The sequence below is a fragment of the Nansenia antarctica genome, assembly GCF_963989245.1.
Source record: "Nansenia antarctica genome assembly, chromosome: 9".
Classification (NCBI taxonomy): Eukaryota; Metazoa; Chordata; class Actinopteri; order Argentiniformes; family Microstomatidae; genus Nansenia; species Nansenia antarctica.
The window spans coordinates 45,522,840-45,592,938 of NC_137679.1; the positions used below are offsets into that span (position 1 = coordinate 45,522,840).

At 46.7% G+C, this 70,099-nt stretch overlaps 2 protein-coding genes across 2 annotated transcripts; one reads left to right on the plus strand and one right to left on the minus strand.

Moving 5' to 3' along the window:
- The first annotated feature begins 25,163 nt into the window (after positions 1–25,163).
- LOC308165004 (cell division control protein 42 homolog) lies at positions 25,164–33,025 on the plus strand. The gene is made up of 5 exons (XM_080539104.1): positions 25,164–25,288; positions 25,775–25,847; positions 28,558–28,667; positions 31,349–31,546; positions 32,487–33,025. The coding sequence occupies exons 1-5, from the start codon at positions 25,184–25,186 to the stop codon at positions 32,574–32,576; spliced, it is 576 nt and encodes a 191-aa protein (XP_080395230.1). The 5' UTR covers positions 25,164–25,183; the 3' UTR covers positions 32,577–33,025.
- Positions 33,026–37,162: 4,137 nt separating this feature from the next.
- Positions 37,163–56,662, minus strand: LOC308164919 (F-box only protein 6-like). The gene is made up of 7 exons (XM_080538991.1): positions 56,630–56,662; positions 56,394–56,594; positions 54,675–54,939; positions 54,005–54,119; positions 48,169–48,264; positions 47,207–47,342; positions 37,163–39,197 (listed from the first exon to the last, which is right to left on the minus strand). Exons 2-7 carry the CDS (start codon positions 56,439–56,441, stop codon positions 39,051–39,053), a joined length of 807 nt encoding a protein of 268 aa, XP_080395117.1. The 5' UTR covers positions 56,442–56,594; positions 56,630–56,662; the 3' UTR covers positions 37,163–39,050.
- Positions 56,663–70,099: the final 13,437 nt, after the last annotated feature.

Below are 70,099 nucleotides of genomic sequence, written 5' to 3' on the forward strand. Positions count from 1 at the left end.
TACCATGTAAACATGTCTGGTCCCAGGTTGAGAAGCTGTAAGCTGACTGAGGGATGCTGTGAGTCTCTGGCCTCAGCTCTCAGCTCCAACTCCTCTAGTCTGACAGACCTGGACCTCTTTGGCAATGACCTGCAGGACTCAGGTGTGAAGCTGCTCTCTGCTGGACTGAGGAGTCCACACTGCAAACTGGAAACACTGAGGTGAGGTCATCTTGATTAAAGTTATAGGGTTGGGGTGAGATAGGGGTTAGGTTAGGGGTTACGGGTGAGGTAGGGGTTATGGGTGGTTTAAGGGTTAGGGGTGGGTTAAGAGTTAGGTCTGAGGGAGGGGTTAGGGGTTAGGGATTAAGGGTGAGGTAGGGTATGGTTAAGAAGGGTGGAGTTCTAAATTGTTAATAAGCAAAGTGAGGAGACAAATATAGATAGAAGGAGGTAAAACCCCATAATATAATAAAGGTAATCATGCTGAAGTGGTAACATTTGGGAAACCATATACAGTATGCATATACAAACCACACAGAGAGACAGACACATACACATATACAAACCACACAGAGAGACAGACACATATACAAACCACACAGAGAGACAGGCACATACACACATACAAACCACACAGAGAGACAGACACATACACATATACAAACCACACAGAGAGACAGACACATATACAAACCACACAGAGAGACAGGCACATACACATATACAAACCACACAGAGAGACAGACACATACACATATACAAACCACACAGAGAGACATACACATATACAAACCACACAGAGAGACAGACACATACATATATACAAACCACACAGAGAGACAGACACATATACAAACCACACAGAGAGACAGACACATATACAAACCACACAGAGAGACAGACACATACACATATACAAACCACACAGAGAGACAGACACATACACATATACAAACCACACAGAGAGACAGACACATACACATATACAAACCACACAGAGAGACAGACACATATACAAACCACACAGAGAGACAGACACATACACATATACAAACCACACAGAGAGACAGACACATACACATATACAAACCACACAGAGAGACAGACACATACACATATACAAACCACACAGAGAGACAGACACATATACAAACCACACAGAGAGACAGACACATATACAAACCACACAGAGAGACAGACACATACACATATACAAACCACACAGAGAGACAGACACATACACATATACAAACCACACAGAGAGACAGACACATACACATATACAAACCACACAGAGAGACAGACACATACACACATACAAACCACACAGAGAGACAGACACATACACATATACAAACCACACAGAGAGACAGACACATACACACATACAAACCACACAGAGAGACAGACACATACACATATACAAACCACACAGAGAGACATACACATACACATATACAAACCACACAGAGAGACAGACACATACACATATACAAGTACTGTAGTACAATATATACTGTATATAGGGATGAGGTGGGGGTTAGGGTTGTGGTAGGGGTTAGTGGTGAGGTAGGGGTGAGGGGTGGGGTAGGGTAGGGGTGAGGGGTGAGGTAGGGGTGAGGGGTGGGGTAGGGGTGAGGGGTGGGGTAGGGGTGAGGGGTGGGGTAGGGGTGAGGGGTGGGGTAGGGGTGAGGGGTGGGGTATGGGTCAATGTTGGATTTGGAATTCATCTTAAATCTGTGTATTCAACATTCACTTCCACTCTAACAAACCATATCAATAGTGTTGAAGGCAGCAATAACCAATCATGTCCCCAGTGCAGAGCTGTTAGAATGACAGCTGCTTCTCTCTGTGCAGATTGTTTGAATGCGGTGTCACAAAGGAAGGCTGTGCTTCTCTGGCCTCAGCTCTGAGGTCAAACCCCTCCCACCTGAGAGAGCTGTGGCTGGGGGGGAATGATCTAGGAGAGTCAGGTGTGAAGATGCTCTCTGATGTCCTGAAGGATCCACTCTGTAGGCTGGAGACATTGGTGCATGAATAACTTATTGTATTCACAATACATGTTGTTATGAACAGTTTGGTGGTGAATTGTTAACGGTGAGTTAAACCCACATATGATTGGTCAGTACGTTGGTCATCGTTTTGCTCATGTGAACTCCTACATTAGTCCATGTTAAGTCGAGCACCGTGTTGTAAAGTGTTCCAGTGGATGTTGTTCTATATTTCCTCTGTCCTTTGAAGTGTTCAACCTGGTGTTTGGGTTGAGCCTGTTTGTAGCGCTGTGCTGGTCTCCATGGATGGTTGCTAGGGGCCTTACAGCCAGTAGTACTATGGATGGTTGCTAGGGGTCTTACAGCCAGTAGTACTATGGATGGTTGCTAGGGGCCTTAGTCAATAGTACTATGGATGGTTGCTAGGGGCCTTAGTCAATAGTACTATGGATGGTTGCTAGGGGCCTTAGTCAATAGTACTATGGATGGTTGCTAGGTGATGCGATTGTTGATGAGAAGTAAATATTGTATTTTTTACACCTCATGCTGTTTTTTATTCTCAGTACTTTCTTGTTTTTTAATCTGTAGCATGTTGAGACTGTAAATGCAAAGTGCATTACAAATAAAATGTATATTATGATTATTGTTGTTGTTGTTGTTGTTATTATTATTACAATTATTATTGTTATTATAAATGTGAATCCAAACAACTGAGTGTCTGAGTTATCATTATTATCTCTGTTTAATAACAGAAAATTACGCACACACACATGCACATGCACATGCACACGCACGCACGCACACACACACACACACACACACACACACACACACACACAGAGAAAACTTCCTATTTGATTTAACAACCAAACAAACAAGCAACGCAGAGTGCACCTTTAAATGTCACTACGGTAACCAGCGACCTCTAACCCTCTACAGCTCCTCCAAGCCGCTCGTGTCAACTTTGACCTTGACGACCAGCGTGTCAACTTTGACCTTGACGACCAGCGTGTCAACTTTGACCTTGACGACCAGCGTGTCATGTGTGTGTGTGTGTGTGTTTGTACACTGCATAGGGGACATAATGGACTGTAGACTGCATAGAGACATAATGGACTGTAGACTGCATAGAGACATAATGGACTGTAGACTGCATAGGGACATAATGGACTGTAGACTGCATAGAGACATAATGGACTGTAGACTGCATAGGGACATAATGGACTGTAGACTGCATAGAGACATAATGGACTGTAGACTGCATAGAGACATAATGGACTGTAGACTGCATAGGGACATAATGGACTGTAGACTGCATAGAGACATAATGGACTGTAGACTGCATAGGGACATAATGGACTGTAGACTGCATAGGGGACATAATGGACTGTAGACTGCATAGGGACATAATGGACTGTAGACTGCATAGGGACATAATGGACTGTAGACTGCTGCATAGAGACATAATGGACTGTAAACTGCATAGAGACATAATGGACTGTAGACTGCATAGAGACATAATGGACTGTAGACTGCATAGGGACATAATGGACTGTAGACTGCATAGGGACATAATGGACTGTAGACTGCATAGGGACATAATGGACTGTAGACTGCTGCATAGAGACATAATGGACTGTAAACTGCATAGAGACATAATGGACTGTAGACTGCATAGGGACATAATGGACTGTAGACTGCATAGAGACATAATGGACTGTAGACTGCATAGAGACATAATGGACTGTAGACTGCATAGAGACATAATGGACTGTAGACTGCATAGAGACATAATGGACTGTAGACTGCATAGAGACATAATGGACTGTAGACTGCATAGAGACATAATGGACTGTAGACTGCATAGGGACATAATGGACTGTAGACTGCATAGGGGACATAATGGACTGTAGACTGCATAGGGGACATAATGGACTGTAGACTGCATAGAGACATAATGGACTGTAGACTGCATAGAGACATAATGGACTGTAGACTGCATAGAGACATAATGGACTGTACACTGCATAGGGACATAATGGACTGTAGACTGCATAGAGACATAATGGACTGTAGACTGCATAGAGACATAATGGACTGTAGACTGCATAGAGACATAATGGACTGTACACTGCATAGAGACATAATGGACTGTAGACTGCATAGGGACATAATGGACTGTAGACTGCATAGGGACATAATGGACTGTAGACTGCATAGGGACATAATGGACTGTAGACTGCATAGAGACATAATGGACTGTAGACTGCATAGAGACATAATGGACTGTAGACTGCATAGAGACATAATGGACTGTAGACTGCATAGAGACATAATGGACTGTAGACTGCATAGAGACATAATGGACTGTAGACTGCATAGAGACATAATGGACTGTAGACTGCATAGGGACATAATGGACTGTAGACTGCATAGAGACATAATGGACTGTAGACTGCATAGAGACATAATGGACTGTAGACTGCATAGAGACATAATGGACTGTAGACTGCATAGAGACATAATGGACTGTAGACTGCATAGAGACATAATGGACTGTAGACTGCATAGAGACATAATGGACTGTAGACTGCATAGAGACATAATGGACTGTAGACTGCATAGAGACATAATGGACTGTACACTGCATAGGGACATAATGGACTGTAGACTGCATAGGGACATAATGGACTGTAGACTGCATAGAGACATAATGGACTGTAGACTGCATAGAGACATAATGGACTGTACACACGTCATAATGCCTTTTTTTTATATGTTTTGTTTTGTTTAATGTATTGCTGTTTGTAAGTGCTTAATGTTGTGTGGCCTGCAATTGTCCTGTGGCTTCTATGTGCTTGAAATGTTGCTGCCCGTTTTATTTTAACTAATGACGTTACTTTTCAGGATGCCATGTTGCAACTGGCCGGGGACTTCAGCTGAAAAGTAGCCGACTAGGCTAACGCTGCCTTTTTTACTGTATTTTATATGGTTCATGTATTTGGATTGTCCTCGATATAATAAACTAATAAACTAAACTAAACAACCATCTGAACCACAACCATCTGAACCACAACCACAACCATCTGAACCACAACCATCTGAACCACAACCATCTGAACCACAACCATCTGAACCACACCATCTGAACCATCTGAACCGCTCATTTTTATTTCCGCTGTTGTTGAAAATCAACGACACACGTCGCTAGTCAACTAACACAGCTTGTTTTGTGAGCCTGCTAACAATGTAAAGTAGTGTTGTAGTTAACTAGGTAACAATGTAAAGTAGTGTTGTAGTTAACTAGGTAACAATGTAAAGTAGTGTTCTAGTTAACTAGGTAACAATGTAAAGTAGTGTTCTAGTTAACTAGGCAGCAGTGGGGATTACTCACCCAATCCATTGCATTGTTGCAGTGTTTTGGCTCGACTAGCGAGTTTGTGTTGTGATTCTCAACAACGTTGAAACGTAGTTCCGTGTTTCTAAAGAAAAGTGAACGTTTTGATTGGTCACATTTGACACAATCAGACATGTTGAAGAGCAGCCACTGTACCCCCAAGTCTGACGTCACGTGTGACGTTTAGCAATTTCCGTGTCCAAATAAAAACGTCCCCACACAAGAATACCAGTGTACTAAAGCACCAGAGTACCAGTGTACTAAAGCACCAGAGTACCAGTGTACTAAAGCACCAGAGTACCAGTGTACTAAAACAACAGAGTACCAGTGTACTAAAGCACCAGAGTACCAGTGTACTAAAGCACCAGAGTACCAGGGTACTAAAGCACCAGAGTACCAGTGTACTAAAGCACCAGAGTACCAGGGTACTAAAGCACCAGAGTACCAGTGTACTAAAGCACCAGAGTACCAGTGTACTAAAGCACCAGAGTACCAGTGTACTAAAGCACCAGAGTACCAGTGTACTAAAGCACCAGAGTACCAGTGTACTAAAGCACCAGAGTACCAGTGTACTAAAGCACCAGAGTACCAGTGTACTAAAGCACCAGAGTACCAGTGTACTAAAGCACCAGAGTACCAGTGTACTAAAGCACCAGAGTACCAGTGTACTAAAGCACCAGAGTACCAGTGTACTACAGCACCAGAGTACCAGTGTACTACAGCGGTAGAATGACAGTTCAATCGCTTTTTAGACTCGGATCTATTCATACAACGAGGGACACAGCACTTTCACGTTTTTCCCATATTGTCACCGTATCCTTACATTTTCAAAATCACATCAGGATAAGCTAGTATGAAGCTATTTTGCAGTTTTTCTGTGTAGGAGGCAGGCTAATTTACAAGCAGCCAACTAGTGGTCGTTGTGTGTAAGTAGCAGCTTAGCATTGTAAAGAGGGGTTTAGAGTTAGGGTTAGGGTAACCCGGGGGCATTTGACCCCCGAGGCGGCTCTTTGAGTAGGTAAAAAAGGCACGGCTGTTCTAGTGTGAAATTTGACAGTGATGTTATTGTGTTGTATTTCATTTATTCATGTTCCTTTTTTCTTTAATTTACTATTGTTGTTTTTTTATGTTCAGCACTTGCATTCAATGTATGACCTGTATGTATGACCTGTATGTATGTATGACCTGTATGTATGTATGACCTGTATGTATGATCTGTATGTATGTATGACCTGTATGTATGTATGTATGTATGACCTGTATGTATGTATGTATGTATGTATGTATGACCTGTATGTATGACTTGTATGTATGTATGCCCTGTATGTATGTATGTATGTATGTATGTATGTATGACCTGTATGTATGTATGTATGTATGACCTGTATGTATGTATGACCTGTATGTATGTATGTATGTATGACCTGTATGTATGTATGTATGTATGTATGTATGTATGTATGACCTGTATGTATGTATGACCTGTATGTATGTATGTATGTATGTATGACCTGTATGTATGTATGTATGTATGTATGACCTGTATGTATGTATGACCTGTATGTATGTATGTATGTATGACCTGTATGTATGTATGACCTGTATGTATGTATGTATGACCTGTATGTATGACCTGTATGTATGTATGACCTGTATGTATGACCTGTATGTATGTATGTATGTATGTATGTATGTATGTATGTATGTATGACCTGTATGTATGTATGTATGACCTGTATGTATGTATGTATGTATGTATGTATGACCTGTATGTATGTATGTATGTATGACCTGTATGTATGAACTGTATGTATGTATGACCTGTATGTATGACCTGTATGTATGTATGACCTGTATATATGACCTGTATGTATGACCTGTATGTATGTATGACCTGTATGTATGTATGTATGTATGTATGTATGTATGACCTGTATGTATGTATGACCTGTATGTATGTATGTATGTATGTATGACCTGTATGTATGTATGTATGTATGTATGACCTGTATGTATGTATGACCTGTATGTATGTATGTATGTATGTATGTATGTATGTATGACCTGTATGTATGACCTGTATGTATGACCTGTATGTATGTATGTATGTATGTATGTATGTATGTATGACCTGTATGTATGTATGACCTGTATGTATGTATGTATGTATGTATGTATGTATGTATGTATGTATGTATGTATGTATGTATGACCTGTATGTATGAACTGTATGACCTGTATGTATGACCTGTATGTATGTATGACCTGTATGTATGTATGACCTGTATGTATGACCTGTATGTATGTATGACCTGTATGTATGTATGACCTGTATGTATGTATGTATGTATGTATGACTTGTGCTATATAAATAAAGGTCGCTGCTGAGGCTGTGTGCAGGTGTAAACATTGTACTTTGCTCGTTTATTGACATTATAAACAATCATTCATACTCTCACAGCACCAGTACATGGCTGCGTTCATAAAGTCGCTCTGGAAATCTAATCAGCACTCATGGAATGCCTCCTGTCCAATCAAATGACTTGGTCCCTTTATGACGCTGAACCCGGTGTGCGCGCCGGCGCTCTCAGAGTGACTTTATGAACACAGCCCAGCGCCAGGGGGAGTTGCCTGTGTTGCGCTGCAGCTGATGCAAATAAAGTGAAGTAACAGACATCCTCCTAACAGACATCCTCTGTTGTCATAACTTCATAACTTCCCTCATCTGCAGCAGAACAAACGTCCATGGATAGAAGACAGAGCCAACCCTAATCTAACCCTAACCAACCCTAACCAACCCTAACTAACCCTTACCAACCCTAACTAACCCTAACCAACCCTAACCAACCCTAACTAACCCTAACCAACCCTAACTAACCCTAACCAAACCTAACCAACCCTAACCAAACCTAACCAACCCTAACCAAACCTAACCAACCCTAACTAACCCTAACCAACCCTAACCAACCCTAACCTAACTAACCCTAACCTCAGGATTGAGAACACTCTGCTGTACAACCGTCACGTTTCCACTGTGACATCATCAACCTTGGATCGGAATGACGGAGTGAGAACTGATTACAAAGGTAAAACACTTTTAACATTTTAACACTTTTTGACACTTTTAAAATGCCTTTCTGTTCCATTACACCACACGAGCACTCCAGGAGTCTGAACGTAGCCACACTGTCCTCAGTGTCTAGTAATAATGTCTAGTAATAATGTCTAGTAATAATGTCTAGTAATAAAGGCAAGTGTCTTTATGTATAGTAATAATGTCTAGTAAGTGTTAGATACTAGTGTTATTATAACCCTGAGGTTAGATGCCGTCTCAGTGTTATTAGAACCCTGAGGTTAGATGCAGTCTCAGTGTTATTAGAACCCTGAGGTTAGATGCAGTCTCAGTGTTATTAGAACCCTGAGGTTAGATTGTCCATCACCTTAATGATGTTTGATTGACTGAGATGTTTATTTCAAACATGTGGGAAACAAGATACAGCAACAATAAAAACAAAAAAACGAAACTAGTAGAATTAAAAAGCATAAAGCTAAAGAAACTATTGCACATTTAACTTCTTTTAACGTTCTTTTTTTCACATTCGACAAGCAGTGAGAAGAAGTACAAACGTGTTCACTGTTGTTCTGTCAGAGGAGACGGACCACTGCTGACCAGGATGGGAGGCCTGGGATCGAGTAAGTCATCTCCTGCTCTTATACTGCACTTATATAGATGACTTATATAGATGACTTATATAGATGACTTATATAGATGACTTATACAGACTGACTTATATAGACTGACTTATATAGACTGACTTATATAGATGACTTATATAGATGACTTATATAGACTGACTTATATAGACTGACTTATATAGACTGACTTATATAGATGACTTATATAGATGACTTATATAGACTGACTTATATAGATGACTTATATAGATGACTTATATAGATGACTTATATAGATGACTTATACAGACTGACTTATATAGACTGACTTATATAGACTGACTTATATAGATGACTTATATAGATGACTTATATAGACTGACTTATATAGACTGACTTATATAGACTGACTTATATAGATGACTTATATAGATGACTTATATAGATGACTTATATAGACTGACTTATATAGACTGACTTATATAGATGACTTATATAGATGACTTATATAGATGACTTATATAGACTGACTTATATAGACTGACTTATATAGATGACTTATATAGACTGACTTATATAGATGACTTATATAGATGACTTATATAGATGACTTATATAGACTGACTTATATAGATGACTTATATAGACTGACTTATATAGATGACTTATATAGACTGACTTATATAGACTGACTTATATAGATGACTTATATAGACTGACTTATATAGACTGACTTATATAGATGACTTATATAGACTGACTTATATAGACTGACTTATACAGACTGACTTATATAGATGACTTATATAGATGACTTATATAGATGACTTATATAGATGACTTATATAGACTGACTTATATAGATGACTTATATAGACTGACTTATATAGATGACTTATATAGATGACTTATATAGACTGACTTATATAGATGACTTATATAGACTGACTTATATAGACTGACTTATATAGATGACTTATATAGACTGACTTATATAGATGACTTATATAGACTGACTTATATAGACTGACTTATATAGATGACTTATATAGACTGACTTATATAGATGACTTATATAGACTGACTTATATAGACTGACTTATATAGATGACTTATATAGATGACTTATATACACTGACTTATATAGACTGACTTATATAGATGACTTATATAGACTGATTTATATAGACTGACTTATATAGATGACTTATATAGACTGACTTATATAGACTGACTTATATAGACTGACTTATACAGACTGACTTATATAGACTGACTTATATAGATGACTTATATAGACTGACTTATATAGACTGACTTATATAGATGACTTATATAGACTGACTTATATAGACTGACTTATATAGATGACTTATATAGACTGACTTATATAGACAGACTTATATAGACTGCACTTATATAGACTGACTTATACAGACTGACTTATATAGACTGACTTATATAGACTGACTTATATAGACTGACATATATAGACTGATTTATATAGACTGACTTATATAGATGACTTATACAGACTGACTTATATAGATGACTTATATAGACTGACTTATATAGACTGACTTATATAGATGACTTATATAGACTGACTTATATAGACTGACTTATATAGATGACTTATATAGACTGACTTATATAGACTGACTTATATAGACTGACTTATATAGACTGACTTATATAGACTGACTTATATAGACTGACTTATATAGACTGACTTATACAGACTGACTTATATAGATGACTTATATAGACTGACTTATATAGACTGACTTATATAGATGACTTATATAGACTGACTTATATAGACTGACTTATATAGACTGACTTATATAGACTGACTTATATAGACTGACTTATACAGACTGACTTATATAGACTGACTTATATAGATGACTTATATATACTGACTTATATAGACTGACTTATATAGACTGACTTATATAGATGACTTATATAGACTGTCTTATATAGATGACTTATACAGACTGACTTCTATAGACTGACTTATATGGACTGCACTTATATAATTTTTAATTAATTAATTTTGCCATTTAGCAGACGCTTTTATCCAAAGCGACTTACAATTACGAATTACAGGGACATTCCCCCTGGAGTAACTGAGGGCTAAGTGCCTTACCCAAGGGCACACTAGTAGTGGTGTGGTTTCAGGCGGGATTTGAACTCACAACCTTCCGATCCCAAGTCCAACTCACTATCCACTAGACCACCACTACCCCAGTGGGGACTTATATAGACTGACTTATATAGACTGACTTATATAGACTGACTTATATAGATGACTTATATAGACTGACTTATATAGACTGACTTATATAGACTGACTTATATAGATGACTTATATAGACTGACTTATATAGATGACTTATATAGACTGACTTATATAGACTGACTTATATAGACTGACTTAAATAGATGACTTACGTATATAGATGACTTGTATAGACTGACTTATATAGACTGACTTGTATAGATGACTTATATAGACTGACTTATATAGACTGACTTATATAGATGACTTACGTATATAGATGACTTATATAGACTGACTTATATAGACTGACTTGTATAGATGACTTATATAGACTGACTTATATAGACTGACTTATATAGACTGACTTATATAGATGACTTATATAGATGACTTATACAGACTGACTTATATAGACTGACTTATATAGATGACTTATATAGGCTGACTTATATAGACTGACTTATATAGATGACTTATATAGACTGACTTATATAGATGACTTATATAGACTGACTTATATAGCACCTTTATCCAAAGTGCTTTACAACGGCCTCTCATTCACCCATTCACACACCAGTGACGGCAAGCTACCATGCAAGGCGCCGGCCCCGCTCACTGGGAGCAATTTGGGGTTCAGTGTCTTGCCCAAGGACTCAAAAATCAAATCAAATCATTAACAAATCATATCAAATCAACAAATCATTAACAAATCATTAACACACAATACGATCAAAACTGTTCAATCCATGATTTTTTATCTTCGTGTGTGGGGTCTCTCTCAGATAAAACATACGATTTAGAACATCTTTATATGTGTACCAGGCTAATGCCCTAACCCTGACCTCTAACCCTGACCCCTAACCATGACCCTTTCATTGATTTTAAATCATTTCACATAGAAACAACAACAACAACAACAGCACCACCAACAACAACAACAACGACGACAACAACAACAACAGCACCACCACCAACAACATCAACAACAACCACAACATCAACAACAGCACCACCAACAACAACAACAACAACAACAACTGTTGCTCCAACCACACGAACAACAACAGCAGCCATTGTTGAAAGGTACAACGCTGAACTACTGACATCAGTGAACACCATGACAGAAACATCATGATCAAGTTGAACACGTTGTCTAAATGTTAATATGATAACATAACGCCACGGGCATAATGTTCAGTCATTATTATAATTGTAATAATATAATAATAACTTTATTTGTATAGCGCTTTTCCTGCAAACATTGCAGCTCAAAGTGCTCAAATCATTATGTAATTATAATTTAATTATTTAGTCATTTAAAGGCAATATTAAAAAGATGGGTTTTTAGTCTTGACATGAACATATGTGCTGAGGTTGCATCCCTAATGTGAACTGGCAGTGAGACACAATCTGGAGAATAAAATGAGAATGCAGCCTCACTAAATCTCTTCTTTTGTACATGTGGTACACAGAGAAAACCAGCATCAGAAGACCAGAGAGCTCTATTGGGCTGATATGCTAGCAAAAGACCAGAGAGCTCTATTGGGCTGATATGCTAGCAGAAGACCTGAGAGCTCTATTGGGCTGATATGCTAGCAGAAGACCTGAGAGCTCTATTGGGCTGATAATATGCTAGCAAAAGACCAGAGAGCTCTATTGGGCTGATATGCTAACAGAAGACCTGAGAGCTCTATTGGGCTGATATGCTAGCAGAAGACCTGAGAGCTCTATTGGGCTGATATGCTAGCAGAAGACCTGAGAGCTCTATTGGGCTGATATGCTAGCAGAAGACCTGAGAGCTCTATTGGGCTGATATGCTAGCAGAAGACCTGAGAGCTCTATTGGGCTGATATGCTAGCAAAAGACCTGAGAGCTATATTGGGCTGATATGCTAGCAGAAGACCTGAGAGCTCTATTGGGCTGATATGCTAGCAAAAGACCTGAGAGCTCTATTGGGCTGATATGCTAGCAGAAGACCTGAGAGCTCTATTGGGCTGATATGCTAGCAAAAGGTCTGAACATATTCTGGTGCTGTGCCAGTGAGAGCAGTGAGAGCTTTATAAACAAGCAGAAGGATCTTGAAATCTATTCTGAATTTAACAGGAAGCTTAATGACCTTTACTCTGAAGGCCTGAGTAATGACCGGTCATGTTAGATAACTGTTCCATACCTTTACTCTGAAGGCCTGGGTAATGACCAGTCATGTTAGATAACTGTTCCATACCTTTACTCTGAAGGGTGGAGATGCAGCCAGTCACCGTGGCCCTGCTGGGCGGGGGTCTGCTGGTGGTGTGTGTGGCGTGTCTGCTGGGGTTCACCTTCTGGAGGAGGAAGGTCTTGGGTGAGTAGGACATCCGTCACATGGGGGGGCTGGGGGGGGCTGGGGGGGGGGCTGGGGCTCAGGAGGTAGAAACAGGCTGGTGGAGGTAGAAACAACTCGCTAATATCTGATGGTGAAAAGCTTCTAGACTAAATATTCTTGTCATCTTTAAAAAAAAAAATATAAGTCTATTACTTGCTGTGGTAAACCAGAAATCAGAAATGTGCCAACTCCCGCCGCCATTGGAAGTCATTGAATGTCATTCAGCCACGGTCGGTCAGTCAGTCAGTCAGTCACTGTCAGTGAAGCGTTGTTTGTTTGTCCCAGTTTCCAAAGGGGGCGTGGCTTAGCGATAGGAGGGGGCGTGGCTTAGCGATAGGTCCATATGACTACCCTGGTTGAATAAAGGATTAAGCATAATAAAAAACAGTTGCTATTCCACATTGTGACCCTGACACTCCCCTCATGGTGTCTTACAGCTAAAAGGGCCACAGCAACAAACGGGTTTGATGACGAGCCAGGAAGTAGAGGCACGCCACAGGTAAGGATGTTTAACAGGTAGAACACACATTCACATATTCACATCTACAGGTAAGGATGTTTTAAATGAGGAAGTGGCTTGTCAAAAGCTGCGAAAGACTGGAACTTTGAAATGATCCCCACCGTCCATACCTCCACCTGTCACTGTCCATACCTCCACCTGTCACAACGCAACGCAACGCAGTGCAGGAGATGAAGCGTCAGATTATCTGCCCGTGATTCTCTGCTACATTCACATTTACATGTTTGGCGTTTAGCAGACGTCTTATTCCAAAGCGACTTACAATCGATACATTTGACTAAGCAAGTGAATCATCAATCCACCAGTCGTAGCAGGAAGAGTAATCCAGCTCAGGCCCGGGGCCACTGGCAGTCTCAGTGATAGAAGAAGACACAGGAGAAACAGTGGAAGGGGGGAAGTAGAACTCTTAGGAGACACAGTATAGGGACAGTACAGAGTGTAGTAGATGTCTCAGGAGGGACAGTACAGAGTGTAGTAGATGTCTCAGGAGGGACAGTACAGGGGGGTAGTAGATGTCTCAGGAGGGACAGTACAGAGTGTAGTAGATGTCTCAGGAGGGACAGTACAGAGTGTAGTAGATGTCTCAGGAGGGACAGTACAGAGGGTAGTAGATGTCTCAGGAGGGACAGTACAGAGGGTAGTAGATGTCTCAGGAGGGACAGTACAGGGGGGTAGTAGATGTCTCAGGAGACACAGTACAGGGGGATAGTAGATGCCTCAGGAGGGACAGTACAGGGGGGTAGTAGATGTCTCAGGAGACACAGTGCTGGGGGGTAGTAGATGTCTCAGGAGGGACAGTACAGGGGGTAGTAGATGTCTCAGGAGGGACAGTGCTGGGGGGCAGTAGATGTCTCAGGAGACACAGTGCTGGGGGGCAGTAGATGTCTCAGGAGGGACAGTGCTGGGGGGCAGTAGATGTCTCAGGAGGGACAGTACAGGGGGGTAGTAGATGTCTCAGGAGGGACAGTACAGGGGGGTAGTAGATGTCTCAGGAGGGACAGTACAGGGGGTAGTAGATGTCTCAGGAGGGACAGTACAGGGGGTAGTAGATGTCTCAGGAGTAGCAGTACAGGGGGTAGTAGATGTCTCAGGAGGGACAGTACAGGGGGTAGTAGATGTCTCAGGAGGGACAGTACAGGGGGGTAGTAGATGTCTCAGGAGGGACAGTACAGGGGGTAGTAGATGTCTCAGGAGGAGCAGTTAAGGTGTAACCTGAAGAGATGGAGGTCTTCAGTCTCCAGTGGAAGATGGGTAGTGACTCTGCAGTTCTGACAGCCGTGGGAAGCTCGTTCCACCAGCGGGGAGCCAGGGTAGTGACGAGACGTGACCTACTATCCTCATGTTGATTCACTACTACATACCTTCTATTCTCACTGCTACACATCTTTTCTATTCTCAGGTGGTTGTGGTTGCAGGTGAGCGCGTGCTGAGAGGAGGGGCGGAGCTAGGTGATGAGGTCACCTACAGCACCCTGGCCATGCTGAGAGGGGTGGAGCCAGGTGAGCGGGTGGTGAGAGGAGGGGTGGAGCTAGCCGAGGACAGCGTCACCTACAGCACCCTGGCCATACTGAGAGGAGGGGCGGAGCCAGGTGAGCGCGTGCTGAGAGGAGGGGCGGAGCCAGATGAGGTCACCTACAGCGACCCGGTGGTGCTGCTGGCCAGCGCCAGACCGCCCAACCCCGACCCTGACCACAACCCTGACCCCGACATCACATACGCCTCTGTACGAGTCGGCCGCAAGGCTGTTTAACTCAGGATGACTTCTGCTGTTTAACTCAGGATGACTTCTGCTGTTTAAACTGCAACTTTTTTTACCAATGTTGTTCAACGATAATGTTTTAAAATCACGAGAGGCATGCATGGTTTGATCTTTCACGCGACGAAATGTCAATTCAGAAAAATATAAATTAAATTGGAATGTGGAATGTTGTCCAGCCTAGATAAGGTCCCCTAAACATGTGGAATGTGCCTCAACTACAGTGATTGTATGATATAGGTATAATATAGTTTGTATATATATATATATTTTTGCAATTTTTTTGAACATAGTTTGTATCTTGAAATGTAAAACATGAATCTGTTAAATGGACAGCTTGAGATATGACGTGGCAGTGCATTTACTGCTTGACTGGTTTGAAGCTTCACTGCTCACCACAGAGACACACGCACACACACACACACACACACCTATACAAAGACACCCACACACACACACACACACCTATACAAAGACACCCACACACACACACACCTATACAAAGACACTCACACACACACACACACACACACCTATACAAAGACACACACACACACACACACCTATACAAAGACACCCACACACACACCTATACAAAGACCCACACACACCTATACAAAAACACACACACACACACACACACCTATACAAAGACACCCCCACACACACACACACACACCTATACAAAGACCCACACACACATACACACCTATACAAAGACACCCACACACACACACACTTATACAAAGACCCCCCCCCACACACACACACACACACACACACACCCACACACAAACACACACACGCACACACACCTATACAAAGACCCACACACACACACACAAAAGCCTGTAATCAAAAACATAACAACATGACACCTATACACACACGCACATACCTATACAAACACACACACGCACACGCACACACACACCCACACACACATAGACACACATAGACACACGCACACACACACACACACCCACACCCACCTATACAAAGACCCACACACACAAAAGCCTGTAATCAAAAACATAACAACATGACACCTATACACACACGCACATACCTATACAAACACACACACACACAAACACACACACACACACACACACCTATACAAAGACCCCCCCCCCCACACACACACACACACACACACACACACACGTTGCTCAACATACAGAGAGGAAGACAGACAGACCACACGTCTACGTGTTAGGCAGTGTTTCACATTCAGAATTGAATTCAAGGTCTCCCTCCTCACCCACCAGTGCATCCATGGAACTGACCCCCCCTACCTCAAGGAACTCCTCCATACCCCTCAGACCTCCTCACGCACCCTCCGTTCTACTGCCACCAACCTCCTCAAGACCCCCAGGACCAAGCTCCGCACCACGGGAGATCGGGCCTTCTGCTCGGCTGCTCCCAGGCTGTGGAATGCTCTCCCTGACCACCTAAGGGCACCACAGTCTGTGGATGCTTTTAAACGAGGCCTTAAAACCTGCCTTTTTAATAGAGCCTTTTTTTTTGCCTTTTAATTGAAAATGTTTTTTTTTTTGCTTTATCTTCCTGTGTTGTAGCACTTTGAGATTTCCTATGTAAAGTGCTTTTATAAATAAAATTTATTATTATTATTATTATTATTATTATTATTATTATTATTATTCACTCTTCCTTCCTCCAACCTCACGTTGTTGCCAACAGCAACCGAGCCTCGACCTTGTGACCTCCGACTATCGCCACGACGACCAGCTCTGCCTGTACCTTAATCAACAGTACGAGATGTGAGATGATACATTCAAACAGGAGGGGGTGCGGGGGCGGGGGGGGTCATGATATAACAAACTGACTATGACGTATTTATGTATGCATAGCCATACAGTCCACTGGAAATTTCTTGGACCCAGAAATGTTGATTCTTATGAACTTTTATGATTGAAATGTTTTCTATAGGCCTAGTGGATGAAATTCAACTTGGTTGCTAAGAGTTGCATGTTGGGCAATTTTAGTCATGAGCATATTATGCTAATCAATCGCTAAAAACGGGAAATGGCTATCATCATCTTGCTTCGAGTTAACTTAAAAAGGTGACCTGAGAGCCTAAGTCCATGCTTGTGATGTCCAGAAAGTCATCTGGTACCATGGTGGTGCCATGCAACCCAATAAGCCCAGGTGGTGTTTTAACAAAAGCTTTGATGATGCTTGATTTCTGGCTGTGGTCAAATGTATCATCTACCAGTGGCCACAGAACGACTGTACACACACCAGCCAGTCAACATCACACACACACCAGCCTGTCAACATCACACACACACCAGCCAGTCAACATCACACACAGACCAGCCTGTCAACATCACACACACCAGCCAGTCAACATCACACACAGACCAGCCAGTCAACATCACACACAGACCAGCCAGTCAACATCACACACACACCAGCCTGTCAACATCACACACAGACCAGCCAGTCAACATCACACACACACACACACCAGCCTGTCAACATCACACACACACCAGCCAGTCAACATCACACACACACCAGCCAGTCAACACACACACACACACACACACACACACACACACCAGCCAGTCAACATCACACACACACCAGCCAGTCAACATCACACACACACACACCAGCCAGTCAACATCACACACACACCAGCCAGTCAACATCACACACACAGACCAGCCAGTCAACATCACACACACACACACACCAGCCAGTCAACATCACACACACAGACCAGCCAGTCAACATCACACACAGACCAGCCAGTCAACATCACACACACACCAGCCAGTCAACATCACACACAGACCAGCCAGTCACCATCACACACACACACACCAGCCAGTCAACATCACACACACACACCAGCCAGTCAACATCACACACACACCAGCCAGTCAACATCACACACAGACCAGCCAGTCAACATCACACACAGACCAGCCAGACAACATCACACACACAGACCAGCCAGTCAACATCACACACAGACCAGCCAGTCAACATCACACACAGACCAGCCTGTCAACATCACACACAGACCAGCCAGACAACATCACACACAGACCAGCCTGTCAACATCACACACACACCAGCCAGTCAACATCACACACACACACCAGCCAGTCAACATCACACACAGACCAGCCAGTCAACATCACACACAGACCAGCCAGTCAACATCACACACAGACCAGCCTGTCAACATCACACACACACCAGCCAGTCAACATCACACACAGACCAGCCAGTCAACATCACACACAGACCAGCCAGTCAACATCACACACACACCAGCCAGACAACATCACACACACACCAGCCAGTCAACATCACACACACACACACCAGCCAGTCAACATCACACACACACCAGCCAGTCAACCTCACACACAGACCAGCCAGTCAACATCACACACAGACCAGCCAGTCAATATCACACACAGACCAGCCAGTCAATATCACACACAGACCAGCCAGTCAATATCACACACAGACCAGCCAGTCAATATCACACACAGACCAGCCTGTCAACATCACACACAGACCAGCCAGTCAATATCACACACACACCAGCCAGTCAACATCACACACACACCAGCCAGTCAACATCACACACAGACCAGCCAGTCAACATCACACACAGACCAGCCAGTCAACATCACACACAGACCAGCCAGTCAACATCACACACACACCAGCCAGACAACATCACACACAGACCAGCCAGTCAACATCACACACAGACCAGCCAGTCAACATCACACACAGACCAGCCAGTCAACATCACACACAGACCAGCCAATCAACATCACACACACACCAGCCAGTCAACATCACACACACACACACCAGCCAGTCAACATCACACACACACCAGCCAGTCAACCTCACACACACACACCTCAGGAGTGAATCACGGTGGAGGTGGTGGTATCTATGAAACAGTTCAATTCCATTACAAAATCAGGTTTCAAAATCCCGACTTTTCCCTCCAAAGCTACAAGAGTCATTTAACCCATCCTGTCCCACCTCCGCTGGTCCTCTATGTGGACACACAGAGACACTGGGGTGATGCACCAACACGCACCAACACACACCAACACGCACCAACACACACCCACTCACACCAACACACACCAACACACACCAACACGCACCAACACACACCCACTCACACACCCACACCCACACACACCCACACCCACACACACCCACCCACCCACCCACACCCACACACACCCACACCCACACACCCACCCACCCACCCACACACACACACACACACACACACACACACACACACACACACACACACACACACACACACACACACACACACACACACACACACACACACACACTATGCAGACTGAGGCAAGGGCTAAAGATATTTCCTTTTTCTTATATAACTGTAACAAAAACATCAATATCACAACATTATCTGAGTCTTTACTTGGTCGTTTTGTGGGTTTTGAACTTCAAAGGCATTCACTTCTAATATGACGTCATAGTTATCGCGCGCCCCTGCTGGTGGTGAGCGATCTGGGCTCGAGCCCTCAGATACCCTGTTAGCTCCGTTAAGACTTCCGGTTTCGCTTGTCGTGCCTTCAAAATAAAAGCGTGAGTTAAAATATGAACTGAAAGTCACAATATTTTTTTCTTATTTTTGCTGAAATAGGGACACATTACCAAACAGAAAGTAGTCCTATATGCATTCTTCTTGAAAACGTAAAAACGTTAAAGATAAAAACGTTTTTTAAAATCTTTAAAATGTACATATTGGTGAAATTACATGTAATTGTAAATATACCTACTAGATTTGTATAAACTGGACTGTACAGAAATATGTTTCAAAGATTTTAATTAATCTAAACACTTCTATAATATGGAGCAAATGTTGTTGGCTCTTTTCTCCTTTCCTCCGGCCACACAGCGGTTCCTCTGGCGGAATTCAGATCAGGGTTGCCAGGTGGGGCGGGTTCCCGCCGAATGGGCTACTTTTTATCACACTGCGCCGAAAAGAAAAAAAAAGCATTTATACGGTTGTGCTGGATAAATATAATTTAGGGTGGCATCAAAATGTCAGTGCCTGAAAGTTACTAAATGCGTGAACTTAAAACACACGGTAGCTAGATACAATGTAAAGGGTTTTTAATTTATATTTTACAAACATCGTTGGCAACAGACATACAGTTTAGGGGGCAGGAGATGGGCACCTCAATAGTACCTCAATAGTAACTAGCAGTTTTCTGACAATAATAGGTTTTGGGCTTGTGGTTTTTGGTGGTTTTGTACGATTTTTAAGGTTTTTAAGGTTTTTAAAAGACTAAAAATTAATCTTTTTAAAATTGCCTTTAAATGACTATTCTTTTCTAAATGTATCTTTTAATGTTAGTTGATGAATCTATATTTTTGTATTGTAACTCTTATATTATTTAGTTATTTTGTTAAAGCACTTTGAGTTGCAACGTTTGCAGGAAAAGTGCTATACAAAATAAGGTTATAATAATAATAATAATAATAATAATAATAATAATAATAATAATTATTATTATTATTATTAATAAGACTGTGGTTAGGCTGGATATTGTCAATCCCATCTGGCAACCCTGGTTCAGATCCGACCTGCCAACGCCCGGCGAGCAGCACAGAGAGCAGGTAGGATACCCTCCTAAACGGACCACGTCTGTCCTTCTGTCCCCCCGGCACCACCACACATCCATGCAGACGTTATAGCCCGTTTATAACCCGTTTATAGTCCGTTTATGACCCGTTATAACCCGCTACACGCTGCTCTTCTGTCGCTTCATGGAGGAACAACACAGGTTCACCAGCAGGCTAACAGGCTAACGGGGCTAGCGGGGCTAGCAGTCTGCTGGGGGTCATGGACTCATGTTATTATGTTATTATGTTATCATGTCATGTTATAATGTTATGTTCAGATGTGGCCAGAGGTTTACGTTTCTGCCTAGTGATGTCATTGTTGACTGGCTCTGCTCAGCTGTGGGGATGGGATCAGTTCACTCAACAGCACTTTAAAGGCGCTTTTCCATTATCGGCCCGGATCGCTTCGGGTCGGGTCGGTTCGGCTCGCTTCGGCACGCTTTTGAACAGTTCTGGTTTTCCACTAACACAACAGACCAGGAACTAGTAGGAGGAGTAGGAGATAGTAGGCGGAGTTACATGTCATAAAAGCGCGCTATGGTGGTGACATATATTTTCACGAGACACAACACAGCCACAACAACAGCGACATGGAGGAACTTGAAGCTATCGTATGCCTTTCCCTCGGCATGTGGTATATTATTAACCGTGGTTTTTTGGAGAGAAAGAGAAAGAGAGAGAGGAAGCTATGTACACATAATAAAGTCATGTTTTTTGAACCCTTAAAACCACTGCCCTCACTTGTCTGCTTTATGAACTGTAGTATCATTGTGTGCCGTGTTATTCACGGACAAACACGGTGTCCGGAGGCACCCTTTGCGGGTTAACTGTGATCTACCGTGGGTTAGGATAACAATTCAAACGTGTCCGGATAGGGGAGAGGACAGGGAATCTGAAACCATTTGAATGGTGTCGATACGACACTGTTATCACGGTCTATGACACAGCGCGGAGCGAATTCCCTGGTAGAAATTGTCTCTCCCCCCGCTGATATCCTCCATGACGGTGAACTCCCGGTAAACGGAGGCACCCTTTGCGGGTTAATAACTTCGGTTTACCGTGGGTTAGGATAACAATTCAAACGTGTCCGGATAGGGGAGAGGACAGGGAATCCAAAACCATTTGAATGGTGTCGATCCTACACTCCTATCACCGTCGACACAGCGCGGAGCGAATTCCCTGGTAAAACGTTTCTCTCCCCCCGCTGTCAAAGGGAGTTTGAACCAGCAGGCGCGGTGCTGCGAGCAGCAGCGAGTGAACTCCCGGTTCATTGAGCATAACTTCTCGGGGTGTCAGCGCGGTGGTTAAGGGCTCAAAATGACCGTATACCGATGGTGAAGTTAGCAAAGGAGTATTGTGTTTGTACCACCTCCATAGCCGATGTTATTCACGGGCAAAGACGGTGCATAATAGCGATTTTTGTGTTATGCTTGTTGTAAATAAAAGTTCTATGATGCATTGAAATGACATTAAACTAAGATAATACGATGGTCAGCATAGTTTTTCGAATCTTTATTAATAACCTATTACAGAAACTGTAGTGACATTTTCCAAGAGCGAATGTGGTATTTCAAGATGGCGGTTAGCGAAGAAATCTATGAACATGGGATGACGATTTCCATTGACCAATCAACGGTGTGCAGCGTCACACGTCACACACAGCCTGGCAAAAAGGTTCCGGGTCTAAATTTGGTTAGACAGGGTTCCCGCGCTGGTCTTCAAAAGCCTTAAAGTGTAAAATCCAGCAGTTCAATGTATAAGGCCTAAAAAGGTCTCAAATAGCAGTTATTCGGTCTAAAAATTAGGTGCTAGGTCTTAAAAATGAGATCTATATGATGTCTGTATGGCAGTGAAATCCCTAATTTTATCACCTCGAGGATGACAAAAAGCTATCATATGGTGTCGCGAATAGGTCCAAAAATATATTGGAGAAGTTTCAGTCTGGCTTCAGACCTGGCCATAGCACTGAGTCGGCACTTTTAAAGGTTTGGAACGACCTCCTCCTCATCGCAGACTCCAGGAAATGTGCTGCCCTGGTCCTCCTGGACCTCAGCGCAGCTTTTGACACCATAGACCACGCCATCCTCCTCGATCGCCTCCAGCAGGAGGTTGGCATCACCGACACCGCTTTGTCATGGTTCAAGTCCTACCTCAACAATAGAACCTACGCCGTCCACATAGCAGACTGCTCCTCCAGACAAGCCAACCTCACCTGTGGGGTCCCTCAGGGCTCCATCCTCGGTCCCATCTTGTTCTCCCTCTACATGCTCCCCCTATGTCTAATCCCTCAACGCTACAATATCTCATTCCACTGCTATGTGGACGACACCCAGCTCTACCTGTCAATCAACACTGACGACCCCGCCGATCTGAAGCGCCTGATGGACTGCCTCCGCGATGTGAAGGAGTGGATGGCCCAGAGCTTCCTACAGCTGAATGAGAGCAAGGGGGAAATCCTCCTCATCGGCAACACCACCGCCATCACTCAGCTCAGCACCAACATGGGAAGCCTGTCCACCCTTGTCAGACCACATGTCAAGAACCTCGGTGTCATCTTTGACTCCGAGCTTAACCTTGACCGACAAGTGAGCTCCGTCGTGAAGGCATGCCTATACCAACTACGCATCATAGCCAAGATCAAGTCCTTCCTCACCCCCAGCGACCTGAGGAGGGTCGTCCTCATGCTAATATCATCTAGGCTTGACTACTGCAACTCACTATATGCGGGACTTCCTGATAAGACCATCTACCGCCTGCAGCTAGTCCAAAATGCCGCTGCCAGGCTGGTGTCAGGCACCAAAATGAGGGACCACATCTCCCCTGCCCTCATCACCCTTCACTGGCTCCCAGTGAAGAAGAGAGTGAAGTTCAAAATCTGCACCTTTGTTTTTAAAGCTCTCAACAGTCTCGCCCCACCTTACATCAAGGACCTCCTGGACCAGTCTACCTCCTCAAGGCCCAGACCCAGGCTCAGGTCCGACGCCCAACTCAGCCTGAGGGTCCCACGTACCAACCTCAAGAGGAAGGGTGACCGTGCCTTTGCAGTGATAGCACCGACCCTGTGGAACGCGCTCCCTTCTGCCATCAAGTTTGCCCCCACTCTGGACTCCTTTAGAGCCAAGTTAAAAACCCACCTCTTCCAAAATGACATTCCCTAAATCTACTCCCTATTTGTTGTGAATTGTATGCCTGAGTTTTACGTTTAAGTCGTCTGTGTCTGATTGCTCTCTGTGTTCCTTGTCTTTGTCTTTATCTGTTCCTTTACCCGGGCTGCGCCCCGGGCCGATGTAAAAGTTGGATGGGGGGCGCATTATAAATGAAATTAACATAACATAACATAACATTCAAATAGGTCTAAAAAAAGGTCTTAAATTTGACTTGTTGAAACTTGTAGGAACCCTGGTTTGGCAGCCGTCAGCGATTGTGTCCGCAGATCTTGTGTCTCTTCCCTCCCTCCCTCCTTCTTCTTCTTAACGTCTTCTTCTCTTCCGGCTGTTGCTAGGAGATAATAAGCCGAACAGAGAAGATGCAGACCATTAAATGCGTGGTGGTCGGCGACGGAGCCGTAGGAAAGACCTGCCTCCTCATCTCGTACACGACCAACAAGTTCCCCTCTGAATATGTCCCCACGGTACGTATGGAGCACAGCTCTATCTGGTGGTCAGTTGTTGATATTCCCATGGAATAATCCCTCTGACAGTCTGAACTTGAAGTCAATGACTGTTAGAGGTCAGAGTTCATATGTAACCAACTGTTAGAGGTCAGAGTTCATATGTAACCAACTGTTAGAGGTCAGAGTTCATATGTAACCAACTGTTAGAGGTCAGAGTTCATATGTAACCAACTGTTAGAGGTCAGAGTTCATATGTAACCAACTGTTAGAGGTCAGAGTTCATATGTAACCAACTGTTAGAGGTCAGAGGTCATATGTAACCAACTGTTAGAGGTCAGAGTTCATATGTAACCAACTGTTAGAGGTCAGAGGTCATATGTAACCAACTGTTAGAGGTCAGAGGTCATATGTAACCAACTGTTAGAGGTTCCTTACAATCCCGACATTGTACCACTGCAGTCGTTGGACAGCTATGCTAATGTTGTTTTCATTTGGTCACCGTAGGTGTTTGATAACTATGCAGTCACTGTTATGATCGGAGGTGAACCGTACACCCTGGGGCTGTTCGACACCGCAGGTAAGAGTCACAGGGGGTCACAGGTGAGAGGGTTAGAGGTAAGAGTCACAGGGGGTCACAGGTGAGAGGGTTAGAGGTAAGAGTCACAGGGGGTCACAGGAGAGAGGGTTAGAGGTAAGGGTCACAGGTAAGAGGTAAGAGTCACAGGGGGTCACAGGTGAGAGAGGGTCACAGGTGAGAGAGGGTTACAGGTGAGAGAGGGTTACAGGTGAGAGGGGGTTACAGGTGAGAATGTTACACAGGTGAGAATGTCACACAGGTGAGAGTGGGTTACAGGTGAGAATGTCACACAGGTGAGAATGTTACACAGGTGAGAATGTCACACAGGTGAGAGTGGGTCACACAGGTGAGAATGTCACAGGTGAGAGGGGGTTACAGGTGAGAATGTCACAGGTGAGAGGGGGTTACAGGTGAGAATGTCACACAGGTGAGAGTGGGTCACACAGGTGAGAATGTCACAGGTGAGAGGGGGTTACACAGGTGAGAATGTCACAGGTGAGAGTGGGTTACAGGTGAGAATGTCACACAGGTGAGAGTGGGTTACAGGTGAGAATGTTACACAGGTTCTTCTTTTTGTGTCCACAAGAGAGTCAGTTACAAGGCTTGGCTAGATGTGGTTCAACCACAGCTGAACACATTGCTGTCCCTTCTCATTGAACTCTGCCAAGTCCGTTGATGTGCAGGGCTGTTCCAGCAGGGGGCATATCAGGAGGTGCTGCATGGTCTGTGGTTCAGTGCCACAGTCACACACAACGTCCCCGTCATTTAGGTATCCCCATTTGGCGAGAGTGGCTTTTGTAAGTCCAACACCAGATCTTATCCTGTTTAGGCATTTCCACACTGCGTAGTTGGTGTCTGCTCCAGGGGGCAGTGCCTCGCTCGCCTTCAGCTCCATTGTTGTTGCTGGTGGGAGTTTGTCCAGCCTTTCTTCCCACCGAGTGACTCTTTCACTGCTTGTGCTCGGTGTTCCGAGGGGCGGGACGCTCTTCAGGAAACTTTTCCTTGATTTAAGGCGGCTTTTGGCTGGCACATGGCCAAAGAGAGGATGTCTTTGGTCAGTAAACTGTTGTTGGCGCTCTTTTTTGCTTGCTGCATTTCGTCGTATCTCTGGTGGGGCTATGCCTGCCAGGATGTACAGACGGTCTGTTGGTGTTGGTTTCAGACAGCCTGTGATAAGGCGGCAGCTAGCATTGAGGGCGGGATCCAGCTTCTTGGCATGGGCAGCTCGCTCCCATACTGGGCAGGCATACTCGGCAACTGAGTAGCAGAGAGCTAGTGCGGTTGACTTCAGGGTCTGTGGGTTAGCACCCCAGGTTGTGCCAGTGAGCTTGCGGATGATGTTGTTCCTCGCACTCACTTTACACTTGGTCTTCTCAGTGTGGGTCTTAAAAGAGAGGCATCTGTCCAGGGTTACCCCTAGGTAGACGGGGTGCTCACAGTGTTCAAGGGAGGTTCCTGACCAGCTGACCTTCAGTTGGCGCTTGGCTTCACGGTTTCTCAGGTGGAAGGCACACACCTGTGTCTTAGATGGGTTTGCACGTAGGTGGTTCTCTTCATAGTACGGTGTTAGCTCTGCCAGAGCGTTGGAGAGTCTGTCTTCCACAACTGTGAAATCAGTGGCTTGTGCACCTATGCCAAGATCGTCTGCATAGATGAAGCGGCGGGTGTCTGCGCTTTTTGGTTGGTCGTTGGTGTAGATATTAAAGAGAAGTGGTGCAAGCACACTTCCTTGTGGAAGGCCATTCTTGAGTTTTCGCCACCTGCTTTTCTTTCCTCCTAGCTCAACGAAGAAGTGCCTATTTTCAAGCATGCTTTCAATCAGTTCTGTCAGACGGGTGTCTCTGGTGGTCTCCAGGATCTTGCTGAGGAGACGTCTGTGATTGACTGTGTCATAGGCAGCTGAGAGGTTGACTAACACCACACCAGTTACCATCCCTTCCTCATATCCGTCTTCGATGTACTGGGTGAGGTTGAGTACTTGGCTAGTTGTTGACTTGCCAGGGCGGAAACCTGCTTGTTCAGGGATGAGGTGTTCGTCAACAAAGGTACAGATTCTGTTGAGGATCAGACGTTCAAAGAGCTTGTAGGTGTGACTTAAAAGTGAGATTGGTCTGAAGTTCTTAGGAGCGGATGGATCTTTCCCCGGTTTCAACAGTGCTATAATGTGGGCTTTCTTCCAGATGTTAGGGAGCTTGTGTGTTGTTAAGCACTCATTGTAGAGCTGTAGAAGCCACGTCTTTGCCTTGTGACTGAAGTGCTTGATCTGTTCGGTTGCGATGTTATCCAGTCCAATTGCCTTTCCTGGTTTGAGGATAGATACACAGGTGAGAATGTCACACAGGTGAGAATGTTACACAGGTGAGAATGTCACACAGGTGAGAATGTCACACAGGTGAGAGTGGGTTACAGGTGAGAATGTTACACAGGTGAGAGGGGGTCACACAGGTGGGAATGTTACACAGGTGAGAGGGGGTCACACAGGTGAGAATGTCACACAGGTGAGAGGGTCCCAGGTAAGAGGGGGTTGCTCTAAAGGACATGATCGTCACGCCAAACTTAAACGTTGCACTTGTGATCGTGTCTTATTTGAATTTAAAATCAGCTTTCAAGAATTGATTAAGATAAACGTTGATATACTCTGGATCTGTCTTTAGACGTGTTCTAACCCTGACCCCCACCCTGACCCTGACCCCCACCCTGACCCCCCCAGGTCAGGAGGACTACGACCGCCTGCGCCCGCTGAGCTACCCCCAGACCGACGTGTTCCTGGTCTGCTTCTCCAGCGTCTCGCCCTCCTCCTTTGAGAACGTCAAAGAGAAGGTGAGCACCACCCCCAACCACAACACAACCACAACCACCACCCCCAACCACAACCACCACCATAACCACAACACAACCACAACCACAACACAACCACCACCCCCAACCACAACACAACCACCACCCCCAACCACCACCACCATAACCACAACCCCAACCATAACCACAACCATAACCACAACCACCACAACCACAACCCAACCATAACCATAACCCAACCATAACCACAACTCAACCAAACCATAACCCCTAACCACAACTCAACCACAACCATAACCACAACCCCCAACCACAACCCCAACCCCAACCATAACCACCACCATAACCACAACCACAACAATAACCATAACCCCTAACCCTTAACCCCAACCATAACCCAACCATAACCCAGTGTTTCCCCTACCATTGCCTTGGGGGGGCGGGCCGCCCCCCCCAACGGAACCCCCCGCCTCCCCAAGAAAGAGGAATTATTACGGACGTAGACACCAAACATCTGACAAGCAGGCTAAAATATCCGCTTTTTTTAAATGCACCCAACCCGAATCTGGCGAGTGGCAAGCCCATGGGCTCGTTGGTAACATTAGTCCGCCAGTAGTCTCGCATAGCCAGACCTATCTCCACACTTCGCTTCGCGCTGGACACACTCGCGTACAAGATTGTGCGCGCGACGCGAGAGAGTTTTTGCAGGGTGAGATGTCTGCAGAAAGTAAGCAAGTTGAAACGTTAGCAAATATAATTGCTGAGTGTTCTAACAGAGCAAGTTGGTTCAAATTGGTCGTTATTATTGTGACTAGAAAGTGTAAAATAGTGTCAAAGAACTAGCAAGCTAACTAGCTAGCTCAGAGGTGATTAGATGAGCTAGTCTGCTGCACACATGCCAGCTAAAGAGCTAACTGGATGCACTTTATTATTTTACTTAAAGTAGATATACTATCTCTTATTCTGCTAGAATTTGGCTTTATGGTAATACCATAATGGCATATTTACAGTACATGGACAGTGGATTGAAGCATTGGAAATGTCTGTTTTTATAGTTGGACATATGCTTTTTTTTCAGGTGAGAGAGTAAAGTCAAAATGACATTATCTGACTGCATTGCCCACAGCAATCCAATATTCAATTATAATTATGTTATATGATATGGATCAATTTATACCTCTTATTAGATTATAAATACTCTGGTTGTTATGTTTGCCTTTTGGTTGACTGCAAAAGAGGGAGAGAGGAGGATAGAGAGGGAGAGAAGGAGAGAGAGCAGGATGGTGTCGGCACACGAGAGAGAGAGAGAGAGAGAGAGAGAGAGAGAGAGAGAGAGAGAGAGAGAGAGAGAGAGAGAGAGAGAGAGAGAGAGAGAGCAGGATGGTGCACCAGAGAGAGAGAGCAAGAACCAGGTGAGAAAGTGGCCAGGTAGTCAAGACCACATAAGTAAGTAGCCTTGAGAACCGATGGTTCTGGAGCCTAATGGCCCATAGGGCAGGAGCCTATCTCCTGTTTCCGTAGCGTGAGGCGGCTTAATGTACAAGTTAGTACACCCCCTGGACATGACGCTGGTATGTCGCAGGGTCTTACCCCCTGGGGGGGGAGGGTCCATGCCACGGTCCATGCCACCCCCCCAAGGCAGCAAACCTAGGGGAAACACTGTAACCACAACCCCAACCACAACCACAACTACAACCACAACTACAACCATAACCACAACCATAACCCCTAACCACAACTCAACCACAACCCAACCATAACCCCTAACCACAACCACAACCCCTAACCACAACCCAACCATAAGTAAGTAAAAGAAAGTAAGTAAACTGTTTTTATAGAGCACCTTTCCCAGACCAAGGGTCACAAAGTGCTTTACATAGCAAGGAGGAAACACAAATAAAACATAATACAAGAGCGAGAGCCACAGCCGGTTAAAACAGGCAAACAAGTGAAAATAAAAACAAGTAACAGACAACAGGTGTCCAACAGCATCATCAGGACACAGAGAGACAGGCCCTAGGGCAGGGGTGGGCAATCATTTTTTTCCAAATGAGCAACTAAACATATTTGTGAGAATAAATGGGCTTCAAAATAAAAGCAATGCGGTTTTAGTCCACCCATAAGATAATTAGAAAATTATTATAGAAAACTTTTTTTATTTTTTTATTATCATGCGATCTTTCGCGGGCCGGCCAGAATCAGAATCGCAATGCCCAGGTCTGCCCTAGGGGCTATCCAAAAGCCTGTCTATATAACTACAACCCCTAACCACAACTCCTAACCACAACCCAACCCCTAGCTCAACCCCTAACCATAAACCCTAACCATAACCCCCGACCCTAACCCAACTCTAACCATAACCTCTGACCCTAACCATAACCCCCACCGTACACGGGAGAGATAGCAGAGGATGTCTTCTGCTGTGAAGCAGGCACAGTGTATTAAACAGCACGTTGCTGTGAAGCAGACACAGTGTATTAAACAGCATGTTGATGTGAAGCAGACACAGTGTATTAAACAGCATGTTGAAGATCACAACGTCCTTTGGAAAATGTAGGAAAACAAAGCAATGCATGTAAATACATCAACCTGGCAACAGTTAGTCTACGGTTCAACCACCCATCACTCTACTAGTTACTACTTCCACTACCCAGTTCTAGTTCCACTAGCCTAGCGTAACAACAACCCCTCTCTCTCCTCAGTGGGTACCAGAGATCACCCACCACTGTCCCAAGACGCCCTTCCTGCTGGTGGGCACCCAGATCGACCTGCGTGACGACCCCTCCACCGTGGAGAAGCTGGCCAAGAACAAGCAGAAGCCCATCACCCCCGAGACCGCCGAGAAGCTCGCCCGCGACCTGAAGGCCGTCAAATACGTGGAATGCTCAGCCCTGACACAGGTGAGATATTCAGTCTAGACACAGGTGAGATATTCAGTCTAGACACAGGTGAGATATTCAGTCTAGACACAGGTGAGATATTCAGTCTAGACACAGGTGAGATATTCAGTCTAGACACAGGTGAGATATTCAGACTAGACACAGGTGAGATATTCAGTCTAGACACAGGTGAGATATTCAGTCTAGACACAGGTGAGATATTCAGTCTAGACACAGGTGAGATATTCAGTCTAGACACAGGTGAGATATTCAGTCTAGACACAGGTGAGATACTCAGTCTAGACACAGGTGAGATATTCAGTCTAGACACAGGTGAGATATTCAGTCTAGACACAGGTGAGATATTCAGTCTAGACACAGGTGAGATATTCAGTCTAGACACAGGTGAGATATTCAGTCTAGACACAGGTGAGATATTCAGTCTAGACACAGGTGAGATATTCAGTCTAGACACAGGTGAGATATTCAGTCTAGACACAGGTGAGATATTCAGTCTAGACACAGGTGAGATATTCAGCCCTACAGGTGAGTGTTGTGTGTGTGTGTGTGTGTCACACAGACACCTGACTGTCTTTATGCTTCTCTAACGTCCCCTAAGCTGATTACTACTCTCTCCCTCCCCTCCCCCCTCTCTTCCCCCCCTCCCTCTCTCTCCCCCCCCTCCCTCTCTCTCTCCCCCCCCCTCCCTCTCTCTCTCCCCCCCCCTCCCTCTCTCTCCCCCCCCTCCCTCTCTCTCCCCCCTTCCCTCCCTCTCTCTCTCCCCCCCTCCCTCTCTCTCCCTCCCTCTCTCTCCCCCCCCCTCCCTCTCTCTCCCCCCCCCCCCCTCTCTCTCCCCTCCTCCCTCTCTCCCTCTCTCCCCCCCCTCCCTCTCCCCCCCCTCCCTCTCTCCCCCCCCTCCCTCTCTCCCTCTCTCTCCCCTCCTCTCCCTCCCTCCCTACAGCGAGGTCTGAAGAACGTGTTTGATGAAGCGATCCTAGCAGCTCTGGAGCCTCCGGAGACCCAGAGAAAGAGGAAATGCTGCCTCTTCTGATGGCCCCCCCCCCTCCCGTCTGCTGCCCCCCCCCACACCGACTGTCTGCTGCTTCTTACATGTAAAGAAATATCTATCTGTCCTGTAATTAACCAACGTGTGCCCCAGCTAAACGTCCCTCATTTCCAACGTGTGTTTTTTTGTTTTCTTAATCATCGTCGACCATAACTGCCTTGGCTTGTAAGGCAAGGATGCCAATCGGTATTATTGTTTTTCCATGGAAGAGACACAAGTTTACATTTTACTGTTGTTGTTGTTGTTGTTGAGTTTGTTTTATACGTTAAATTATATGATCTTAGTTATTTAAGTGGCTCGGTTTTGATTATTAAAGCGTTTTGTGTTTCGTTTACGAGACGACAGTATTATGACAAACCACTCACTGACTTAAAGGTTTTCTATCATATCATTGTGTTTTTTCTACTACTACTACTACTATATTATCAACGTTATGAAGCATTATTATTTAAAGGTTAAATTGTCCATGTTGTCTCCAGGCAGTTGAGAACTTGAGTGAAAACCTGTTCTGTTGTTTGAATAAAGGAAAGGTTCAATTGTCTCTCGCAGCTCGAGTGCTTTTGTTTTACATTAGGAAAACCCTTCTAACCCTAACCCCCCCAGCCCCCCAAACCCTTCTAACCCTAACCCCCCCAGCCCCCCAAAACCCTTCTAACCCTAACCCCCCCAGCCCCCCAAACCCTTCTAACCCTAACCCCCCCAGCCCCCCAAACCCTCATAACCCTAACCCCCCCAGCCCCCCAAACCCTCATAACCCTAACCCCCCCAGCCCCCCAAACCCTTCTAACCCTAACCCCCCCAGCCCCCCAAACCCTTCTAACCCTAACCCCCCCAGCCCCCCAAACCCTTCTAACCCTAACCCCCCCAGCCCCCCAAACCCTCATAACCCTAACCCCCCCAGCCCCCCAAACCCTCATAACCCTAACCCCCCCAGCCCCCCAAACCCTTCTAACCCTAACCCCCCCAGCCCCCCAAACCCTTCTAACCCTAACCCCCCCAAACCCCCAAACCCTCATAACCCTAACCCCCCCAGCCCCCCAAACCCTCATAACCCTAACCCCCCCAGCCCCCCAAACCCTCATAACCCTAACCCCCCCAGCCCCCCAAACCCTCATAACCCTAACCCCCCCAGCCCCCCAAACCCTTCTAACCCTAACCCCCCCAGCCCCCCAAACCCTCATAACCCTAACCCCCCCAGCCCCCCAAACCCTCATAACCCTAACCCCCCAAACCCTTCTAACCCTAACCCCCCCAGCCCCCCAAACCCTCATAACCCTAACCCCCCCAAACCCTTCTAACCCTAACCCCCCCAGCCCCCCAAACCCTCATAACCCTAACCCCCCCAGCCCCCCAAACCCTCATAACCCTAACCCCCCCAGCCCCCCAAACCCTTCTAACCCTAACCCCCCCAGCCCCCCAAACCCTCATAACCCTAACCCCCCCAGCCCCCCAAACCCTTCTAACCCTAACCCCCCCAGCCCCCCAAACCCTTCTAACCCTAACCCCCCCAGCCCCCCAAACCCTCATAACCCTAACCCCCCCAGACCCTCATAACCCTAACCCCCCCAGCCCCCCAAACCCTCCTAACCCTAACCCCCCCAGCCCCCCAAACCCTCATAACCCTAACCCCCCCAGCCCCCCAAACCCTTCTAACCCTAACCCCCCCAGCCCCCCAAACCCTTCTAACCCTAACCCCCCCAGCCCCCCAAACCCTCATAACCCTAACCCCCCCAGCCCCCCAAACCCTCATAACCCTAACCCCCCCAGCCCCCCAAACCCTTCTAACCCTAACCCCCCCAGCCCCCCAAACCCTCATAACCCTAATTCAATGACTTACAATGGCGGGAGTTGGCACATTATTGATTTCTGATTTACCACAGCAAGTAATAGAGATGTTTTTTTAAAGACGACAAGAATATTTAGTCTAGAAGCTTTTCACCGTCAGATATCAGCGAGTTGTTTGTTGTTTGTTGTGAGATTTCTGCTTGTAGTGACTTTTGCTGTGATATGATTGGACAATATTATATTTCGGGGCGTGGCTTAGCGGTAGGTCCATTGTGTCCTGTGACTATTGTGTACACAAGAGTAAACTTTGACTTAGGTTCCTCCACATTGACACTGCAGCATACAAACACAATAATAACAAATAACACAAGTTAAAAAAGTAACCCTACATTGATGAGGTAATAAAGTGGTGGATTTGACAGTGGCTTCAATGGTGCAAAAATGCTCAAAAAGTAAGATGATATGAAATGCAATATAATACAATACAGTACGGTAGTAAATTAGTCCAATGGTGTACAAGTAATCCAGTAGAGTGCAGTAGTTATAATACTGTCATACGTTACGTTCATTCTTGTAGTGTGCGTGGGGTTGGTTTCTCCAGCAGTCTGACTGCCTGAGGAAAACAGCTGTTTGACGTCCTCTGGGTTGGAGCCCCGAGGCTTCCGTACTGTTTCCCTGACGGCAATAGCTCGAACAGTTCATGAAATGTACCATGACGAATTTAAATGTAGAATTTGTATTGTGCGCATATTTTGTGTTTGCAGAAAGGATTAAATAATGCGTTTGATGAGGCCTTACTGGATCAATGGTTTTTATGGTATATCATGGTGAAGTTCCTCACCCAACCGCCAGGGGGAGGTAGACGGCCTTTCAACAACACTACTTGGAGAAAAGCGAACTTTTCTTTGCACAAGAGTCCTTAATAACAGCTCTTAGTGGGATCCTAACCCGAGGTCTGCCAGCGACATTTGAGTAAATCTTACATTCAGGTCGATGGGAAATGTGTGCAATGATTAGACTTAGGCCTGTCTTGTCCTGTAAACAGCTGTTAAGGCAGTGCCTATTCATCAGAGCATTTCAGGATGTTTCTCTATATAACGACGTCGATCATTAATCGGCAACGACACTATATAATAGTTTGCCTGACTGACCATCGCATTTGAGATCCTAATATCTAAAAAGCAATACGGTTTTCTTATTTTATCGGATTAAAGCAGCAAAGACAACGAATTTCCATTGACCGCCAGTCAAACTTCTATCACCCAAAAAGGGGGCGTGGTCCTTCTGATGATAGAGAGATGACGTATGACTGCTTTGATGAATCGCTCTGGTTGTTTGTGTCATGTGTATAAGCACGTGACAGTATTGTTGTTTTCATCCAATATGAACCTAATGTAAATGTTACGACACACATTCTCTCACAATAAACCATTATTAATGATGAACTCTTCTTAATGTGTGTCTACCTGGTAATAATAGTGTGTTTTGTCTTACTGAAGTTGTTTGAAGTCAGGTGTGGTAGAACAGTCAACTCTGACGTCACTGTTCCCTCGGACACATTAGGTTATATTACACCTGCGTTCGTAAACTCGCTCTGGAATCTGATCCAACACTCATGGAATGGCCTCTTGTCCAATCAAATGACTTGGTCCCTTTATGACGTTGAACCCAGTGTGCGCTCCGGCGCTCTCAGAGCGAATTTACGAACGCAGCCTAGTAGGTGTTATATTAGCGACTAGCGCAGTGTAGGGGGGCTGTTTTCATTGGCCATCTAAACCCCAGTCCTAACCTGCAGTGTAGTATTGGGGAAAAGACGAGGAAAGAACAGAAAAGACGGGTTGGTTTTCTAAGAAGGATGAGAAATAACAGCATGGTTCAGGACCATGTCCGCACGGACAAACAGACTGAAGCTCAGCTTCTACCCCAGGGCCATTCAGGCCCTGAACACAGCAAAGACCTAGATTCTAGGCCCTGGACAATCTAGACAATTTGATGGCAGCTACTAGACTGTAATCATAAGTGCAATATTGTAATATAACTGTGAACATTCTAAACCTGCTAACTGCGACACTTTAAATGAATGTGCAATAATACTATGTGCAAATATGACAACCCTTGTGTACATAAGGTTCAGATATAGGAAAAGTTAGTATGTATAGCATAGCATAGAGTACAGCACAGTGTTTTATTGTATAGTATAGTAGTATAGTATAGTAGATAGTGTACATAGCCTTTATTTATGTAAACCAGCTCTTTTCCCTTCTTGTTTTTAGTATTTTTTCCTAGCACCAGGGGAGCCCCCCCTCCTAAATTTCGTTGTTTGGTACCTGTACTGTATTAATGACAATAAAGACCATTCATTCATTCATTCATGTGGTCAGCTTACCTGGTACACCTGACTATCCCCGCCTCGGCCAGTAGGCTTTAGGCTCCCCTGAGCGGCGGTCAACGTAGTGTTCCAAGTTGCGTGGTTGTTGGTTGGTTGGTCCGGTAACAGAAACACATCCGTTTTGTTTTTATAACAAAGAATCCACGGGTTCTCCTGACGTGTTCCGCGTGTCCTTCACATCTCTGTCCTTCACACATCTCTTAACACCTGAACTTAATTGAGGTGATTACCTGTCCGTTACCAGTCTACGCATGCGCACTCATTCACACACGTATCAACAGTGCTTAACGCCCATATTTCTCAATGAAAGCCAGACCAAATAAAATGTGCAGGAAACGGAGAGAACTATCGCTTTCCACCCATCGTACCACAAGCCTGACAACACCAGGGCCGTTCGACTCTTTATTTAGTAACAACACCAGTAGAGCTGACTAAACACGCAGGAGGTTCACCACAGTACACAGACACATTATATTATTGCATTTATAAAAGTTGTTATACAGACTCACACAATTAAACACACACACACACACACACACACACACACATATTTCTGATATTCATACATGTATGTACACCAAATCACCTGTGTAACCTTTGTATACAAACGACATATATGTTGACTATTTTAACTTACATTCTTTTAAATGCTTACAAAAATAGGTGAGTACAATAAACCAGGTAGTCTTAAGGTGCCATTAGAACGTTGACATACAGGTGTTTAACCAGGTGTTCATTAACACACACCTGGATAACCAGGTGTTCATTAACACACAGAGGGATAAACGTTCATGCTAGGTTCTCCTTTTTCTGGATCAGACTTTACAGAAGTTACCCTTCTGACTGTAAAACAATATAACGCTGTAATTACTGAACTAACAACCTTCCGTCAGGCTAACAGCAGGGGGGTACGCCATCAACATCGCTAAAGACAAAATCCTGGCAGATTTTTTATCAATCTCACGAGACTAAGGTCATGTTCTCACATGAAAGTCAGAATCGAGACCCGGAGCAAGTGGATGAGTTCGCAACATTGTTGCATAAATTATTTCTCTGATTTGCGTTCTTACAGCCCTTCATGTAAACATACGCAAGTAACATACGCAATCGAAGCAACAGACGTGGTAGTTGATTGGTCAGTTCGTCCCGCTCTTATCCAGATCAACACGCATGCGCTGTTGTTCTCCTATGAACAGCCTCGATGCGTCGTTTCTAACCGGAGCGAAACCACCCTCTTCAAGCGGAGCATGCGTCGGTTGTTTGCTCCGGGAGAGACTTCGAATGCGCGTTCTCACAGCTCCAAACGACGCAGAGCAAAGCGAACTTTATCCTAAACTCCGTTTCAAGTGAAGCAAATGTTCTAGTGAGAACACACCCTTATATATATATTTTAAAAAAATAAGCCTGCATTTTCCGTTAGTGGCGTTGATGGAATACCCCCCAGTCCAGTGTCCCTGCAGCCATCAGTGACCCAGGGGGAGGAGCTATGACCCAGGGGGAGGAGCTATGACCCAGGGGGAGGAGCTATGACCCAGGGGGAGGAGCTATGACCCTGTTCCTTCTGTCCTTTGGTTTCTTCGTTGCATAAAGCTTCGGTGCTTTCCAAGCATAAACAGTATAGTGCAAAAATGATTAGCATTGCCCATTAACTGACAAAAATCATATATATATATATTTTTTGTTATACATAGTATCAATCACGTATGAACAGATAAACTGACAGACCTGGACCAGGTGAACAGGGAGCTCAGGGCAGGCAGGCACATAGTGGAGGACAGGGGAGGAGGCTGGTGGAGGTAGAAATCGGAGGACAGGCTCATTGTAACGTGTTTGACACCATTCCTCATTCCATACCCAGTACCCACGCGTTACAATGAGCCTCCCAATTCCATCTCCACCAGCCTCCTGTTTTTTGTTTATTTAAGGTATTTCTTCTGGGTGGGGCAGTCCCTCTCATATTTGTAATTTGACAGGATAGAGACAGTTTAGACAGACAGGAAAGTAAGGAGGAGAAGGGAGAGAGAGGGCACGTCAGCAGGGCATGGGCTTTGGGATTCAAACCCATGCCGACATGGGCTTATTGTGAGCACTGTAGACTGCGGTGCTAGTCCACTGGACCACCCCAGGACACTGAGAACCTCTAGTCTAAAGGGGAGGAGCTATGTGGCCAGGGGGGAGGAGCTACCTGCCCGGGGGGAGGAGCTATGTGCTCAGGGGGAGGAGCTATGTGCTCAGGGGAGGAGCTACCTGTCCAGGGGGAGGAGCTACCTGTCCAGGGGGAGGAGCTATCTGTCCAGCGAGGGGCAGACCTCCACGCTGCTGTTGGTGACCCTGATCCCGTACCAGCCGGCCCAGAACTGGGAGTCGGTTCCCCCGTGGACGAACCGCACGTACCGGACCCCGGGACCGTAGTTCTGGAACACGTGGGTCATCTGGAACACACACAGAACCAACATGGGTCATCTGGAACACACACAGACCAACATGGGTCATCTGGAACACACACACAGACCAACATGGGTCATCTGGAACACACAGACCAACATGGGTCATCTGGAACACACATAGAACCAACATGGGTCATCTGGAACACACACAGACCAATGAGGAGGTCTGGAACACACACAGACCAATGAGGAGGTCTGGAACACACACTGACCAATGAGGAGGTCTGGAACACACACACTGGCCAATGAGGAGGTCTGGAACACACACACTGACCAATGAGGAGGTCTGGAACACACACTGACCAATGAGGAGGTCTGGAACAAACAGTTCCACTGTTCAATTACCTGATTCCCGGTTGCATACGTAAAAATTCGCTCTGAGAGCGCCGGAGCGCACACTGGGTTCAACATCATAAAGGGACCCAAGCCATTTGATTGGACAAGAAGCGTTCCATCCATGAGTGCTGCTGACCAGATTTCCAGAGCAAATTTACGAACGCAGCCTCCCATTTCTGATGGTTCTGTCATGCCAAAACCTGGCACTGCCAAATCCTGGCAGGGCCATCAACGGCCTAATCGTTCGAACGCTCGTGCTAATCGTTTGCTAATCGTTCGAACGTTCGACGTGCGTTCCAGACTAGGGCCAAAATCGGACCGCCTGCGACGTCATTCTACTGCGCTGTATTTACTACCGCAGCAGATTAATGTGTGTATCTTAAACTGCGAAGACAAATGTAATCTTCTTGCACTTGAATAGCATTAAGGTTGATGCAGGCTCACTAGTCAGCTATATAATATATAACATTTTATATGAAAACACCTGCTAGCATGCTAATTTCACACGTAATTCGCTCCGCTAACGTAGTACGGAGTTGGCTAGTTAAACCACATCGCAGTGATAAATATTATTGTAGAGAACTTTGGTTCCCATGGGAGCGGGACAAGTCATTAGGGAAAAGCCCTGTATCGTCCACCAAGCTCCGCTCCCGAGCGAGGGCTGCCCGGGGGGGGGGGACAGACTGTGTGGAGGGGGGATAGGTCGTGGCAGGGCCGGTCTCCTAGCGGCCCACTAGTAACCCGCGCAGAGCTGATGAACTTGAACTTGTATTTTATTAAATAAAGTGATATATATTTTTGGTACACTGTGGTCGTGTGAGTGGTATTCTCAGGGTTCTGACATCCGGACCAGACCGGTAAAACAAAGGTGGTGGCAGCGGCTCTCAGCCTATCCAGGTTTAATACCTACCAGATAAACTTTATTACAATAAATTCCATAACTGCATACTAGGGCTGGGACGACGCGGCGACGTAGTCGACGTAATCGACTACGTCAATACGTCGACTTGCGTAATGTGCGTCGGTGCGTCGCAAATAAACAACATGGCTGCGACCAGTGGAGACCAGCAAGGAGGAAGTAGCCAAAATGTAATCTAATCTAAATATAATCATTAGTGATCAAAAACAATATCAAAAGTTTCATTATTCTCTCTATCTTCCTTCCTCTTATCTAGCTCAGCAAACACACACACACACGCGCGCGGACATGCGCGAACGCGAATTTCGTAAGCCATTTCTATTCCAGTAACGGAGCAGCTGATTAGTAAGAGAACGCGTGTAGAAAGTGTCTTTTGTTTTGTTTCATAGAAAATAGTGTTTATTTCAGATACTGTAGTGGAAGATATTATCCACATTTCCAGTGAAGTAGCTGCCATCTAGTTTTTTATTTTATTTTTATCCCGCCCCTTCATCACCCATCGTTGACGACGTGGATGGTTCAGGTTACACTGGTATGAACGCGGTTCTTCGCCGGTGTGAAAGCCCTATGAGTGTGTGTGTGTGTGTGTGTGTGTGTGTGTGTGTGTGTGTGTGCGTGTGTGTGGGTGTGTGTGGGTGTGTGTGTGTGCATCTGTGTGTGTGTGCGTTCATCTGTGTGTGTGCATCTGTGTGTATGTGTGTGTGTGTGTGTGTGTGGGTGTGTGTGGGTGTGTGTGTGTGCATCTGTGTGTGTGTGCGTTCATCTGTGTGTGTGCATCTGTGTGTATGTGTGTGTGTGTGTGTGTGTATCTGTGTGTGTGTGTGTAAGTGTATGCATCTGTGTGTGTGTGTGTGTGTGTGTTGGTAGAGCACTGCGCTACGACGCTTAGGTTGTGGGTTTGATTCCCGCTGGGACCATATATGGGGAGAACAAGTATTTGATACACTGCTGATTTTGCAGGTTTTCCCACTAAGAAAGAATGTAGAGGTCGGTAATTTTTATCATAGGTACACTTCAACTGAGAGAGACGGAATCTAAAACAAAAATCCAGAAAATCACATTGTATGACTTTTAAATAATTAATTTGCATTTTATTGTATGAAATAAGTATTTGATCACCTACCAACCAGTAATAATTCCGGCTCTCACAGACCTGTTAGTTTTTCTTTAAGAAGCCCTTCTATTCTCCACTCATTACCTGTATTAACTGCACCTGTTTGAACTCGTTACCTTTATAAAAGACACCTCTCCACACACTCAATCAATCAGACCCCAACCTCTCCACAATGGGCAAGACCAAAGAGCTTTCTAAGGACATCAGGGACAAAATTGTAGACCTGCACAAGGCTGGGATGGGCTACAGGACAATAGGGAAGCAGCTTGGTGAGAAGGCAACAACTGTTGGCGCAATTATTAGAAAATGGAAGAAATTTAAGATGACGGTCAATCTCCCTCGGTCTGGGGCTCCATGCAAGATCTCACCTCGTGGGGCATCAATGATCATAAGAAAGGTGAGGGATCAGCCCAGAACTACACGGCAGGACCTGGTCAATGACCTGAAGAGAGCTGGGACCACAGTCTCAAAGAAAACTATCAGTAACACACTACGCCGTCAGGGATTAAAATCCTGTAGCGCACGCAAGGTCCCCCTGCTCAAGCCAGCGCATGTCCAGGCCCGTCTGAGGTTTGCCAATGATCATCTGGATGATCCAGAGGAGGAATGGGAGAAGGTCATGTGGTCTGATGAGACCAAAATAGAGCTTTTTGGCATAAACTCCACTCGCCGTGTTTGGAGGAAGAAGAAGGATGAGTACAACCCCAAGAACACCATCCCAACCGTGAAGCATGGAGGTGGAAACATCATTCTTTGGGGATGCTTTTCTGCAAAGGGGACAGGACGAATGCACCGTATTGAGGGGAGGATGGATGGGGCCAAGTATCGCGAGATCTTGGCCAATAACCTCCTTCCCTCAGTAAGAGCATTGAAGATGGGTCGTGGCTGGGTCTTCCAGCATGACAACGACCCGAAACACACAGCCAGGGCAAGTAAGGAGTGGCTCCGTAAGAAGCATCTCAAGGTCCAGGAGTGGCCTAGCCAGTCTCCAGACCTGAACCCAATAGAAAATCTTTGGAGAGAGCTGAAAGTCTGTGTTGCCCAGCGACAGCCCCGAAACCTGAAGGATCTGGAGAAGATCTGTATGGAGGAGTGGGCCCAAATCACTGCTGCAGTGTGTGCAAACCTGGTCAAGAACTACAGGAAACGTCTGATCTCTGTAATTGCAAACAAAGGTTTCTTTACCAAATATTAAGTTCTGTTTTTCTGATGTATCAAATACTTATTTCATGCAATAAAATGTAAATTAATTACTTTAAAATCATACAATTTGATTTTCTGGATTTTTTTTTTAAGATTCTGTCTCACAGTTGAAGTGTACCTATGATAAAAATTACAGACCTCTACATTCTTTCTAAGTGGGAAAACGTGCAAAATCAGCAGTGTATCAAATACTTGTTCTCCCCACTGTATACTGAGAATGTATGCACTGCAATGTAAGATGCTTTGGATAACAACGGATAAGTTATGAACGAGCACTTGAAGCGGAGTTATTACTTGCAATTTTCCTTTTATTTGAAGTTAACTTTTATATTTTATGTTGGACTGTAAGAAAGAGAGGATATTTTTTGTTGTGGAATATTGCCCTGCAGTGCAGAAGCCTAATTTATATATTTGTACAAGAATAATTGAATAAAATACTGAGAAGTTTTTGACATTTATTTTGGGAAAATTAAGTGATACATTAATCGAACACAAAAAATAATAATCGTTAGACTAATCGTTAAATTAGTCGTTAGAGTAATCGACTAATCGGGAAAAAAAACGCTAGATTAATCGTTAGAAAAATAGTCGTTTGGGACAGCCCTACTGCATACTACTACGGAGCACGCACACACACACACACACACACGGAGGAAATCGCGCAATCAGCAGGAAGAGAGCGCGGAGAGCACCTCGGGTTGGGAGAGCCCTATAAGACCCCGACTATCAAATAAAAGCAGAACGGAATAAACGTTATCAAATACAACGTTATAAAATCCAGGTGTGCAGCACTACAATCCCATATTACGGGGCTTCAGCTGGACAACGGGGCGCTTGCAGCGTGCCTTGGTGACTGTTCGGAAAAGTAGAACTTTACGCACGCTGATCAAAGGTACTGTGGTAAACCTACTAGGTGCCATACAGCCACTCTCCGACTCCAGCTTGCGGCGCTCCTAACAACTGAGGAGCGTTCCACGTTCAGCACTGTGTCGACGGGTCCCCCGGCGGCTCCGTCACTACGAGCCGAGTCGACACGGTGCCACAACGCGCAGACCCCGGGGGAGGGTCTTGCCACCTGGGCAAGTTAAGTGCCTTTTTAATGTTAACATATATGTTCTGTGTTGTTATTGTCCGTGTCTGTGTTTGGGGGGGGGGGGGGGTCTAAAACAGCGGGGTTAATTGGAGGGATCTGAGGCTGGGGGAGCTGTCGGGTTGGTCAAAGGAAGTCTGGTCGTACCTGTCAATCAAAGCGCCCTAATCATGTGTGCCTAGTGAGAGGATGACATCATGTGTGCCTAGTGAGAGGGTGACATCATGTGTGCCTAGTGAGAGGATGACATCATGTGTGCCTAGTGAGAGGGTGAAATCATGTGTGCCTAGTGAGAGGGTGAAATCATGTGTGCCTAGTGAGAGGGTGACATCATGTGTGCCTAGTGAGAGGATGACATCATGTGTGCCTAGTGAGAGGATGACATCATGTGTGCCTAGTGAGAGGATGTAATCATGTGTGCCTAGTGAGAGGGTGACATCATGTGTGCCTAGTGAGAGGGTGAAATCATGTGTGCCTAGTGAGAGGATGAAGTCATGTGTGCCTAGTGAGAGGGTGAAGTCATGTGTGCCTAGTGAGAGGATGACATCATGTGTGCCTAGTGAGAGGATGAAATCATGTGTGCCTAGTGAGAGGATGACATCATGTGTGCCTAGTGAGAGGGTGAAATCATGTGTGCCTAGTGAGAGGGTGAAATCATGTGTGCCTAGTGAGAGGATGACATCATGTGTGCCTAGTGAGAGGATGAAATCATGTGTGCCTAGTGAGAGGGTGACATCATGTGTGCCTAGTGAGAGGGTGAAATCATGTGTGCCTAGTGAGAGGGTGAAATCATGTGTGCCTAGTGAGAGGATGACATCATGTGTGCCTAGTGAGAGGGTGACATCATGTGTGCCTAGTGAGAGGGTGACATCATGTGTGCCTAGTGAGAGGATGACATCATGTGTGCCTAGTGAGAGGGTGACATCATGTGTGCCTAGTGAGAGGATGACATCATGTGTGCCTAGTGAGAGGATGACATCATGTGTGCCTAGTGAGAGGATGACATCATGTGTGCCTAGTGAGAGGATGACATCATGTGTGCCTAGTGAGAGGGTGAAATCATGTGTGCCTAGTGAGAGGATGACATCATGTGTGCCTAGTGAGAGGGTGAAATCATGTGTGCCTAGTGAGAGGGTGAAATCATGTGTGCCTATATTATAGGGTGTAATTATTCTGTATGATAGCTGGTTAATCCAGGGGTGTGAATTGTTACGCTCGTAAGTGCCTTATGCGCTGGTTAACTGGGATAGACTGCTTGAGGTGGGTATAGGTCTTGGCAGGGCCGGTCAGCCCACTAATAACCTGCTGTGAGGCTTATGAATTGTTGATGAATAAAGTATTTCTATTGGTTTTTGTAGCTCTGTGTCGTGTGGTGGTGTGCTCCGACCTCTGTCCTCTGCCTTGTAAAATAAAGTGGCCCTTTTGTATTTCAAGTCATTGTCTGTGTCCTCTGTGCTTGTGGTCTGACAGTAGACCGGTTTGGTCTACCCCATCAAGGAGGTTTATTACAATATGATTACAGGTGGTCAGAATCAGATACCTGGTTGAAAGTAAAATACTTTGAACATCCCTGCATGAAAACACAAAAGGGCATCTAAATTCAGCACATTTATTTACATTACTTGACACCATGATGTCAATGGGAAAAGAGCGGCGCAATTCTACCAGCGATAATTTCAAAACAGCGATAATCGATGCTGCGTTCGTAAATACGTTCTGGAAATCTGATCACCACTCATGGAATGCCTCTTGTCCAATCAAATTACTTGGTCCCTTTATGACGTTGCACCTAATGTGCGTTCCGGCGCTCTCAGAGCAAAATTACGAACGCAGCCCAAGAAACGAGAGGCTACAAGTCAACTCGACATGGATATGTTACGGTACATGTGGGACAACTAGGGTTAGGGTTAGGTGCTACGTCGACTTGGTACATGCTGGCATGTCTAACCCTAACCCTAATCCTAACCCTACCCCTAACCGTAGCACCCTAGCACCTAACCCTAACCCTAGTTTTCCCACATGTACCGTAACAATTAAGTGTCCCAACCCGAGGTGCTCTCCGCACTCTCTTCCTGCTGATTGCGCGATTTTAACTAGCCAACTCCGTACTACGTTAGCGGAGCGAATTACGTGTGAAATTAGCATGCTAGCAGGTGTTTTCATATAAAATGTTATATATGATATAGCTGACTAGTGAGCCTGCATCAACCTTAATGCTATTCAAGTGCAAGAAGATTACATTTGTCTTCGCAGTTTAAGATACACACATTAATCTGCTGCGGTAGTAAACACAGCGCAGTAGAATGACGTCACAGGCGGTCAGATTTTGGCCCTAGTCTGGAACGCACGTCGAACGTTCGAACGATTAGCAAACGATTAGCAAGAGCATTCGAACGATTAGGCCGTTGATGGCCCTGACAGGATTTGGCAGCTGCCAGGTTTTGGCATGACAGTTCCACTGTTCAGTTTACCTGGTTCCATTTCTAATGGTTCCTACTAGTAGGTCGTCCTCGGACGAGCCCTCCATCGGCGCTTCCAGTCATCCCGATCCTCCATACATCTGGCTAGCTCCTTGGTCCTCCACACATCTGGCTAGCTCCCTGGTCCTCCATACATCTGGCTAGCTCCTTGGTCCTCCATACATCTGGCTAGCTCCCTGGTCCTCCATACATCTGGCTAGCTCCCTGGTTCTCCATACATCTGGCTAGCTCCCTGGTCCTCCATACATCTGGCTAGCTCCCTGGTCCTTCATACATCTGGCTAGCTCCCTGGTCCTCCATACATCTGGCTAGCTCCCTGATCCTCCATACATCTGGCTAATTCCCTGGTCCTCCATACATCTGGCTAGCTCCCTGGTCCTCCATACATCTGGCTAGCTCCCTGGTCCTCCATACATCTGGCTAGCTCCCTGGTCCTCCATACATCTGGCTAGCTCCCTGATCCTCCATACATCTGGCTAATTCCCTGGTCCTCCATACATCTGGCTAGCTCCCTGGTCCTCCATACATCTGGCTAGCTCCCTGGTCCTCCATACATCTGGCTAGCTCGCCGGTACTTTCCGCTCCTGCATCTTTCTTGAGTACGTCCACGTATGTTAGTGTGGGACGCTCTTGTGATCGATGCCCGCGCGTTGGCTCCCACACAACCCGTCTGCTGGCTGGCAGCTCCTGGTGTCTCTGGCAGTGACCTGCCAGCCTCATTCTCCTGACTGCTATTTTCTCGCTTATCCTAGGTGACCCCCCATACAGATGTTTGTTGGTAATATGCTCGCTCTTGTCGATGTTAAGTACTGCACTGTTCAGTTTACCTGGTTCCATTTCTGTTCAGTTTACCTGGTTCCATTTCTGGTCGTTCCACTGTTCGAAGTAGATGGTGTCGGAGGAGAAGGTCTGCAGCGGCTTCTTCTTCTGGTTCAGCAGCTCCACGGTCATCCAGTACTGGCAGCCGCAGTCCCAGCGGGGAGCGTACCTGACACACACACACACACACACACACAATTAACAACATACTGACAACATGGGCAGAGTAGTAATAATAATAATAATAATAATAATAACTTTTATTTGTATAATGCTTTTCCTGCAAACGTTGCAGCTCAAAGTGCCTTAATCATTATATAATCATAATTTAAACATTTAGTCATTTAAAGGCAATATTTAAAAGATGGGTTTTTAGTCTTGACTTGAACATATGTGCTGAGGTTGCATCCCTAATGTAAACTGGCAGTGCATTCCACAATCTGGGTGCATAAAATGAGAATGCAGCCTCACAAAATATCTTCTTTGGTACACGTGGTACACAGAGAAAACCAGCGTCAGAAGACCTGAGAGCTCTATTGGGCTGATATTCTAGCAGAAGACATGAGAGCTCTATTGGGCTGATATTCTAGCAGAAGACATGAGAGCTCTATTGGGCTGATATGCTAGCAGAAGACCTGAGAGCTCTATTGGGCTGATATGCTAGCAAAAGACCTGAGAGCTCTATTGGGCTGATATGCTAGCAGAAGACCTGAGAGCTCTATTGGGCTGATATGCTAGCAGAAGACCTGGGAGCTCTATTGGGCTGATATGCTAGCAGAAGGTCTTTCAGATTCAGTAGACACAGAGAAGGTTCCAGTAGGTGTTCTCACCAGTCAGACACCAGGATGTGTTGTTAAACTCACCAGTCAGACACCAGGATGTGTTGTTAAACTCACCAGTCAGACACCAGGATGTGTTGTTAAACTCACCAGTCAGACACCAGGATGTGTTGTTAAACTCACCAGTCAGACACCAGGATGTGTTGTTAAACTCACCAGTCAGACACCAGGATGTCGGGCTGGAAGGCGTCCATGAACGTGGGGCAGTAGCCCTCCTTCTGCAGGTCCACCAGCTGGCACTTCTGGCAAGGCCTGGGGTCAAAGGTCAACACAAACAAGGCCTGGGGTCAAAGGTCAACACAAACAAGGCCTGGGGTCAAAGGTCAACACTAACAAGGCCTGGGGTCAAAGGTCAACACAAACAGGGCCTGGGGTCAAAGGTCAACACAAACAAGGCCCGGGGTCAAAGGTCAACACAAACAAGGCCCGGGGTCAAAGGTCAACACAAACAAGGCCTGGGGTCAAAGGTCAACACAAACAAGGCCTGGGGTCAAAGGTCAACACAAACAAGGCCTGGGGTCAAAGGTCAACACAAACAAGGCCTGGGGTCAAAGGTCAACACAAACAAGGCCTGGGGTCAAAGGTCAACACTAACAAGGCCTGGGGTCAAAGGTCAACACAAACAAGGCCTGGGGTCAAAGGTCAACACTAACCCAAAATCACCTCAGCTGACACATGACAGGTGAACTCACCTCCATGAGGTCAGACAGGTGAACTCACCTCCATGAGGTCAGACAGGAGAACTCACCTCCATGAGGACAGACAGGTGAACTCACCTCCATGAGGTCAGACAGGTGAACTCACCTCCATGAGGACAGACAGGTGAACTCACCTCCATGAGGTCAGACAGACAGGTGAACTCACCTCCATGAGGTCAGACAGGTGAACTCACCTCCATGAGGACAGACAGATGAACTCACCTCCATGAGGTCAGACAGGTGAACTCACCTCCATGAGGTCAGACAGGTGAACTCACCTCCATGAGGTCAGACAGGTGAACTCACCTCCATGAGGTCAGACAGACAGGTGAACTCACCTCCATGAGGTCAGACAGGTGAACTCACCTCCATGAGGACAGACAGATGAACTCACCTCCATGAGGACAGACAGGTGAACTCACCTCCATGAGGACAGACAGGTGAACTCACCTCCATGAGGTCAGACAGACAGGAGAACTCACCTCCATGAGGACAGACAGGTGAACTCACCTCCATGAGGTCAGACAGGTGAACTCACCTCCATGAGGTCAGACAGGTGAACTCACCTCCATGAGGACAGACAGACAGGTGAACTCACCTCCATGAGGTCAGACAGGTGAACTCACCTCCATGAGGACAGACAGATGAACTCACCTCCATGAGGACAGACAGGTGAACTCACCTCCATGAGGACAGACAGGTGAACTCACCTCCATGAGGTCAGACAGACAGGAGAACTCACCTCCATGAGGACAGACAGGTGAACTCACCTCCATGAGGTCAGACAGGTGAACTCACCTCCATGAGGACAGACAGATGAACTCACCTCCATGAGGTCAGACAGGTGAACTCACCTCCATGAGGACAGACAGGAGAACTCACCTCCATGAGGTCAGACAGACAGATGAACTCACCTCCATGAAGACAGACAGGTGAACTCACCTCCATGAGGACAGACAGGTGAACTCACCTCCATGAGGTCAGACAGACAGATGAACTCACCTCCATGAGGACAGACAGGTGAACTCACCTCCATGAGGACAGACAGGTGAACTCACCTCCATGAGGTCAGACAGGTGAACTCACCTCCATGAGGTCAGACAGGTGAACTCACCTCCATGAGGTCAGACAGGAGAACTCACCTCCATGAGGACAGACAGGTGAACTCACCTCCATGAGGTCAGACAGGTGAACTCACCTCCATGAGGTCAGACAGGTGAACTCACCTCCATGAGGTCAGACAGGTGAACTCACCTCCATGAGGTCAGACAGGTGAACTCACCTCCATGAGGTCAGACAGGTGAACTCACCTCCATGAGGACAGACAGGTGAACTCACCTCCATGAGGTCAGACAGGAGAACTCACCTCCATGAGGACAGACAGGTGAACTCACCTCCATGAGGTCAGACAGGTGAACTCACCTCCATGAGGTCAGACAGACAGGAGAACTCACCTCCATGAGGTCAGACAGGTGAACTCACCTCCATGAGGACAGACAGATGAACTCACCTCCATGAGGTCAGACAGGTGAACTCACCTCCATGAGGACAGACAGGAGAACTCACCTCCATGAGGTCAGACAGGTGAACTCACCTCCATGAGGTCAGACAGGTGAACTCACCTCCATGAGGACAGACAGGTGAACTCACCTCCATGAGGTCAGACAGGTGAACTCACCTCCATGGGGTCAGACAGGTGAACTCACCTCCATGAGGTCAGACAGACAGGTGAACTCACCTCCATGAGGTCAGACAGGTGAACTCACCTCCATGAGGTCAGACAGGTGAACTCACCTCCATGAGGTCAGACAGGTGAACTCACCTCCATGAGGACAGACAGGTGAACTCACCTCCATGAGGACAGACAGATGAACTCACCTCCATGAGGTCAGACAGGTGAACTCACCTCCATGAGGACAGACAGATGAACTCACCTCCATGAGGTCAGACAGGTGAACTCACCTCCATGAGGTCAGACAGACAGGTGAACTCACCTCCATGAGGACAGACAGGTGAACTCACCTCCATGAGGACAGACAGGTGAACTCACCTCCATGAGGACAGACAGATGAACTCACCCCCATGAGGTCAGACAGGTGAACTCACCTCCATGAGGTCAGACAGACAGATGAACTCACCTCCATGAGGACAGACAGATGAACTCACCTCCATGAGGACAGACAGGTGAACTCACCTCCATGAGGTCAGACAGACAGGTGAACTCACCTCCATGAGGTCAGACAGGTGAACTCACCTCCATGAGGTCAGACAGGTGAACTCACCTCCATGAGGACAGACAGATGAACTCACCTCCATGAGGACAGACAGGTGAACTCACCTCCATGAGGTCAGACAGACAGGTGAACTCACCTCCATGAGGTCAGACAGGTGAACTCACCTCCATGAGGTCAGACAGGTGAACTCACCTCCATGAGGTCAGACAGGTGAACTCACCTCCATGAGGACAGACAGGTGAACTCACCTCCATGAGGTCAGACAGGTGAACTCACCTCCATGAGGACAGACAGGTGAACTCACCTCCATGAGGACAGACAGGTGAACTCACCTCCATGAGGACAGACAGATGAACTCACCTCCATGAGGACAGACAGATGAACTCACCTCCATGAGGTCAGACAGGTGAACTCACCTCCATGAGGACAGACAGGAGAACTCACCTCCATGAGGTCAGACAGGTGAACTCACCTCCATGAGGACAGACAGGAGAACTCACCTCCATGAGGACAGACAGGTGAACTCACCTCCATGGGGTCAGACAGATGAACTCACCTCCATGAGGACAGACAGGTGAACTCACCTCCATGAGGACAGACAGGAGAACTCACCTCCATGAGGTCAGACAGGTGAACTCACCTCCATGAGGTCAGACAGGTGAACTCACCTCCATGAGGACAGACAGGTGAACTCACCTCCATGAGGACAGACAGGAGAACTCACCTCCATGAGGTCAGACAGATGAACTCACCTCCATGAGGACAGACAGGTGAACTCACCTCCATGAGGACAGACAGGTGAACTCACCTCCATGAGGACAGACAGGTGAACTCACCTCCATGAGGACAGACAGGAGAACTCACCTCCATGAGGTCAGACAGATGAACTCACCTCCATGAGGACAGACAGGTGAACTCACCTCCATGAGGACAGACAGGTGAACTCACCTCCATGAGGACAGACAGGTGAACTCACCTCCATGAGGTCAGACAGATGAACTCACCTCCATGAGGTCAGACAGACAGGTGAACTCACCTCCATGAGGACAGACAGGTGAACTCACCTCCATGAGGTCAGACAGGTGAACTCACCTCCATGAGGTCAGACAGACAGGTGAACTCACCTCCATGAGGACAGACAGGTGAACTCACCTCCATGAGGACAGACAGGTGAACTCACCTCCATGAGGTCAGACAGGTGAACTCACCTCCATGAGGTCAGACAGGTGAACTCACCTCCATGAGGACAGACAGGTGAACTCACCTCCATGAGGACAGACAGGTGAACTCACCTCCATGAGGTCAGACAGGTGAACTCACCTCCATGAGGACAGACAGATGAACTCACCTCCATGAGGACAGACAGGTGAACTCACCTCCATGAGGTCAGACAGAGGAACTCACCTCCATGAGGTCAGACAGGTGAACTCACCTCCATGAGGTCAGACAGGTGAACTCACCTCCATGAGGTCAGACAGGTGAACTCACCTCCATGAGGTCAGACAGACAGATGAACTCACCTCCATGAGGACAGACAGGTGAACTCACCTCCATGAGGACAGACAGATGAACTCACCTCCATGAGGTCAGACAGGTGAACTCACCTCCATGGGGTCAGACAGGAGAACTCACCTCCATGAGGTCAGACAGGTGAACTCACCTCCATGAGGACAGACAGGTGAACTCACCTCCATGAGGTCAGACAGGTGAACTCACCTCCATGAGGACAGACAGGTGAACTCACCTCCATGAGGTCAGACAGAGGAACTCACCTCCATGAGGTCAGACAGGTGAACTCACCTCCATGAGGTCAGACAGACAGATGAACTCACCTCCATGAGGTCAGACAGGTGAACTCACCTCCATGAGGTCAGACAGGTGAACTCACCTCCATGAGGACAGACAGGTGAACTCACCTCCATGAGGTCAGACAGAGGAACTCACCTCCATGAGGTCAGACAGGTGAACTCACCTCCATGAGGTCAGACAGACAGGTGAACTCACCTCCATGAGGACAGACAGGTGAACTCACCTCCATGAGGTCAGACAGGTGAACTCACCTCCATGAGGTCAGACAGGTGAACTCACCTCCATGAGGTCAGACAGGTGAACTCACCTCCATGAGGTCAGACAGGTGAACTCACCTCCATGAGGTCAGACAGATGAACTCACCTCCATGAGGACAGACAGGTGAACTCACCTCCATGAGGACAGACAGGTGAACTCACCTCCATGAGGTCAGACAGACAGGTGAACTCACCTCCATGAGGTCAGACAGGTGAACTCACCTCCATGAGGTCAGACAGATGAACTCACCTCCATGAGGACAGACAGGTGAACTCACCTCCATGAGGTCAGACAGGTGAACTCACCTCCATGAGGTCAGACAGGTGAACTCACCTCCATGAGGTCAGACAGGTGAACTCACCTCCATGAGGACAGACAGGTGAACTCACCTCCATGAGGTCAGACAGGTGAACTCACCTCCATGAGGTCAGACAGGTGAACTCACCTCCATGAGGACAGACAGGTGAACTCACCTCCATGAGGACAGACAGATGAACTCACCTCCATGAGGACAGACAGGTGAACTCACCTCCATGAGGTCAGACAGGTGAACTCACCTCCATGAGGACAGACAGATGAACTCACCTCCATGAGGACAGACAGGTGAACTCACCTCCATGAGGTCAGACAGGTGAACTCACCTCCATGAGGTCAGACAGGTGTGCACATGTCAAAAGGACAGAGGTCTGATAACGATTTTGACTCCTTTTTTAAATATTTTTTTTTATTAAATTGTTATTCTCTGACCAAAATGGTTATCTATGAATATACTTGTACTTAAAACATGGACTTTCATCTTAAAATGTTCGATTTTTACTGGAGGGGTTCTGCTGTATCTTAATAAGATACTACTGTATCTATCTACTGTATCTATCTACTGTATCTATCTACTGTATCTATCTTGCATTCAATGGTGTCATGAACACCCAAATGTAGCAACAGTGAAAACAAAGGTCTCGAAAAATGTTTACGTAGCCTAATCAAGATACTCACTGATAAGACGTGACGAACATGTGTTTCACCGTGTTGTCTGGATGTGGGACCTTAACGGGTTCAATCTTCCACTTATCGCCTCCGTTCTCAAGAATCTGCCAACCGTTTAATTTTTCTGAAGAAAAATCAAGCAGGGTGTATACAGGAATCTTGAGGTTAATTTCAATACCTTTCTAAGACTTTTTAAAGACCTTGTCAATATTTTTCCAGACCTCACCGCCACTTGGAGCTGTAACCGTTGACATCAGTGACACCTTTAACTTAACAGTTTTAGTTTGCAACAGACTAGACCACTATCATACAACAGAATTTCCGGTTCATCTTTGTTTTTTAATAAAACTAATAAATTCACAAAATTCACAAATTCACACTTTTACTAAAAGTCTTTAGGACTCAAACTCTTTGGACAGAGTCGAATTCAGAAAAATACCAACAAAATTCAAGACCTCATAAAATCGTGATAAGACTTTTTAATACTTATTAAGGGTCTTGATTTTCCCAACATTTATTTATCAACTTTTAATACTTTTCAAGACACCGCGGATACCCTGTCAAGGGACTTTTAAGGGGTGAACTCTCTGGTAAATGATACTAGAAACCCCCTCCCTCCCAACAGAACCAACAGAAGTGAAAGTGAAACGTGTTGTGGTTTCTCAATTCTCAATCTCACCGTCTGCTTTGCAGTTCTGGAGGAGGTTACGTCGCTTGGTGCACAGGAAGTAGAACAGCCGCCAGTCCTTGGGCAGCTTGGTGGCGTCGCAGAGCTGGTAGGCCTCCCGCCGGCACCTCTCCCTCCAGAGGGAGTCACTGTCCACCACCTCCCTCCAGGCCCGGCACACCAGCCGGCAGGCCCGCACCACCTGGCTGGGCGGGACGTGGAGGAAGATCTCCTCCAGCACCTCCAGGGGCAGCGACGGGAGCAGCGGACCTGGCCACTGGAACACACATTTACATTTTACATGTTTGTCATTTAGCAGACGCCTTATTCCAAAGCGACTTACATTTGACTCAATACATTTGACTAAGCAAGTTGAATCAATCCACCAGTCGTAGCAGGAAGAGTAATCCAGCTCAGGCCCGGGGCCATTGATAGAAGGACAAACCTTCTTCTATCACCTTCTTCTAAACCTAGTTTTTTAAATATATATGTGACGCGATCTGGTGGAATGATCAAAGAGGGGGCAAAGTCATTTTTCTGTTTTTTACATATGCTTAAACTACAGATTGTAAGCTTTCAAATGATGTGTCATACATAGACATCGGGAAAACATGTAAGACAACATGAGTATTTAAAAAGTGAAAGTGAAAAGTGCATTTAATGTATTTGTAGTGAGAGACATTGGGCTACCTGGATGACAAGGAGGAAAACCCCCACGACGAACCATCCGCATGTTTCAAACTCTCCGACTCAAATTTGCACAATTTAAAGGAGCTGTATTGTCATGGTTACGTGGGAAACACATGTTAACATTACCAAAGGCGAGTGTGAGGATAAAAAACAAACGAAAAAGAGTATCCCCATGTACGACTGGAATAAAGAGCTGTGTATGTACAGTATATACAGTATACAGTACAGTATATGTTATGTCCACAGGACCGCAGAGAGGTCAGACTAGGATATAATATAGTCTTATTTTGTTCGTCTATCTGCCCGTTTTTATTTCAAGTGACATAAACCCGTTTAGATGTTCTGCACAGTCAGAGAATATGTGGACAGTCTTGTCTTATCAGACACACAGACAGACAGTCTAGTTACAGACACACAGACAGACAGACAGACAGACAGACAGTCTAGTTACAGACAGACAGACAGACAGACAGTCTAGTTACAGACACAGAGACAGACAGACAGTCTAGTTACAGACAGACAGACAGTCTAGTTACAGACAGACAGACAGACAGACAGTCTAGTTACAGACACACAGACAGACAGACAGACAGTCTAGTTACAGACAGACAGACAGACAGTCTAGTTACAGACACAGAGACAGACAGTCTAGTTACAGACAGACAGACAGACAATCTAGTTACAGACAGACAGACACACAGACAGACAGTCTAGTTACAGACAGACAGACAGACAGACAGACAGACAGACAGACAGACAGTCTAGTTACAGACAGACAGACAGTCTAGTTACAGACACACAGACAGACAGACAGACAGTCTAGTTACAGACAGTCTAGTTACAGACAGACAGACAGACACACAGACAGACAGACAGTCTAGTTACAGACAGACAGACAGACAGTCTAGTTACAGACAGACAGACAGTCTAGTTACAGACAGACAGACAGACAGACAGACAGTCTAGTTACAGACAGACAGACAGACAGTCTAGTTACAGACAGACACACACACAGACAGACAGACAGACAGACAGACTCACATCTTCCGGGGTTGAGCTGGCCTCGTTGCCCATGGCTCCTCTCTTCATGTCAGCAGTAATGAGCCGCCTCGCCTCCTCCTCGCCTCGGCTTGAGTTTCCAAACAGGAGAAGGTCTGCACGGAGGAAATGTGAGAATAGCTATCTAACCCTAAACCTAAACCTAACCCTACCACCATACACCCTGACTCACTCAATCTAACCCTACCACCATACACCCTGACTCACTCAGACCAGACGTCCCTGGTCCACTTCGGTTTATTTACTTCCTGAATAGCTCTGGATCTGGGCTGAGTTCAGTGGCCTGGTATCGCTGCCTGGCTGCGTTGTGACAGTTGGTCGATCCCGTCCGCTGTGGCAGCCACTCTGCGCAGCGCGGCTGCATTGGCGGGTGACCTGGAACGTAGCTCGGACTGATGACGCGTCCATGCGTCATTGTCGTGCAGTTTCAGATTTCCGAGAGAGAGAAAGAAGAGAGAGAGAGGGGGAGGGGGCAGAGGGAGAGAGAGAGGTGGGGAGAGAGAGAAAGAAGAGAGAGAAAGAGAGAGGGGGGGGGAGAGAGAGAAAGAAGAGAGAGAGAGAGAGAGAAAGAAGAGAGAGAGGGGGGAGAGAGAGAAAGAAGAGAGAGAGAGAGAGAGAGAAAGAAGAGAGAGAGAGGGGGGAGAGAGAGAAAGAAGAGAGAGAGAGAGAGAGGGGGGGGAGAGAGAGAGAAAGGAGAGAGAATAATAATATAATATATTGAATATAATGAATATTAATATAATAATAATATAATATTATAATAATAATAACTTTTATTTTTATAGCACTTTTCCTGCAAACGTTGCAGCTCAACGTGCTTTAATCATTATATAATCATAACTTAATTATTTAGTAATTTAAAGGCAAAATATAAAAAATAAAAATAAAAAATGACTTGAACATAATGTGCTGAGGTTGCATCCACAATCTGGAGCATAAAATGAGAATGCAGCCTCACCAAATCTCTTCTTAATAATACTAAATAAATACTTAATAATAACTTTATTTGTACAGCACTTTTCCTGCAAACGTTGCAGCTCAAAGTGCTTAACAACTGGCTTCGTGGTGCACAACCACTGTACGTTTCAAGTTAGATATTTTGTTGAAAAAGGCAGGAAATGTGATTGATACCATACCTCTAAATCTGACCTATACACTGACAGGGTTTACAGCAAGTAGCGCCCACATTGTGTGATATTTGGGTACGGTCTAGTAATGAGTAATGAACATTCAAACATCACCTTCTGACAAAACACCCTCAGCTAACGTTAACTAGATTAGTCAGCTTTTTTCAACGACTTTTCGGCCTTGTTCTGAAACACATCACCTTCTGACAAAACACCCACAGCAGGACAGAAAGCCCCTGGACGTGTTTCAGAACAAGGCCGAAAACTCATTGAAAAAAGCTGACTAATCTAAATTAGTTAACGTTAGCTACTTTTACTGTTGTGTGTGACGCAGTTAATTTTTAGATATTTTTTCCAACCCAAGCCATGTAACAACATGACGATGGAGAATGGTCAGCCCTACACAATCTTATTATTACTGGTTAAACTATTGTTTAAAAGTATTAAATCAGAAGACATATGTTCTGTACTGGAGCTGGTGAGTGAGCCTTGCATGACAAATTGATTTAATAATAATAATAATAATAATAATAACTTTAATTTCTATAGTGCCTTTCAAAAAACCCAAGGACGCTTTACAATTCTAGGGATTGATCAGACAGACAAAACAGAAAACAAACAAAGCAAAACTGAAACATTGACTAGGGGCCAAAGGCCTTGGAGAACAGATGTGTTTTGAGGGCTGATTTGAAGGTCTCCAGGGTGGGGGCGTTGCGGATCACTATGGGGAAAGAGTTCCAGAGAGTAGGTGCAGACACGCTGAAGGCTCTGTCCCCAAAGGTCCGTAGGTTGGTGCGGGGGGTGGATAGCAGGCCCATGTCTGCGGACCGCAGACGCCTTGATTTGATCAATAGAAATGTTATCTAATCTAAATGAGTTCAGTTCATAGCAACGACGTTCACAGCACAATGTTAGCTAAGCATGCTAGTTCTATGGTAGCTGAAATGTTTGCTGTCCCGAAATGTGGATAACTGTCAGCTGTGTTACTCCGGTGAGGGCAGAGAGCACTCTGACTGTCAATCTCCTTGTGTTCAGTATTCAACATCAATAAAGAAGAAACCACATTAAAGACCTGAGAGCTCTAAGCTCTTCCCAAGGGTGGTTCCACGCATCTCCATGCGGCTCCACGCGTCTCCATGCGTCTCCACGCGTCTCCATGCGTCTCTCGCTGTACCTGCGGAGGGGAAGGCGGTGAGCCACTGTGGGGTCAATGGCGTATCAGGAGCCTTCATCCTCCAGGTCCTCTACTGTGGTCAGGTCCTCTACTGTGGTCAGGTCCTCTAGCAGCTGGTCAGGTCCTCTACTGTGGTCAGGTCCTCTACTGTGGTCAGGTCCTCTACTGTGGTCAGGTCCTCTACTGTGGTCAGGTCCTCTAGCAGCTGGTCAGGTCCTCTACTGTGGTCAGGTCCTCTACTGTGGTGAGGTCCTCTACTGTGGTCAGGTCCTCTACTGTGGTGAGGTCCTCTACTGTGGTCAGGTCCTCTACTGTGGTGAGGTCCTCTAGCAGCTGGTCAGGTCCTCTACTGTGGTCAGGTCCTCTACATTTTACATTTACATTTTTGGCATTTAGCTGAGTTGAACTCTGGACATTCCGATCACCGGTCCCACCACTACAAACACAAAAGGCTCCGCTGAGATTCGAACTCAGGATCTCCTGTTTACTAGACAGGCGCTTTAACCAACTAAGCCACGGCGCCTGTTCTGTCATAGGGATAAAAACACCATCCAGGAGCCACGCTGTGACTGGCAGGGTCACTCACTCAGGTTCACTGATCTAAGTATTACCATCGGCATAACTAACTAACATTTTGGGGAGGTGATTATCTTCAGCCCATGAATGGGGGGGGCTACTCACTACTTGCCCTCCTGGAAGGTGTTTTTGTAACAGACTGTGGTTGGTGGGGCTGGGGTCTAACAGACTGTGGTTGGGGTGGCTGGGGTCTAACAGACTGGTTGGGGGGCTGGGGTCTAACAGACTGTGGTTGGGGGGGCTGGGGTCTAACAGACTGTGGTTGGGGGGGCTGGGGTCTAACAGACTGTGGTTGGGGGGGCTGGGGTCTAACAGACTGTGGTTGGGGTGGCTGGGGTCTAACAGACTGTGGTTGGGATGGCTGGGGTCTAACAGGCTGTGGTTGGGGTGGCTGGGGTCTAACAGACTGTGGTTGGGGTGACTGGGGTCTAACAGACTGTGGTTGGGGGGGCTGGGGTCTAACAGACTGTGGTTGGGGGGGCTGGGGTCTAACAGACTGTGGTTGGGGGGGCTGGGGTCTAACAGACTGTGGTTGGGGGGGCTGGGGTCTAACAGACTGTGGTTGGGGGGGCTGGGGTCTAACAGACTGTGGTTGGGGTGGCTGGGGTCTAACAGACTGTGGTTGGGGTGGCTGGGGTCAAACAGACTGTGGTTGGGGGGGCTGGGGTCTAACAGGCTGTGGTTGGGGTGGCTGGGGTCTAACAGACTGTGGTTGGGGTGGCTGGGGTCTAACAGACTGTGGTTGGGGTGGCTGGGGTCTAACAGACTGTGGTTGGGGTGGCTGGGGTCTAACAGACTGTGGTTGGGGTGGCTGGGGTCTAACAGACTGTGGTTGGGGGGGCTGGGGTCTTTGATGACCCTTTGTTGTATATGAATGAATGAATGATCTTTATTGTCATGGTAACAGGTACAACGAAATTTAAATGCAAGCCCTAGGTGTTAACAAACAAACACTGTCCTAAGATAATAATAAAAAACAAGAATGAGACATAAATAGGCGGGGATATAAATAAAAATAGGGGGATAAGTGATCGGTAGACATTTGAGAATGTATCTATTATGTGAACTTCTATACTTCTATACTTCTATATGGCCTATTCACAGGGGGTTGTATAGACAGGGGGGAGTTAGCATGTAAAACACACACACAAAAAATAAGTCCTGGATGGAGGGAAGCTCACATCCAGTGATGCGCTCAGCTGTCCCCACCGCAGTTGCCATGCCTGGCAGTGATGCAGCCATCCAGGACGCCTCTGTAGAGGATCTTTGTCCCCACGCCAAACTTCTTCATCCGCCTGCAACCAGAGTAAAAACTGCTCATGCATTGGCCGGGAATCGAACCCGGGCCTCCCGCGTGGCAGGCGAGAATTCTACCACTGAACCACCAATGCTTTGATGACAGGAAATATAGGGAATGAATGAAAAAAGTTGCTTGTTCAATTCCCAGTAGGAGTGGGAAATGTGTTATTAGCAAACCAGTGGTAGAAAATAGTTAGCTACAGACGTAGCATCCTGGAAGCACCAGGGGCCTCAGTTATAAAGCTTTGTGTAGAACTGACGTAAAACGCGAACCTTTGGGGACAGAGCTTTTAGTGTGGCCCCCCCCACCCTCTGGAACTCTCTCCCTGCCCCCCCCCCACCCTCTGGAACTCTCTCCCTGCCCCCCCCCACCCTCTGGAACTCTCTCCCTGCCCCCCCCACCCTCTGGAACTCTCTCCCTGCCCCCCCCACCCTCTGGAACTCTCTCCCTGCCCCCCCACCCTCTGGAACTCTCTCCCTGCCCCCCCCCCCCACCCTCTGGAACTCTCTCCCTGCCCTCCCACCCTCTGGAACTCTCTCCCTGCCCCCCCCACCCTCTGGAACTCTCTCCCTGCCCCCCCCACCCTCTGGAACTCTCTCCCTGCCCCCCCCACCCTCTGGAACTCTCTCCCTGCCCCCCCCCCCCCCCCCCCACCCTCTGGAACTCTCTCCCTGCCCCCCCACCCTCTGGAACTCTCTCCCTGCCCCCCCCACCCTCTGGAACTCTCTCCCTGCCCCCCCCCCTCTGGAACTCTCTCCCCCACCCCCCACCCTCTGGAACTCTCTCCCTGCCCCCCCCCCTCTGGAACTCTCTCCCTGCCCCCCCCACCCTCTGGAACTCTCTCCCTGCCCCCCCCCACCCTCTGGAACTCTCTCCCTGCCCCCCCCACCCTCTGGAACTCTCTCCCTGCCCCCCCACCCTCTGGAACTCTCTCCCTGCCCCCCCCCACCCTCTGGAACTCTCTCCCTGCCCCCCCCCACCCTCTGGAACTCTCTCCCTGCCCCCCCCCCTCTGGAACTCTCTCCCCCACCCCCCACCCTCTGGAACTCTCTCCCTGCCCCCCCCCCTCTGGAACTCTCTCCCTGCCCCCCCCACCCTCTGGAACTCTCTCCCTGCCCCCCCACCCTCTGGAACTCTCTCCCTGCCCCCCCCACCCTCTGGAACTCTCTCCCTGCCCCCCCCCCACCCTCTGGAACTCTCTCCCTGCCCCCCCCACCCTCTGGAACTCTCTCCCTGCCCCCCCCACCCTCTGGAACTCTCTCCCTGCCCCCCCCACCCTCTGGAACTCTCTCCCTGCCCCCCCCCACCCTCTGGAACTCTCTCCCTGCCCTCCCCCCCCACCCTCTGGAACTCTCTCCCTGCCCCCCCCCACCCTCTGGAACTCTCTCCCTGCCCCCCCCACCCTCTGGAACTCTCTCCCTGCCCTCCCACCCTCTGGAACTCTCTCCCTGCCCCCCCCACCCTCTGGAACTCTCTCCCTGCCCCCCCCACCCTCTGGAACTCTCTCCCTGCCCCCCCCACCCTCTGGAACTCTCTCCCTGCCCCCCCCACCCTCTGGAACTCTCTCCCTGCCCCCCCCCACCCTCTGGAACTCTCTCCCTGCCCCCCCCACCCTCTGGAACTCTCTCCCTGCCCCCCCCCACCCTCTGGAACTCTCTCCCTGCCCCCCCCACCCTCTGGAACTCTCTCCCTGCCCCCCCCCCCACCCTCTGGAACTCTCTCCCTGCCCCCCCCCCACCCTCTGGAACTCTCTCCCTGCCCCCCCCACCCTCTGGAACTCTCTCCCTGCCCCCCCCACCCTCTGGAACTCTCTCCCTGCCCCCCCCACCCTCTGGAACTCTCTCCCTGCCCCCCCCCCCCTCTCTGGAACTCTCTCCCTGTGGCGATCCGCTACATCCCCACCCTGGACGCCTTTACAACAGTCCTCAAATCCCAAAGGGACAGTAAAGATATCTGTTCAGTCTGACGTGTTCAGGACGACAGTGAATATATGTACAGCTAAGACATGTCCACAACCTCACCGGGGGGTAAGACATGTCCACAACCTCACCGGGGGGATTAGCTCAGATGGGAGAGCGCTCGCTTAGCATGCGAGAGGTAGCGGGATCGGTGCCCGCATCCTCCAAAAGCTTTTTGGAGTCGGCTGTGGCTCAGTGGTATGGTCAGCATTTAATTATCACAAGGTTGGCATCCCGCAGTGGTTCGAATCCCGGCTGGCCACATGTTGAAGTGTCCTTGAGCCCCTAGTTCCTCCAGGGTCAATCAATGTCTCGATGTCTCTGACCTCTTGCCTGGAGCATAAGTCTATATATATATAAACTCTGTCCTGTGCATGGAAATATGTCAATGCACGGCTGTCATGCACAAATCAGCTTGTAACGTTAGACACACAGCAGATCGGCATAATAACGTTTTGTTGTTGTTGTGCTTGTTATAAAGAAAAGGTCTATAATGCATTTAAATGAATGATACAACCCATTAATAATATAACCTAATAACAACTGCTCGGATTAGATTGCGGGTGCTGCTACGCTACATGGAAATAGGTCAAAATGCGCATCATGTACAAGTCAGACGAACGTTTGATAGATAACTTTACATATGTGTACCATCATCCGCTGTCAAACGCCACAGGTAATAATTGATTTATGATTGTACATCTCTGAAATGCTCGACTGTCATGCAGCGTTGCGTTACTGTCACGTTAGACACAGCACCGACATAAAAGCGATTTTTGGGTTATGCTTGTTATAAATAAAAGGTCTATAATGCATTGTAATGACATTAAACTAAGATAATACGATGGTTATCATATTTTTTCAAGTCTTTAATTACAAGTAATTCCAGAAAAAGTAAATGACATTTCAGGCTCGCTTCCGTATTACGAGAGCGAAAAGAACATTTCTGTAGATGTTTCGCAATGCATGCCGGAAGGGAGTCGCATGGCTCCGAATCGAACGAGGGTCAAGATTTTCTCCGAACGGAGCCAACCCTAACCCTAATCCTATCCCTAACCCTAAATGAGTAATGAATTGGGACGCCACTACGGCTACATGTGAACGCGCAAAACGGAGATTAGGGTTGAAAACGGAGCCAGAGTGGTGAATTGGGATTCACCCTTGAACTCAGGACCTTCCGATCACCGGTTCTACCACTACCCCCACAAAAGGCTCCGCTGAGATTCGAACTCAGGATCTCCTGTTTACTAGACAGGCGCTTTAACCAACTAAGCCACGGCGCCTACACAGTGATAACACAAAACACCAGCCGGGAGGGCATGTTGTGAGCCCACCCAAGAAAAAAGTGATTTTGTTAGTGTCACTAACCCGGCTCAGAGTAAGTGACAAAATAGGGAGACAAGTCGAGGGTAAAGATAAATGATTATTTTATTAATAACTAAAACGAAAAGTAATTTAGAAATGGGATGTGATAGTCAGTTTATCAGTTGTGTAGGGTGTGGGTGAGTGATCTGTAATGTGGAATGTTGTAGGGTGTAAACAAAGGAACAAAACGTTTGCCACTAACAAAGGAGTCAAAAAGCATAACCTGTATGGAGAGAGAGAGAGAGAGAGCCTGATCCCCAACGCACAACCTAAATAGGCACAGGTGTGCTATATCAGCCAATCAGGCCTCCTCTCCCCACTGCCATCCTGCAACACAATCAGAACAAGACAGCAGTGGAGGGAGGAGACCGTAACAGTTAGAGAACAGGCAGAGTTTTGGCCTGGATGCTCCAGAAGAGGCTACACTGTTTGGACGGCATCGGTTCAAACAGACTGGTTGGGGTGACTGGGATCTTGCCTCTGTAAGGGATCTTTGTCCCCACGCCAAACTTCTTAAGTCACCTGAGGTGCTGCTGGGCCTTTTTCACCACCTGTTTGATATGCACGTCCCAGGTGACAATGCACGTCCCAGGTGATAACACCTAGGAACTTGAAGCTGCTTCCCTTCTCTACGGCAGACCCATTGATGGTAATGGGGTCCTGTTCCCGACTATTCTTCCTGAAGTCCAGCACCAGCTGCTTGAGTTCAACTTAAAAAGCATTCGTCCCTGGGTGGGCTTGAACCACCAACCTTCCGGTTAACAGCCGAACGCGCTAACCAATTGCGCCACAGAGACTTGTATGGGTATATTTGTTGGACCCTTTTTTGGGAGGGTTGGGTTCAAATGCGGAAGACATTTTACATTTAACAGATACTTTTATTCAAAGCGAATTACAATTTAAGGGACATTCTCCCTGGAGTAACTTAGGGCTAAGTGCCTTACTCAAGGGAACACAAGTGGTGGTTTCCCAGGTGTGAGTAGAACTCAGGACCTTCCGATCACCGGTCCTACCACTACCCCCACAAAAGGCTCCGCGGAGATTCGAACTCAGGATCTCCTGTTTACTAGACAGGCGCTTTAAGCAACTAAGCCTTACTGGTAGCTGTGTTGCTAGTAGGAGTTATTTTGTTGTTGAGGCTGTGTGGCCTGGAAGTTAGTTTCTATTGAAAGCAATTGTGTTTGCAAATCTTTCTTGGGTTTTTATCCTGTTAGTTGACCTTGTATGTAATATGTACTTTCATGTACCTACTTCTGCAAATCTTCTAATAAAGTTTTCAATCAATCAATCAATCAATCAATTTGAATGCTACTTGCTGCCAATTTGCACTGGGAGGACTTTCAACTTTTCTCCAGCTATTTATGCCTGGTCAGCTCTGACATTGTCAAATACATTTTGGACTAAGTGAGAGGAGCTATCTTTTCCCTAGCCTGAGTAAGTGAACTTCATCTTGTCTAAATCATTGTGTTATTGGTAGCTATGTTGCTAGTAGTAGTTTTGTCGTTGAGGTTGTTTGCCGGGTGCCAGGAATGCCGAGTGCCAGTCCTTTGCTCACCTAGTGCTTTCCATATTGCAAATGGACGGAAAACAGTTTAGGGAACTTGAAGCAAGTAGAATGTATTTGCTAGATTGTTCCTAGGAGGATCTTCAAACTCTGCTCCCACTGGAGAAGGCACTAGGAGGAACTTCAGACTCTGCTCCCATTTGAACCAGTAGCGCTACCCACCGGATCTTTAAAGCCAGGACTTGTCGAAGCAGTTTATGAACATGGAATTTTGTAGTGACCCGAGGCAAGATCTGTTGAAGCATTGAGCCAAAGTACTTCCATTTGGTGGTCCCAGCTGGTGAAAGGTTTAGTCAAAGGGCTCGTCTGGGATTTGAACCCGGGACCTCTCGCACCCTAAGCGAGAATCATACCCCTAGACCAACGAGCCGTCTGAAGATATCGTTCCCCTCCCCCGCAACGGAGCCTCAGGTTGGGAGAAGTGTCCGCCTGAAAGGCCTAAAGAAGGGACTTTTATTAAGCCGTGATATATCATTGTTGCGGTCCATCCTCATGTCATGAATGCATTGGTGGTATAGTGGTGAGCATAGCTGCCTTCCAAGCAGTTGACCCGGGCTCGATTCCCGGCCAATGCAAGTTAGCGAACCTTTTCCCAAGGGGCCCATGCCTGCAGTTCCAAAAGTGCTGGCCTGACACTGCAGGCTCGTTGATAGCGTGGCTTCCAACAACACCTGTGCCTTCCATATTGAAGCAGTTTCCGCACTCAAAGAAGCTATTCGATGACGTCCCATTTGAATGTGCTCTACGAAAGACGTTCCGGATGCTTTGCATTGTTTCTCCACCACCTCCTCTGTTGACAAGGTGTTCCAACGGGGCTGCGGAAAAATGCAGTAAGGCTGTGCGACGAGGATGGGATTCGAACCCACGCGTGCAGAGCACAATGGATTAGCAGTCCATCGACTTAACCACTCGGCCACCTCGTCATGCGCTCACTTTGAACCAGTAGCGCTTCCCACCGGATCTTTAAAGCCAGGACGTGTCAAAGCAGTTTTTGAACATGGAATATTGAAGTGACCCGAGGCAAGATCCGTTGAAGCATTGAGCCACAGCACTTCCATTTGGTGGTCCCAGCTGGTGAAAGGTTTAGTCAAAGGGCTCGTCCGGGATTTGAACCCGGGACCTCTCGCACCCAAAGCGAGAATCATACCCCTAGACCAACGAGCCATCTGAAGAAAGTGTTCCCCTCCCCCGCAACGGAGCCTCAGGTTGGGAGAAGTGTCCGCCTGAAAGGCCTAAAGAAGGGACTTTTATTAAGCCGTGATATATCATTGTTGCGGTCCATCCTCATGTCATGAATGCATTGGTGGTATAGTGGTGAGCATAGCTGCCTTCCAAGCAGTTGACCCGAGTTCGATTCCCGGCCAATGCAAGTAAGCGAACCTTTTCCCAAGGGGCCCATGCCTGCAGTTCCAAAAGTGCTGGCCTGACACTGCAGGCTCGTTGATAGCAAGGCTTCCAACAACGCCTGTCCCTTCCATATTGAAGCAATTTCCGCACTCAAAGAAGCTATTCGATGACGTCCCATTTGAATGTGCTCTACGAAAGATGTTCCGGATGCTTTGCATTGTTTCTCCACCACCACCTCCTCTGTTGACACAGTGTTCCAATGGGGCTGTCAAGCGGAAAAAGCTGTAAGGCTGTGCGACAAGGATGGGATTCGAACCCACGCGTGCAGAGCACAATGGATTAGCAGTCCATCGCCTTAACCACTCGGCCACCTCGTCATGCCCTCACTTTGAACCAGTAGCGCTTCCCACCGGATCTTTAAAGCCAGGACTTGTCGAAGCAGTTTATGAACATGGAATTTTGTAGTGACCCGAGGCAAGATCCGTTGAAGCATTGAGCCACAGCACTTCCATTTGGTGGTCCCAGCTGGTGAAAGGTTTAGTCAAAGGGCTCGTCCGGGATTTGAACCCGGGACCTCTCGCACCCAAAGCGAGAATCATACCCCTAGACCAACGAGCCATCTGAAGAAAGTGTTCCCCTCCCCCGCAACGGAGCCTCAGGTTGGGAGAAGTGTCCGCCTGAAAGGCCTCAAGAAGGGACTTTTATTAAGCCGTGATATATCATTGTTGCGGTCCATCCTCATGTCATGAATGCCTTGGTGGTATAGTGGTGAGCATAGCTGCCTTCCAAGCAGTTGACCAGAGTTCGATTCCCGGCCAATGCAAGTAAGCGAACCTTTTCCCAAGGGGCCCATGCCTGCAGTTCCAAAAGTGCTGGCCTGACACTGCAGGCTCGTTGATAGCAAGGCTTCCAACAACGCCTGTCCCTTCCATATTGAAGCAATTTCCGCACTCAAAGAAGCTATTCGATGACGTCCCATTTGAATGTGCTCTACGAAAGACGTTCCGGATGCTTTGCATTGTTTCTCCACCACCTCCTCTGTTGACACAGTGTTCCAATGGGGCTGTCAAGCGGAAAAAGCTGTAAGGCTGTGCGACGAGGATGGGATTCGAACCCACGCGTGCAGAGCACAATGGATTAGCAGTCCATCGCCTTAACCACTCGGCCACCTCGTCATGCGCTCACTTTGAACCAGTAGCGCTTCCCACCGGATCTTTAAAGCCAGGACGTGTCGAAGCAGTTTTTGAACATGGAATATTGCAGTGACCCGAGGCAAGATCTGTTGAAGCATTGAGCCAAAGCACTTCCATTTGGTGGTCCCAGCTGGTGAAAGGTTTAGTCAAAGGGCTCGTCCGGGATTTGAACCCGGGACCTCTCGCACCCTAAGCGAGAATCATACCCCTAGACCAACGAGCCGTCTGAAGTTAGAGTTCCCCTCCCCCGCAACGGAGCCTCAGGTTGGGAGAAGTGTCCGCCTGAAAGGCCTAAAGAAGGGACTTTTATTAAGCCGTGATATATCATTGTTGCAGTCCATCCTCATGTCATGAATGCATTGGTGGTATAGTGGTGAGCATAGCTGCCTTCCAAGCAGTTGACCAGGGTTCGATTCCCGGCCAATGCAACCTTTTCCCAAGGGGCCATGCCTGCAGTTCCAAAAGTGCTGGCCTGACACTGCAGGCTCGTTGATAGCAAGGCTTCCAACAACGCCTGTGCCTTCCATATTGAAGCAGTTTCCGCACTCAAAAAAGCTATTCGATGACGTCCCATTTGAATGTGCTCTACGAAAGACGTTCCGGATGCTTTGCATTGTTTCTCCACCACCTCCTCTGTTGACACGGTGTTCCAATGGGGCTGTCAAGCGGAAAAAGCTGTATGGCTGTGCGACGAGGATGGGATTCAAACCCACGCGTGCAGAGCACAATGGATTAGCAGTCCATCGCCTTAACCACTCGGCCACCACGTCATGCCCTCACTTTGAACCAGTAGCGCTACCCACCGGATCTTTAAAGCCAGGACTTGTCGAAGCAGTTTTTGAACATGGAATTTTGTCGTGACCCGAGGCAGGATCTGTTGAAGCATTGAGCCAAAGTACTTCCATTTGGTGGTCCCAGCTGGTGAAAGGTTTAGTCAAAGGGCTCGTCCGGGATTTGAACCCGGGACCTCTCGCACCCTAAGCGAGAATCATACCCCTAGACCAACGAGCCGTCTGACGTTAGGGTTCCCCTCCCCCGCAACGGAGCCTCAGGTTGGGAGAAGTGTCCTCCTGAAAGGCCTAAAGAAGGGACTTTTATTAAGCCGTGATATATCATTGTTGCGGTCCATCCTCATGTCATGAATGCATTGGTGGTATAGTGGTGAGCATAGCTGCCTTCCAAGCAGTTGACCAGGGTTCGATTCCCGGCCAATGCAAGTTAGCGAACCTTTTCCCAAGGGGCCCATGCCTGCAGTTCCAAAAGTGCTGGCCTGACACTGCAGGCTCGTTGATAGCAAGGCTTCCAACAACGCCTGTGCCTTCCATATTGAAGCAGTTTCCGCACTCAAAAAAGCTATTCGATGACGTCCCATTTGAATGTGCTCTACGAAAGACGTTCCGGATGCTTTGCATTGTTTCTCCACCACCTCCTCTGTTGACACGGTGTTCCAATGGGGCTGTCAAGCGGAAAAAGCTGTATGGCTGTGCGACGAGGATGGGATTCGAACCCACGCGTGCAGAGCACAATGGATTAGCAGTCAATCGCCTTAACCACTCGGCCACCACGTCATGCCCTCACTTTGAACCAGTAGCGCTACTCACCGGATCTTTAAAGCCAGGACTTGTCGAAGCAGTTTTTGAACATGGAATTTTGTCGTGACCCGAGGCAAGATCTGTTGAAGCATTGAGCCAAAGCACTTCCATTTGGTGGTCCCAGCTGGTGAAAGGTTTAGTCAAAGGGCTCGTCCGGGATTTGAACCCGGGACCTCTCGCACCCTAAGCGAGAATCATACCCCTAGACCAGTCATGTCAAAGACAAATACACAGGGGGCCAAAATAAAAAAAATGGTACAAGTGGAGGGCCGGGCTGGTTCAATGTTTATTAAAACTCGCAATTATTGCACATATTGAACCAATACCAATAACACAGCCTATATTGCACTTAACATTAATCATTCAATTAAATTAAGTAAAACTTAAATAAAATCAGTTGCAATGTTTTCTCAAGGCTCTTTCAGTAATAAATTGAAAACAATTTTTTCTTATTTTTACTTTTTTTCTTATTTTTTTTAACAGGTAAACAGC

Coding starts and splice junctions, on each gene's coding strand:
- LOC308164919 (XM_080538991.1), bottom strand. CDS start 56,441: ATGAAGAGAGGAGCCATGGGCAACGAGGCCAGCTCAACCCCGGAAGAT. Junction 54,940..56,393: donor CCAGCTCAACCCCGGAAGAT/GTGAGTCTGTCT, acceptor TGTGTGTTCCAG/TGGCCAGGTCCGCTGCTCCC. Junction 39,198..47,206: donor ACGACCAGAAATGGAACCAG/GTAAACTGAACA, acceptor TGTGTGTTCCAG/ATGACCCACGTGTTCCAGAA.
- LOC308165004 (XM_080539104.1), top strand. CDS start 25,184: ATGCAGACCATTAAATGCGTGGTGGTCGGCGACGGAGCCGTAGGAAAG. Junction 25,289..25,774: donor CCTCTGAATATGTCCCCACG/GTACGTATGGAG, acceptor TGGTCACCGTAG/GTGTTTGATAACTATGCAGT. Junction 25,848..28,557: donor GGGGCTGTTCGACACCGCAG/GTAAGAGTCACA, acceptor TGACCCCCCCAG/GTCAGGAGGACTACGACCGC.